This window comes from Lethenteron reissneri, chromosome 12 (assembly GCF_015708825.2).
Source record: "Lethenteron reissneri isolate LAM-NWPU_2019-01 chromosome 12, ASM1570882v1, whole genome shotgun sequence".
NCBI lineage: Eukaryota > Metazoa > Chordata > Hyperoartia > Petromyzontiformes > Petromyzontidae > Lethenteron > Lethenteron reissneri.
The window spans coordinates 8,843,355-8,915,443 of record NC_083790.1 but is presented as its reverse complement, the minus strand read 5'-3'; the positions used below and the strand labels follow the sequence as shown (position 1 = coordinate 8,915,443).

The following is a 72,089-nucleotide window of genomic DNA, read 5'->3' as shown; positions in this document are numbered from 1 at the left end:
CATATCGATGAGTCGGCACTTTAGTCAATATGTGGGAATGTTTTGTAATGCGATGAGTGAGCGCGTTCGCCAACCGATCACAATGCATTGCACGTCACAATGGGACGTCACGCGTCATATCCGTGTTCATTCCGCAAAAAAAATCGCACGTGGCGTGGAACTTTGATAAGCACGACGAACGCGTCAAACTGTGCGAATGTAAATAATCCTAAAATACGACGTCAATATTCTCTAGTGTCCTTAAATCCGACAATCATGGTTTATAGCCCAAACGTTTAAATACGATACAATCGAAACGTCGTGAGAATTGTGTTGTTTTATATATTTATATTTTTATTATTTTATTGTTTACCCTTCTACGTGACTTTACCGAAAGAACCAAGAATAATTAATTTTAAATCTCGATTTAAAGCTTTCGTGACTGCAGGGATTCATCTTCTTGGTTCTTTCGGTAAAGTCACGTAGAAGGGAAATAATAAAATAATAAAAATAAAACAATAAAATAATATAAGAATATAAGAACCAAGAAGATAATTTTAAATCGTGAAATTAATCGAATCGATAATCACGCCCACACGCTGCGGCATGGACGAATATGATTCCAAATGAATCGATTCCCGACGCGTACTCGATTTCACGCGTGCGTGCCCGCCAACGGTAACGTTCGACACGCGGATCGATTCCTCACCACGAATCGCCGAATCACTTAATCACGTGGGGGGGCCGTGCCCCGCAAAATAGTGCCGGCGCGCGCGCGCCACCGCCCCCGCCTGGGATTAGAGGGGGGGGAGGGGGGGAGATGGAGCCCCGCACTATTTTCCCCGCGCGGAGGGACGCACGCCACGTGCGCGCGCGCGCTCGCCCCCCCCCCCCCGCCCACTACGACACACTCCCCCCCCCCTCCGCCTTATAAAAGCGGTGGGTGGAGTCCTCCGCGGCGGTGAAGCGTCCGGGCCAAATTCAAGCTCAAGAGGTTTTTTTCTTCTTCTTCTTCTCTCGGTGACGCCGCGCGAACGCAGCGAGAATAATTTCCCTTCCGAACGCGACGGTGTTTAGCGAGGGGGAAACGTCGTCGTCTCGCGAGTTCTGTTGGCGTGAGCGAGAAAGAAGAACCGCGGGGGGTGGAGGCGAGAGAAAAAAATAATGGCTTTGAAGAGAATTCACAAGGTAATTTAAGAGCTTAATAAGAGGCGACTTGGGTGACACGGCCGCCTCGACTAGTGTAGGCCTCTACTGTGTGGTTGTTGGGGTGAGGGGAGATGAGTGAGTGGAGAGGGGAGGGGAATGAAGAGGAATGAGTGGAGGAGGAGAGGGGGGGAATGAAGAGGAGCGAAGAGAATGAATGAGGAAAGGAGGAGATTGTGGCGACGAATGGGGAGTGAGGGGGACGAGGTGAATGGTGACTTGGCACAAAGAGACGTGGGTATGAGGAACAAGCCGAAATGGGGTATGAATTAAGATAATGATGAGCTTGGAATGAAGAGCAGGAAGTTGTGTGTGTGTGTGTGGTAATGTTACTCGGGCGATTGCTGCGAGTCGTGTAAGAACGAAGTTTAATGATAAGGAACACGAGTACGGTAGTGAAAGAGGAACCGTGGGGGGTTAATTGAGGGAAGGAATTTGAGAGAACGACGATAAGATCCTAGAACGACGTGGTAGGTACGAGGAAGCATGTTGAAGGATTAATAAAAAACGCGGATTTGGGGGGGGGGGGGACAACAATAGGAACCGAGTGAGGCGAGGGGGATTGCTAAATAATGACGAGCGGAATGAAATACCGGGATCCATGTTGCGCTGGGGTAGTAGTAATCCTGTGACGTTCCTGAACGACGGCTTCTTCCACTGTGCCCCCAATTCGCTCCCTTCTTTGCTTCTCCTCGTCTCCATCCTCGTCTCTTCTTACCCTTTCATCTCCATCTCTCAACATCTTCTCCCTGTCACGAGAGATTTTACACCTCTGTACACGCACGGGTTCCGCATTGATGACGCCTCCATTATCGCGAGCGGGGATCGATTCTGCGTCTCCGTTCGTTCATGAGTCCTTCATCGATCTTCCTGATTCGTTCGCTAATTCGACGACGTCTTCGTTGTTCGGTCGTTCTCTGGGTCAAGTTATTGGCTTGTTCTCTTGACAACACCCCTCCTTACTCGTTCTCTCGCTTATCCCACGACTCATTCGTTTGTTGGATTCGTTCAATCCGCATTCGTTCGCTCGGGTCGTTGACCCCCAGTCGTGTGCTGACTCACACGTTGAGACTTTTTTTTAACTCTTTAGTGCGTGTAGCGAACTCGTTAATTCGCAGGTTACATTATATAATTACACCTGAGTGGTTATATCTCTTTAATTTAGAATTTCGTTCGTCCGTTCACCAATGGACGCATTCGCTCAGTCGCGTATACATTGTAAAGGTTTGCGTTCCCTTCGGTTATTAATTCACGTATCGTTTTTTTATATTATTTAAGAAATTATGAAGGCGTTGGCGTATTCTTCGACTCCTTGGTTAATTATCTCACTCGGTCAGCCAAACTCGGTACATTAACATTCAGCCGGCGTCAAGGCACGAACGGTGATTTAATTTGGCTCTCCGGCAAACCTAAAATAGTCCTGATAAGTCATCATCGATACGGCCTGGCCCTTATTTAGATGTGTTCGTGTCGAACGAGTTATACATGTGTGTGTGTGTGTGCGACTGTGTGTGTGTGCTGCACAGTGCATCATTGTGCACGATGGTGGTAGTAATAATGCCGGCTGTTGTCGTAAAGGAACGTGGTTACAATTGGAATGGTTCCCATATGGCTAATGCCGCATTACTACAGGGATGAATTAAGCCCTTGGTTGGTGGTGGTGATGATGGTGGTGATGTCACTGGTTATGCGAGTGCCGATTTTATGCTGATGGTGGTGAAGATGGTGGATGATGACGGTGGTGGAGATTGATGATGATGATGGTGGTAATGACAGTTTCGTGGTGATTGTCTTTATAGTGGTATTGGCCGTTGTGCTGATGGTATTTGCGATATTCATATTCTTAGGTTTTTTCCTAAGCTGATGGTATTTAGTAATGGTTACAGAAATAGTAATAACGTGATGGTTGTGGGTGTAATAATTATTTTGGTGATGGTGGTCGTTGTAGAAGTTATGGTGATTGTCCTAGGGATTGTTGTTGTGGTAACGATGGTAAAAGATTGAGGATATGGTGGCCTAATGGTGACATTGATTAAGTGGTAGTTGTACAGTGGTATTGGTAATTTGTAGTGTTGTTATGGTGGTGGAAACGATGGGTGTGGTGATGGGATCATTGTGACGGTGGTGGTTATGCTTATGCAGTTTATGTTGATTGTACTGTACTTGTAGTGATGGGTGGTGTTGATGGTTGTGAATATCATGGTTTTGATGGTGGTGATATTGGTTCACGTTATTGAAGTCATGGCGATGATGTTGATTATAGTAGTCGTGGTGAGGGGTGTTCGTGGCGATGGTTGACTCATGTTTTTCTCGTGACTCATGTAATTCCATCGTGAACTTGCCACATACTGAAAGCGCGTGCATTGGTTAATAGTACCATTTGGTGTCCTAAATACATTTCCAATCTATTTGTACCCTTTAGAATATCCATAAGTTGACCCTTTTGTATAAGTCAACATTCGGTATAAGGTAAACGTTTTGTTCGAGTCTCAAACGGTGCTGTCTGCACAGGCAAATTGTACATTGAACAGGCCTTCGTACACTCGATGCTGTGTAAAACCATGCACTCAACAATGCTGGGTTCTCATCCTTGACACGGTTACAGTGTTCCAGAACGGTGGAAAATCTTGCACGCACGCAGCGCGTTGTGCTATGTTGCAGTAGTCGTTGCGGATGGCCATCCTTGTGAGCGAAAATGGCCACGGCCCCTTTTGCGTGACCCCCCCCCCCCCCCCCCCAATGATAGTTTTGGTCGAAGTCGCCGTGGCCACCCGGGGGGGGGTTGGACCGTCGTCCGTGTCCTTAAAACGCCGCGGTACGGAATGACGTTGCAGTTTGGAAGGCCCGAAAAGGAAGTGACATCGCTTTGTGGCGTAAACAACAAAAAAAACGTTTCAGCCAGGGCCCTCCGACGCTTCCGTCTGGGCGGCTTGCCTCGAGTTTCATAACGAACTAAGTGTTTTGGTTGTGCCTTGCCCTTCGTGCCTCGGCCGTTCTTCCACAGGAAATGGCCGTGAGGCACACCACACATTACTCATGGTGGGGGGGGGGGGTGGAGGCTTCTATGGCTGGTTGAGTGTGTGACGCACAATTGTATGTGGCCTGGCAGTTGAAGGGTTATGCATCGTCAGGATGCGCATGACGCTTCTGAGAGGTGTGAATTTGGCACGTTATGCCGAGCAAGGGTGACACGTTGTAGCTATATAGAGGCTCACGTCAGTCTCGTTACATCGTGTGTTTTCATTTTTTATTCTATAATTGGAACATGAGTACCTGTTGGAAAAAAAACTGACTATCATGCGAAAACAATTGTGCTTTTATGCTGACTAAAGATGAAGGTTGTTGACGTCATTGTGCCTGCAAGATAAAAAAAAAACTCAATACCTTTTTATTGGATGCTGTGTCAGGTCTAGCTGCCATCTCTGCTTGTATCCAGCCAGCGAGTGAACGTACAATTTAAAAAATTTACGGCACTGCGGTACAGCTGGACAAAACTGCCATGGGGCAGCCTTGTGAATTTGACATTGAAGTGAACTGCATTACCATCTGTAACATGCGGTGTCGGTCAATGGCTTGAGTGTTCAGTTTACAAACAAAGATGCCTTAATTCAGTTTTGTGGAATTTATGCTGCGGACAATTGTTTCTGCTGAGCAGCTCCAAGCATGAAGTGTCAAACTGCCACAATAAGTATGGTGTGGCGTACACAATTCAAATGTGTTCAGGAAATAATGTAACTGTTGGTGATGAAATGATCCTTATTGCTGTACCCCGGGGTACCAAATAATACAAAATGGCCGAGGCAATTAAATATTTAATTTCTGGGACACTATTTTTTCCAGGGGTGTTACTGAACTCCGCGACTGGGGTACCAATCAATCCGAAATCGGTGGTGCCACTCCGCAATGTCGAAACGCAGCGAGGACGATTGTGCTGAAACCCTGAACGCTCGTACGCACCGTAGTGGTGCATCGTGTACAGCTCGAGTCGAGATGAGTCGATTGCCGCATCGCCGACCATCAACAGACAAAAAATAACCGGACATTATGTGAGAGCCGGGGTACTATGGTACCGCTATAAGGTTCCAATGTTCATTGGCTCTACTGAAATTCAACACATTTGAGCGAGCATGTGGCAGTGGGCATTTGCACCAACAATTACGACGGTTTTGCGCATTTGGGAGCTTTACCCAAGCTTCGCTGTGCATACCCAACGTATTTGTTGTGTGAAATTTACAGCGAGTCTCCACTTACAAGTGAAATTGTATTTGCCATTTTTAGAAAACATCTGTGTTAAGTATCTGAATGTCAGGCCACTGAATGTCCGTGCAAGCAGCGATCAAACATGCTCCATTCTTACACCAGCCCATCCACATTTTTAACCGAAGGCCTCCACACTGTACCTCCTTGCCGCAACAATGCGCGCAGAACTGCATTCCCGTTACACAGGTTTCGTTTTAAAGACTAACATTATTTTAAATCAATCGCTCCTGACGCACGCCGTCTTCTTTAAGGAAGAAATACTCCTTGTGACAACGTTGGCTCCTTCTTTTCTGTCCGCAGGAGTTGAACGACTTGGGGAGGGATCCTCCGGCACAGTGCTCTGCAGGACCCGTTGGCGACGACTGTGAGTCATTGAAACGTCTTTTATATGAGAAGCACAATCGAAATCTTTATTTATACTGGAGGAATCCGATGAGCTTTAAATCTCTTTTTGAACAGATGTCCAGTCGGGCCAGGTCAAAGTTACAACCACAAACAATACAAAATACGATAGGAGTGCAAAGTAGATGAAAGGTAAAAACAAATCGCTTTTAAAATCTATAAAAGTAAAACTAAACTCTTTTTTTGCATCTTACCAGGTGAAGCCCACTGAGCCACAAACTTATTGTTTTTCAAAACGACTTGGCCACATGATGGCCAAACGAGGGTGGCTTATGTGGAACTGCCACAGCAGCAAAATAATCTACGTAATTGCATATTTCTAAATAAAGATCTTGAACCTTACTCGACAGAAAAAAATCCATCAAACCCTGGACCACCAATGATCACTACCTTTATGATTGGTAACCAAAGTTGTATATCATGGCGTGTCCCTCCGCAAGCTGACGCGCACGAATCCTGATTGTGTGAATGCTTACCTGGGCTCTGCTGTGACACTCTGCCAAGGAATCCTCTAGGCCATTCTTCTGTAATGCATCTTTCATTCATTCATGAATGATGCCATCTTATTTATGTCAAGAGATTTGTGTACGTGAGACTTTAATTTCCATTTGTCTTGGTCTCGCAAGAAACTGATTACTTTTATGGCAGTGCTGTATTGGCTTTCTGTACTTGGTGCAAAGTACTTGACCAGGGCTAAAGCCTCGAGTGGTAGACATCAAGGCACATGCCCCACCCCCACTGCGCCACCTCGCCCACCCCCCCCTTCATCAATATAGCTGTAAAGCTATAGACGGAGCGTTATAATAAGCAAATGGGCCCAAACAAGTCGGCTACTCGGGCAAAGTGTTTTACTGCGTTTGGTAACACCAAGTACAGTGCTGTACACTCTCACCGTGAACGCTTGTGATATGTATATGCATCCTTGATCCTGTATCCTGCAAATCTTGGCTAGGCTTCTGAACTTGACACTGTAGGGCACACATGAAAGGGATGGAGAATTTATCCCACCGTTGAAGCAAAATTGCTTTGAAAATGCGTTTCTTAAAATGACGAATGCTGCATATTTGGTAATAATCGCGGACGCGCATGAAACGTGCTTTGTTGTTTGTACTGATTTACTTTTATACATTTTTCTAACGTTGCTGTTGACGTGCTTTAATGTGTTTTTAAACAAAGGTCGTTTTTTCCCCACACCGTGGCAAATGAGCTCTTTTTTTAAAGACACCTCATTTCATATATAAAAAGATATACAAGTAAAACTGTCAGTCTCATCCTGGGAAGTGCGTGTCTTATCTCTGGGGTAAAACGGCAATAAGAGTCGAACGTTGTGGTGGTTTTGTCCACGTTTGCAGAAAAACACAGGCAGTTGTTATACATAAAGTAGGCCCGCGTGGTGTGATGTGGCCATCGGCGTAACGTTGGCTTTGCCGAGTACGCCCTTGACGTGGCTGAGCTTGGGTAATCTGTCTCCACTTCTGGATACAACCACGTCGAGTGTTTTTTTTTTAAAGAAGACTGCGTTTGTGTTTTTCAATAGTTTTTTTTCTCTCGTGAGCAATGTTGGCAGCCGGGTACAGTTTTTACAAACTGCGCACTTGCGTGCATGATTATGGTATATAACTATATTTATTACTGACCTTTTAAGCATTGCTTTTTATAGTTTGAGGCGGATTTATGTTTGAGTAGACGGCCAAGATGGGAGTATTTTTGCACTTGAATGGTGTGCTTTATAAATACCTGTTGCCACACTGCATTAAAGTATTACATAACACTTTATAAGCATGATGTATATACACCTTCAACGATGGTGTTAAAAATGTTTTGTAAAGCCCATTTGGATACGTCCGATCCCTTTGTTAGGTTTCTATGTTTTCACGTATATTTTGTATTCTAGCTGTTATAATGTTATGACTCGTTTCTCTTTGCAGTGTTTCATTGGCAGGCCACCATTATGGGACCAGTAAGTCAATATTTAATGTAATGCACGACACTGTTAAAGGCTTAGCGTCACATGTTTGCAGATGGGCAATTCTGCCCGCGGAGTGTCCCGTGTTTGGTAGAGCTCGTGGAAGAAAATAATCGTAAAGAGAACACTCACTGTTGCACCTGCGGAGCCGACTGGTTTATTGGTGTGAATCGTGCCTTAAGTTTTAAATGGGAAGGAAAACACGTACACATCTTAAGTAGTACGTTCAAATGGTGCCAAAGGAAACACCCTAAAAAGGTAAAACATTGACTTGTGATATTTGATGTAAAACACGCGTAAATTTAACAAGTACCTAACCATCATTCTAATTTTCTTTACCGTTTCATAAAGTACACCAAATTGAGATAGCTGTCGGTGAGTTTGTGCTCCACGAAGCTGAACAGGCCTAAACATGAAGGAGTACAGTGCAATTTCACTAATGTAATCCTGTCACAGCGTCTGTAATACAGTATGGAAGGTGTTTCGGTCTGTGTGTGTGCAAATGTAATGACTCCGTTCATGTTTGTTTTCATGTAGAATGACAGCCCATACCAGGGGGGCGTGTTCTTCCTTACCATTCACTTCCCAACAGACTATCCTTTCAAGCCTCCAAAGGTCGGTGTTTGTTTCCTAGGCTGTGCACAGCATTTCTTTTGAATGACTGTGGAATCCCACGGGGAAACAGAGATTTTGTGAGAATGTAAGCACTTTATATTTTTAGGGAGCTTTTACATTAGGCTAGCAAGACTGAAGGGAACCTGCTTTTAAGGCACTTAAGAAGATGCCTGTTGAGCTCGATAGTATTTCCCGTGAAAATATTGGTGACTCCTCAAGGTTCTAGTAAGCTCGAGAAAGTATTTATAATCTCTGAAGTGGCGAGCCTCAACTGTAATGATTTTTTAGAGGCACCTTTTTAGGATGTGTTCCTGTCCAATATGGAAATTCATGACCGAGTGGTGTAAATTCTAATGGTATAAAAAGTGAAAGATGAGATTTGACACAAACATAGTAGAGTTTTCAGCTTAAGAACATCTGAAAACCAAGCCTCTTTTGGATTCCTGTATTGCAGAGTAAAAAATACTCTTTGTTTTTAATCTGCAGATAGGACAGTCTTTCAAAATTGTACTTTTGTTTTGGGTAAATAAAAAAAAGCCACAGGAAAGCCAATAGAAAGGTAGGCAAAGCCCCTCTGCTTGTTATTAGTCATTACTATTAATTATATAAAAGCTGTTTTCACATTTGTGTTGCATACCTTCCTTACAGGCATAGTAAATGTAGAGCACAAAATATTAGATTACATTCAGCAAAATATGGTTTTATTTACAGAGAATGTTTGGCTATGCTATGATGAAGAATGTTTATATATTCTTCATATATTTTTTTGGGATTTAATTACTGTACAGGTAAACTGAATTGTGACAATTCATTCCTCTCGTACTAGGTTTGCTTTATTTCCTATTTCCATGGAGTGCCTGAAAATTGAAAGTTCACTGATATGTCTGTTTAGCTATGGCATGCAAACAATGCAGTAATTCAAGTCTCTCTCTATTAAAAGTTGATACAAAATGCTATGTTTACACCAACCTGAGCCTTGTTTATTTCCAGACTCTTGACAATACAATATTTATGGCAAGTCTGCCCTCTGAGTTTCTCACGTCTCTTGTTCTTGACAGGCCAGGTTCCCACAATGGAAACGGTGACTATTGAGACCGAGCCAGGCAGAGTGGTCTCTTGAGGCCCTTTTCAGTCAGGTCTCTCCATGCGTTAACACTGCTGCACTGGAGTGCACTGTGCTAATGGCATCATTTTAGCAGGTAGACAAAAGCTTGGAAACACGGGCAGAATATTCTGCGTAAACACCGTAACAAGCTTTTCTCGAACCTCCATTGTGATGTTTGTTTTAGGAAACAAACGTGCTTTCAATAGCTGGTGTAAAATTGTTGAAGAAAGTTTATAGAGTGTGGTGACAAGGCCAAACGGGAGAGTGCATTCGCCACTTGTTCTAGAGGAATATTGTTCGAATCGGTGGTCGCCCTGATTATAACTGGGTTCTAACATGTGCCGATTGCTTAACAATAGACGTTAAAGAGTTGACGGTCATTTGCAACACTCAGCCATTGGGTGCCAGTGTCGAGGCCTGAATTTGCCGCGTTTGAAAGATGACCCGTAAATTCCGCAATTGGAATTATACGCAGAAATCATTTGACCCTACTGGCAGACTTTTGACCCAGGGGTCAGTCTTGCAAATAACAACTCGTCTCGACTTCTCGCCTACTTCAATGAACTTAACGTAACATTTTTAGTCCTAATAGGATTCCTATTTTTTTGTAATGTGTGAAGCGAAAATGTAAATGAATGAATAGACAAACTGAATATGATTCTCCAAATAGGTTTTGTTGTTTTGCAGCATTGTTTTCTAAATGGATATTTTGAGGGATGATTTAAAAGTGTTTTAGTTTCGGAATTTTTTTATGAAAACATGGGTTTCATAAATATAACCGCGCCTGTTTCCTTTTGTTGCTTAAAGTTCTTTATCTCGCGAAGCACATGGTCATACCAACCCCTCGCTAAACCGTTTTAACGTTTGCGCACAGTTTCCCATCATTGCAAGGACAATTTTAATCCAATATTTTTTTGGGAAATGAACCACTTTTGTGGGCAAACATTTTGTTAAAAGCTGCTTTTCACTATTCACATTGTGAACTGTAAAACTTTACTCGTAGGAATGGACAAAGTCCAAGATTATAGTGCTGGAAGACGACAGCAGGTGTGACTTGAGTAGTAGTCACCTAGGCACACGCTGTCAGACACATGGCTCCAGGAGAATGAGCAGAGTAAGTGTTCCCCTTGTTTTAAACCAATTTTTATTCTACGTGGCTTTACCGAAAGACCCGGTCACAATGATCGCTCAACAAAGTGGATTACCATGTGAAAATGTATAGGTACCAAATACTCTTAAACACATGATTCTAAATGTCGAGGGGAAAAACCGGAGAAAAATCCACGCGACCATACGCAAAATCCAAATATACAGGTGTTGGGGTTGGGCTCGAACCCACGACCTCCTATATTCCAGGCGAGGTAGTTAACATCTCGCCACCGTGGCACCCTCATGATGGCAGTGTTTATGGTGACCGTCGTATGTTGCAGGTCGCGTTCACAACGCGCATCTACCATCCGAACATCAACAGCAATGGTAGCATCTGCTTGGACATATTGCGCTCGCAGTGGTCTCCAGCCCTCACCATATCCAAAGGTAAGTAAGTGGTTTGTCGCGTCGTCATAACCACGTGGGCTATGCACAGGTCACTTCATCCCCACTGGTTTTAAATAACGTATTTCTTGCCAGTGCGGTCTCCTCTTGCCCCTTTTGTTGTGTGCTCCAAAGGCAATATGAACTGAGGGTTCAAGCTCAAACTGTTTGTTACAGATCTCACTATTCTGAAATGGTTGTGCAATGGGAGGTCTCATAGTGTAAATGCTTACCCCGAGCTCTCAATACTTTGATATTGCGCTGTTTTTGAGTTGTACACCTTTTGGCGTCATATGGTCCAACACCAATGGAGACTAGGCTCTAAGGAAAGCTGTCTCGGACAGTGCATATTATCAGAGTTTATTTTTGTTTGCATTTTGACTGCTTGTGTTGTGGTTATTGCAAACATGATGCCTTGTATAAAGGTGTCAGTTTTTGTACCAGTTGAAAAGGTAAAAACCTACTACTACAATGGGCAGTAGTAAAGTACGGTGTTTTGTAAGAAAGACAAATCATAGTATCAGCAGCAGTTCCGTGGACAGCTTACCCACACCCTTGCAGACCACAGTCTGGGAACCACTGGCATTTAAGGAAGTGTTTGCATTTTGCCAAGTTGAGTAATCGCGTCTTACATCCAACAATTTTATTTAGAATCCCTTTTTGGTTAACGGTAGAGCCAAGATAGTTGGTAGTGCAACTCCTGCTGTTCCACTAGACTACACACTAGCATTTCACAACCTTTCGAAGTTAGCAGCCGCTTGTCATAAGTAAAATATTTTCATAATCGCCCCAATATTAACACGTGCATGCACATAAAACTCTCATACAAGCGCACGGCCATATACACAGTTAAACATACGCAAGTTTCCCTTGCTAAAGGAGCATTGATGTACATGTTTGGCTGGGTTTTTTTCATCACAGCTAAAGGAATCTGCCTACTTAGATGTGAAAATATGCTCAGACATGGAAATGCCAATGTATGAACACTTGCATACGCACATCTCCATACGTTTGTGTATAAACAAAGATGCATACAAACATGCACATACACGAGCACACGTTCCTCCATAATTGCACTTGTATGTAAATATGCATGTGCAGTGCACACACAAAATAATACAAATACTTTACTTATCCGGGAAGCCACACTGAGTCATACGACTCTTTCAGAAAAGAGCTGCATTGCAATTTTTATTTTAAGGTGTTTTTGGCCAAACGTACATGTGCACTTGCATGGAAGAACAAGATGTGCAAAGGATGCAGTATGATAGGAGAGGATAGATGCAGCGGAGACGCACACAAGAGAAACATGAGGCATGCAGGCATGAAAGAAACACACGTAGACTGAAACACAAGGAAAGGAAACCCTCGCAACAACTTTGCCTTTGCTAGCCCCCTGGAGGTCATGACCCATTAATTTGTAAATGTGCCATTTATAAAAAAATGTTACTTGGCAAAACACGTTCCTTCGGAGTGGGCAGGTAGGAACTTGGTTGGCACAGCGCATTCGTGCGATCCGTGTCACGCGGCGCAAGCTGCTTGGGGCGGCGCATCACGTGGTGCTGAGCCCGCCCGAAGCGCTCTATGAAATACAAATCGAGGGCGTGGCTATGCACGACAGGCAAATAATCCCTGGTGGGCAGTGTGGAACTGTTCCTATCTGTATATATTTGTCATCTCGTATTGTATGTGGCATTGCTTTTCGAATCATTGTAATTTCAGCTGGCTAAGAAATGTAATACCTGAACGGTTAGTTCACCGTTAAGAAATATTGCTTTCATTAGATTCACTTATTTGTATGACTTGACGCCTGCTGTGAACTGGCAAGTCCTCAATTGGATGCCGAAGCATTTGCATGGCATACGTTAGGTTGATGCAGCCCACGCTTCTGTCTTAACATTGGCTCTGCTGCTCTTGTGGATTTCTGGTAGTTCTGGTGTCCAGGCAGCTGGGGATGCGTTTGACGCATAGTAGCGCCTGCTGTGCTTTGCATTCGGGTACCGGTTGGCATCGCAACTGCGTGCCGTTCACTCGCACGCATCCGCTGCCTCGCGTGTCACGTACACTATGCTGGAAGTTGAACATTTCTCTCGTGCGTTGTGTGCCCTGTGTAGTGCTGCTGTCCATCTGCTCGCTGCTGTGCGACCCCAACCCCGATGATCCTCTTGTGCCAGAGATAGCGCGCATCTACAAGACGGACCGAGAGAAGTGAGTGACCTGCTTTTAAGAGCTTCCTGCTGCTGCATGGTGGCCTCTTCCCTTGCCTCTTACCCTCAGATCTACAAAAAGCACAATAACCGCATGCTAAAAAGGAAGAAAATGTTCACCAAAAGGATTGTTTTGCAAAGCTTCTTTGTCTTGAGTATGCATGATCTTCTGTTTGCATAATGTACAAGTGAAAAAGTAAACTGGCTACGAACACCAAACCATGAACCATATAATTCTGTACTGCCCCAAATGTAAATTTGAAGGTGGTGTGTATATCTGCTATTCACCAACTTTGAGACCAATCAGTTGAATGGCTCAATTACTTAGAACTGAATCTGTAATGGTTCTTCATTGGCCATACGAAATCACATTCCTGTGAAGACTGTAGCATGGCAGTGCTGTAATGCGAGTCATCGCGGAACGAGTGCAGATTTTTTTTATCATGGGCTCGTGTTAAGATTAAGAATGTACATCTCCAAAGTTGCTCACGAGTCTGCACTGAGACACTGGGTGTCTATTTTTTTTATAGCCTCATTGCAGTGCTTTGATGCAAATACCGGGTTGTAACTGGTTATAGAAACAAATGTTTTACCAGATTTTATATGCGATTCTCGTGTACCCGTGACCTGTTCTCGTCTCGTTCACAGGTACAATAAACTTGCCAGGGAATGGACGCAGAAGTATGCTATGTGACACAGCGGAGGGGAAACCTGGTGCTCCGTTTTATACGTCTGTTCTGCTTTTTGCCGCTCGGTTTTATTTTGTTTTGGTTTGGTTTTTTTATTTTATTTTCTCCTTACCTGTGTGCACACCAATCCCTTCTGGCCCAGCACCTTCCCAGCCTCCATTTCATCACTTGGCACAAGTGCTTTATTTTAACTTTAATTTCTTCCTCCTTTTTTACCCCTCCTCCCTCCCCCCTCCCCTATGCAGTCCCCTCCACCTTGTCCCGTTGTGTGTATAAACTCCTGCCCCCTCCTGTACATTTCTGTAATAAAAGAACAAAATTGTGAGATGTTTCTGTTGTAATATACTTGAGGTCTTGCTGTAGAAAACATAATAAAGCTAATAAATGAACACACAAATATACCGTGGTGGCCTATTTGATTTTCGTGTTCATTTGCCTGTGAAGTGCCAGCTGCTGTGTGCACGTATGTACACTATATTTGCATGTTTGTATGTCTGGAGAAGGCTCGTGAAGGACCCTGCTGGGCAGTTGGAGGCCGTCGGCCCCAGCAACAATGGAGGGCAGAGGAGCGACACTCCCAACAACGAATGGAGTGCCGGGTGGCTAAAACACAGCAAGTTTGAATAGCAGGGGGGGCACAGGTGTTGCATTGGCTAGTCATCTCAGTCCACCCATGGTACCTGGGTCTGTCCCATGACCTGCCACGTGGGTGTTCGACACTTCACGTGGCCTTAATGTGCACAAGTACTGGGAAGACGTCACTGCCACTTCGTGTCGAATGGCGGTTGTTCAACTTCCACGCTGTTAAAGATTGTTTATATTAATGAAGTCACTTTTAAAATCCAGTCATGGTAAGCCTCTTACTCATTGGTAATTGGTGACCTAACATCGGTGACATTTCCTTTTAGTGTTGCTAACCAACGTCACCTTTTACCATGTAGTATTAAAGCCTTGGTTACTCATCTCCAGTCCTCATGGGGTGCAATCTTGCATGTTTTTAGACCTCTTAAAATCACCAACCCTTTTACAGCTAAAAGCAGCTTTTTTTTAAAGTTACTTATTACATTTAGGGTTTGAGCACGTTATTGAGAGAGCAAAAACTGGAAGACACCGACCCGTGAGTTACCGGAGTTTTTAATGATGGCTAAACTCGCTAATCAACTAACTGCACTGGTGTAAATACAGTGCATACAGTATTTGCAATATTGTGGTCGATATAAACCGCGTTGTGCGATAGTGCAATATTTACTCTGGAGATGAGAGCGTGACGTTTTATGGGTAGCAAGGGACCAGAGTGCAGAAATGTTTGTCTCGTGGAGTCGCTGGGATGTTGTGAACTGAAGGCGGTGTTTATCACTCATGTCTGCAACACGTTCGGTTTTCATAACTACACCAAATATTGATTTGAACAATGTCGATGTGTTGGTTAATTTTGTCAGCAAACCTGATGACCAAACATTTGTGCTGCTTCACTTTTTGTTTACATTTGATGTACAGCGCTTTGAGATGACTAATTTGAAAGGCACTTTATAACACGAGTTTATTCATTATTACTATATTCTTTGGAAGTGTGTTTCTAAAATATGTACAATCTGGTGGTTGTCTTGGAGACCTTCACAAGCCAATGTAAGCTCTATTAATAGATCACTGCATCTCGCCTTTTCTACGCGTCGATTTGTTTGGATAATATTTGTGCTGAAAATAACCGGACGAATTTGCTACCACTTCTCAGTGGCACTTATCTGTGGTGACCTTGCAGAGTGGTAGCGCATTTACGGCTTGTTGCAGAGCTTCACTCTTATAGCCCAGCAACCACCCTGGTAAATACTATTAATTTTTATTATAAATACGTGCCGTCTGCTTCGCTGTGAACATTCAAGATCTCGTGACGTTATTTGAACCATGCTGGTGTCGGGAATTAACGTCGCCACATTTTGATAACACTCAATAGGAAAAAGCACAAGGCTAAATCGCCCCCTACTAGCAGGCAAATGCCCATTTGTCGGCATATCGTATGCACACCTTTTCGCATAGGGGCAGATGCCACTAGGTGTCCCCTTGGCTAGACTGCAGCATGCCATTGGGTGATTGATGAGAGAATGTAAAGGTTTTGGGGGCTTTTAAGTGCGCTCTATATGCATATTTGAAAAAAAGGAAATAATTTGATTCAATGATAACTTTCGGGAGACTCGTGAAGAAAAATGCAGATAACAGAATTAACCCTTTTGTGAAATAAAAATACAAATACTGAATACTCAATTTAGTACTTGTGTAGTAGATTCAACTGAGTCGCAGACGTACTTCTTAGAGGCATCACATTTATTACGCCAACGTAATACACAAAGGGGTAGCTGCCCCTTTTACCAGATAACATCCTCGGGTGGTGGACCACCCGGCTAAACTCCACGAACACACTGGGAGTTGGCTACACTGGACCGGACCTCGGCTCTGGTCCGGGTCCACGTGTTTGGAGACTTCGACTTAGAACGTAGATCTTCAGATGACGGTAGCAACGCTGAACCCCGGTCCCTGTGGGGGACCCGGCTTGTATGCTCCCGGGTCTTGGCTGGCCCCGCCCTTGGCCACGCCCACCTTCGAGAGAGTCCTTCCTCTCGACCCTTCCCGTAGGATCTTCCCCCCCCCCTGCCCGTGACCACCCCCTAGCCCCCACCTAGGTCCCCATGTAGACTTTACCGGTCACGTGCTGTCGGGGTCAACCAGAGTGCCATGGCCCAGGGTCACCCTGCCCCTCGGCTGACGCTCTGCCACTCCCTGCGGTGAGAGTCCGCACTGCACGCCACGCGTGGTGCCACTGGGCGCTATCCCAGCGCTCGCCAAGCCCCCTCTAGGGCTGGTACTACACCCACCTACGGGGTGTTTGCGGTGACGGTGCATTGCACGCCGTGCCTTGCTGGAGTCGGCATTACAAAGTCACATTCACGATGTTGCTACATACGTGATGTGAGTACATCGCACGCCGTGCCCCTCTAGAGCCGGCACCATCCAGTGACATCTGTGATGTCACTACACTTATAAGCAGCCAATTCTGGTAGCTGTTTCATGGATTAATGTGTATTGTATAATCCACATGGTAACATGGGTTTTGCTAGTTGAGTACACGGATGAGTGCAGATAATACGTTTATGGATAAGGGGAGTTCCACTATTTAATAAGCAACTCGCCAAGATCAAATATTTGCTGAAGGACAATATTCAAGGAAAACATTCTTTAAGAAATTGGCCAAATATCCCAAGTAAGACCACTGGAACAGCGCCAGTGAGCCCAATGCACTTTTATTAGTTTCCTAGAGTGAATTCAAACGAATTTATTATGCCAACAGATGTAACACTATAACTGTAACAGATTTTAAGATCCTCAGGAGAGTAAGATGCACCCAAAATTTGTGCCCAGTGTCAATGAAAGGTATCCAAGCTGGTTACACACACATGCATTACCTACATTCCTACAAGATGATAAGACGCAACACCCAAATGTTTGCTCTATAATACAGTAAAATTGGCAAAGTTCATAATCTGAATACGGTAATAGTTTTTTTCGCATGGAATCCTCAATGAGTCAATATTATTCATATGGGTCCTGCATTTGATATGTTTGGCCAATTCCATTAATAAATATTGACGAGTGTCGAATAAATGATGGATGGGCAGACCCAGTAGGAACAAATACCCGACGAAAACACCAACATTTGCACACAAGGGGTTAACATCCGAAGCTGCTCACAGATAGATTCAATAATCCACTGCCGCACGACTGCCACGTTTAAGCTACCTTGCTTTCTGTTGTATGAATTTGCTATTTTTTTTGTTTAAAAAAAAATGGGGGGGTGCATGCTCAGTCGGCTTAGCACTCCCCTCCCACCGCTCTCACGTTACGACATCCACCCACGGACTCTGGTTCAGTTGTCGAGATGGAGGGGCACGGCTGAACGACTCCATAAAAGCAAGTGTGTTGTTGGTATTATTTATGTGCAAGCTGGCCGGTAGGGCAGTCAACGGTGTGGTTAAAGGAGGGCACTACCAGAACCGGCTCTAGACCTTTGGGGGCCCGAAGCAAAATTTGGTTGGAGGCCCCTTTGATGTATGATTTTTTTTCACCCACTAGCTAGCAGTGACTCTAGGGGGCCCTCTGCTGGCCACGGGGCCCTTTGCAATTGCAAGGGTCGCTTCGTGGCTGGGCCGGCTCTGGGCACTACCGTTCGTGAGCGAGAGAGACCAGCATCAGTGCCTCTAACGTTGTATGTGCGTGACTTTACGAACTCGGCAGTTTTAGTGAAACTAAACACAAAAAAGGTAAAGGTGCATCCCTGTAATTTATTTCTCACGCCGGTGCTGGCGGAAGGGCATCATCTACTGCAGGGGGCTCGAGATTGGAGCCGCTCTAGTGGACGCATCATCAGCCGCGATCCATCCGCTGCTGGATGAAGGCATCCAATAGCTGTTACCATCTCACACACCCCGGGATCGGTTCAAGATAATGGTGCTTCGCCGTGAGTGGCAATCGAACGTAGCGGTGCGCGCTAACCACTGCGCCACCGCTCCCCCCCCCCAACACACGCACTAAACTATACTAAACTATTTTTAAATCCTTTATATTAAGTTCGCTTGCTTGCTTAGGACCGTGCAAATCTTTCGGTCGTTTTTTAACCCACTTCCCGTAATCCAATCGAGCTGACATTTTCCACACAGACTCGTTGTGCGTGACAATTAATGTTCGTGAAATTTTTTTTCAAAAATTTTACACTTGTTAGGACAAAACTATTATATTTAATTACCAATTGCTTAATGGTGCAATGCAATCATCTGACCCATAGGTGGCAGCCATCTCAAGCCAGAGGACGAGAGGACTCTAGCCGCCACGCATATAAAGGATTTATAGTGAAAAACTTTGTTTTTACGGGTTATACTTGTTCTCATTTTAGACCAGGTAAGGGCCCCAACTTGAGCTGTATGGCTCTTTTTTTTCAGAAGCGACCCGGCTATTACAAATGATAAGCTCAACGAGGTGGACTTATCGTCGCGTCGAAGAAATTCGTAGCAGCCGAAATGATCTCAACGTGATGTTGATGCTCATGTGTGGAGGGGAAGACCCGGACAAAAGTCCACGCGAGCCACGGGGTGAGAGAGAAGAGAGAGAGAGAGCGAAGAACATCGCTCAGACTCCAAATATACAGCGGGTGTCACAGTGGTCGGGGTGGAACCCACGGCCCTCCTGTGTACCGGGCGAGGTAGTCAACATCTCGCAACCACGGACCTTTAGGACCCCACCGCTTCCAAGACAAACTGCGCTGGCAAACAGCAGGAAGCGACGTTTCCCAACGAGAGTGGAAACGGGGGTGGGTGGGTGGGTGGGGGGCGGATTTTTTGTGCTTTCCGTTTAAAGAGGAAGGGAGGGGAGGGATGAGGGATGGAGAGAGGGAGGGAGGGAGCAGGCGAGATTTGAGAGCATTGACGTGGGCACTAGCCCTGTTAAGGAAGGCGGAAGGCAGCTTTGCTTGCTTGCTACTCTGTCCACTTGGAGCGTGGCTAAAACTGAAACTGTGATCGGCACACACATAGAACGCACACACATACCGCAGTAAACCTAGGGCAACAGCAGCAGCAGCATCATCGTCTAATTGTCAAACGACGTCTTGACTCGGCACGTCACAAAGCAGGTAGGCGTGTTTATAATTGTGTTTGGTCACAACAACACTCGGGCGTGTGAACAAAAAGTGATTAACAATAACTTTCGATTTAAAGCTTTCGTGACTGCAGGGATTCATCTTCTTGGTTCTTTCGGTAAAGTCACGTCGAAGCTGTCTTCCCGACAGACCTGTTCTTCACCTGAGGACGGCTGCTTGCGTTGTGGCCGAAACGTCGTGAGAATAATTTTATTATGTTTAATTTCTATTATTTTATTATTTCCCTTCTACGTGACTTTACCGAAAGAACCAAGAAGATGATTAACAATAGTTACGTTCTGTAAGCATGCCTTGCCAATGCTGCGCTGTACGAATACGATGTATAAGTTGTGTACTGCACAGTGTACGGTTATGTAACGCATCAGCTGTGTAATGGGGTAATAAGCACGAGTTGGTGTGCTGTGCTGTGTGTGTGTGCTGTGTGTGTGTGCTATGTGTGTGTGCTGTGGAAGAGCTGGGTAGTTTGCTACGCTTGGCAAGTCGGAGTCGACTGGCAGTGTTCACTGGAGGGCAGCAGCTCTCTGGAATATTCTGTTGATCCCGCAGAGCAGTGCACTTGTTAACACTGAACACGTGGGCACGATTATTATACAGAGTCTAAATTACACACACACACATGCTGCACATACACAAACATACATTTATACACAGTGTGTTTTACGGGCACTACACACACAATTATAATACACAAAGTGTCTACACGCCTACACTGCACATGCAAAAACAACGTCTATGCAATGCTTGTACGTATACTGCACACAATTGTCATACAGTACACACGATATATACACAAAGTGTGTACGCACACTGCACAATTATTATACACAACACAAATCAGACATACACAATGTGTGTACATACACTACACATAGACTATATACACATACACAATATATACACATATATAAAATATTCATGAACAATACAGTTATACACAATGTGCATACATACACACTACACAGTATATATACACATACTGCACATAAAACACACAGACAATCCGCACATCCGATTAAGCACGGTTGGCCACGTACGGTATAAAAGAAGTTCAACATACATACGTGCTCAACATGTTTTTGTTTACCTTCAGAAGTGTAATGTGTAGTTCAAGTAACTTATAGGGGGAGTGGTGGTGCAGTGGTTAGCGCACTGTGAAACTCGGCACATTGATAAGTTCGATTCACCAGAGGCGAGTAATATCTGAACTAGTCCTGGCGGTCCCCCCCCGCCCCTTCATCCCGAACCATGACCAGCGTGGTGAAGTATGTACATTTCCAACATTATTACAGTATGTTGCATAGAAGGGATGATTATGGCCAGTGGTCGAGACTAACAACGGAGTTGCAGCCAACGTGCACGTGAGAACATCCACCGGGGAGATATAGCCGAGAAATCAACTCGTGTGATGGAAATCGACAGCTTTGGGTTTGCATTCATTCAGCAGTGGATTGATCATGGCTGATGATTATATATATGCCACCTATGTGCGCGCAATGTAACGTTAATACCTTGTTGGGTGTTGGGAAATGAACAACATTCTGCCAATTGAATGAGGGCATTGAGTCGGGGCTATTTGGGCATGTGTGTGTGTGTTTCTTTGGGATCTTGTGGAAGGGAATGCCCCAGGTACACAGCGAAAAGTCTTGTCTTCTCTGTTTATTGGTTATAGGGGCATTCGCATAATTTCCACAAGTCCTCTTTGAGTTCAGGGCAATGTGGATTTTTTGTGGTTGTGCAAAATATGAAGAGGAATTTAGCCCATTAGGACATTCAAAACAGCTGGGACCAGCCTGAAAAATAGTTTTTTTGGAAGGCTCAGCAAATATTTCATGAGCAATTTGTTAAATATCTCTCCCACTTCTGTTCAACCAAGAGTTATAATTGGGTGTACCAAAGTTAGTTCATTGGTAGATCCCATGTGGTGGGTTAAAGCGCGGGTGACTCTCACATCTTCCAAGACGTCTGCACAGCGTGGAAGAGTAGGTCAAAATGCCTTCTAGAGGGGCACATGGTCTATGAATGCCAAATGTGGCGCGTGTGTGATTGTGACAACATTTGGAGCTTTTTTTATCCAGCAGTGGAAACGTACACTTACAGTAACATCAGCAAATACTACACCTTTGCTGACATTTTTTTAAAAAACCGCCTAAGAAGTTGCACGTGTTCTCCAAGATCACCGTTTTTATCCGGCGGTGACGTTTTCAAGTTACAATTAGGTCTGGTACGCAGAGAACCTGGGCCATGTGCTTTGAAGTTTCAGTGGGCAAGTGTGGACGTGCAGGTCATCACATACACTCAGAAAGCCGAGCACCCCCTCAGCCCCAACGCCCGTCCCCACAACGGTCTGGCAGACAGAGTAGCAGACGCATTTTTTTGGCGATATTGGCCGCTGGCAGTGGCGCACAAGCCCACATAATAAAACCGAACACATTGGTCAATAACACTGCGGCCTTGAATGAAAAAAATACAATGGGTGACGTTTCAAGCAACGGTCCTTCTTCATAGCATATACAGCAATAGCAGATAATTATGTCAAAACTGCCAGTCAACCTCCACTTAGTGGGAGGTCGCTCCTTCTCCTTTGCTGCCCACGCAATCTTCTTGGTTCTTTCGGTAAAATCACGTAGAAGTGACTTTACCGAAAGAACCAAAAAGATGAATCCCTGCAGTCACGAAAGCTTTAAATCGAAATTTGCCCGCGCAATGTTATGATGATTTGCACTTAATAGGCACCTCTCGTGAAACTTTCTCTCCAGCAATCTGTGCTGTTGACTCCCTGCCCCTGTTCAAGTCCAGGATAAAGAACTTGTATCTTCTGCCTATGACTGTTTATTTGGTAGAATGTAGTAACCGTCCACATTAAATGCAAGCTGCACTGCTTTTGTAGAACATCTTGAGATGCAGTTGTATTTAGGCACTTATATGAATCCAAATTCTATTGTTTGTATCATCCCACTGGACAAATGAGCATTCCGTGGAGAGGCAGCTCCACCTATATTGGAAGGCAACGGTGGTTGCCCTGAAAGGACTGGCCCTGGCTATATAAAAGTGCAATTGACACAATTGGCCCAAGGCCTCCAATAGAGATGGGCTTGTGTTTACAGTGTCTACAGACACAGCTGAGGTGTAGAGTCTCACATAGCTGAAATGTAGATCTGTCCCTTTTCTACTTAGCACTATACAAATGTAGCACAGACCACGTTTTTACTTCTGTAATTTATGGGAACTTTTTTTGGTTGCATGTGGACAATTGCCTAGCGTGTGCAGACAAGATGTGGTATCGGTTTTGTGTTGGTGCTGCGGTGTGGTTGTGCCGGCACAGTTGTGTATGTCCCCACTCCATTGGTAGACGTATAGAAACTTCAAAGGCCATGTGGTCCCAACCACCATGTGCTCTACCGTCACGACACGGCCATAATTATTCTCATGAAAACACTTAACACCGTTGCCGTGTCCTGAAAGTGTAGTCTTATGTGTTTCCCTTGGCGTGGGTGGATAACAGTTAGGCAATGTTGGTGGCAGGTTTTGGTGTAAGACCCCCCCCCACCCCCACAGGCAATTGGTGGGACTCGGGGGCCAGGGAGTGTAGGGAGTAGACTCGACTGCTTTCATACAACTTAGTAATATCAAGATATCGTGCCCATATCCGTGGATGCCACCACACCGCACCAACACTTTCGACTGCCAGAAACCACAAACTGGTGCACAGTAGGCATGCAACCTCCAAGATCTGTTCCAACATTAGCCCACTATGTGGTTTGAGGTCTTCTGTTTCTAATGAATACCATTTTTTTAATACTTAACATTTTTTTCTTTCATTGCGTATGTCCAATAACAGTATATATACTTATGCAGATCTATATGGAAATGCCTTGAGCTCAGCATGCAGGTCATCTCTCAGAATAAGATTGTCCATGTCACCTCTGAAGAAGTAAACTTTGCCCTTAGCAGATGGTATAACTATGGACATCATCAAAGAGTTGTGAACAATTGTTGGCACGAAATTATGTGTATGGTAGCTTGGGACAGACAAAATATCTACTCAATAATAAATACCACAATCATATATTAATGCCTCAATTATTCTGGTATCAAAAATGGTTATAAAACTGTCTTTAAGAACTATAGACCCCATTATCTTCTTATACTCATATCATAGTTTTGTTTCATTGAGATCATTGGGAACAATTGCAGAAAGGCCCAGGCGGGGTTAGAAAATACAAATGTTAATCGTATTCTGGTAAGGCCTAATAATTGTTAATTACCAATGTGCCTAGACTTTCATAGATTTACAAAAGAGCACTTGACTCGGTAGAAAATGATGCAGTCATCCAAATGCTCATAAATATACAGGGTGCCTAAAAAAAATGTGAACACTTCTGAGAATTTGCAACAATACCACAAGAAATGTGCCTCCGGGCTCTGGAGACCACCTGGAGAAGATTCCAGGCACGTGTTGACAACGATGGTGAACAATTGGGAGACTCTTTGACTTTTTGAAGCTATTAACATCACATTTGTTATCATGTTACAGTGTGTATTAGCAGTTATTTTGCCATTAAAAACGAAAGTCCCATATAAGTGTTGGAACATTTTTGAAGCACCTTATATATATAAAAATTGCAGACAATAGCGGATAATAGGATGAATTTGCCGCGTGACTCAGAAAATGGAACAGCCACACGAAGATCGTTGGAAAAAATAGCAAAATATTTAAGGGGGAGTCAGACAGTGTGATACGTTTGCACTAAAGTTTATTCATAGCAAAATCAGAAAAATATTTCTTGAGCCTGTGCATACTGCTGGGTGGACAGAGGCTGTGGGGGGCATTTAAGAACCCTGCCCCATTGTTTAATCTGGACTTGCTCAAATTGCAAGTCCGGTGTGGTAACCGTTAACGACCCCTGCAGCATCTCCTTCCACAGAATGGCGTGCAAATAAACACTCCACAAAAGGCCATTCGTGCTCACAGTGCCTCTTTAAGGGCTCTAAATGTCACCGAGCGGCTACGTCTGGATTTTTCTCGAGAAATTGGAAGCGGTAGCCTGTACATTGGCTTTGGCTCACATATGGCAAAGTTTGCCGGCCCAAGGGAGGGATGGAGGGAGGGGGGGCTATGCGCTATGTGCACTATAGAGCAAGTGGCGTGGGCTTGCTTCTTTCAGTGGGGGGGGGGGGGCGTCGGAGGGCGATACGACGTGGCAACTTTTTTTCCGCTTCGCTGGCCGTTTTCTCACTTCGACGGTGAACTTCAATTTCCATCGTCCTTCTTCCAAGCCCGAACAAAAAAACCGTCCCATTGTTGCATCGGGTTGGTTGTTGGGATTCTCTTCATCCGCGTAATTCTCTTCCGTGCCCCTTTCTTGCGGCACATCGACCGTTCTCATATCCCGTTCATCCACATTCTTCAGTCTCACCCCCCTCCCTTACTTTGACATTAAACCTACATTTCCATATCTGGCACGTTCTCGTCTGTCAAGAGTTCCAAGGGAGAGGTTATACCATGTGACCAGATGTGCGTGCGTGTGTGTGTCTGATCGTACGGTGGTTAGCCCACTCATCTATGTGTAGTGTTGTTCACCAACACGGAGGCACACACTCTGCACTGGGAGGCAACACTTTTATTGAACAACTTCCCGAGCAGGTAACACTGAACGTAACTCGGGTTCTGTAGCAGGTGATGTGGCTAACTACGGAGACGACGAGACGCGGGACCAAGGCTTGATTCCACAGACGAGCCAAGCTCTAGTCTTAATTTGGAGCTTTCGTGACTGCAGGAATTATTATTTGGTTCTTTCGGTAAAGTCACGTATCAAGATAAAATAATAAATTAAATAAATACTAGCATACGACGTTTCGATTGCAACACAAGCAATCAGTCATCAGGTATAAATTAAATAGAAACACAAATCTAGTATACTTAGAAATGTAATGTAATACAACAGAGAGTCGGATAACATAACAGTCAACACCCTACCTGGTTGATTACGTTCTTCCTGAGAATGCTAAATTTGAGAGAGAGATAAAACACAGAACCAGAGACATATAGACAGACATATAAGTAGAGACAGATATCACAGAGATACATAGAGAGAGAGCAAACATAGAGAGAGGGGGGCGGGGGTGGAGAGAGAGGGAGGGGTTAGAGAAATTAGCATGTCCATGAGTGGTACGGTGAGTGGCAAGGTGTTGGCAAGGTTCTCCCGAGACAGAGCCAAGCTCCCCCCTTGATGCTCCTGGGCGTGGCCTCGCTCCGCCTTTGGCCACGCCCACTTCTAGACCTTTCGCGGAGGATCTCGGCCCAGCATCACGCGTCCTCCCGGGTTCACTCCGGCTACCACCAGGACCAAGCCACCTAGGGCTGGCTGACATGCCGTACCCACTATGGTGCTAGAGGGAGGCTCCAGACGCACAGCTGCACTCCTGTAACAGCAGCTGGCGCGAACACCCTAGTGAGATCGAAGTTTTTATTCCGGCCGCAGACTAAAAATTTGTTGCGCTTGGCCTTAAATCATTGCAATGTGCGATTGTCTGTTCTGGGGAGACAAATGTGGTCAGTTGTGAGTCTACGGCCACGTGCACCGTACCAGCCCCGATGCTCTCGTTAACTCGCTGCAGTTGATATATGGGAGGCTGGAAGCGAGGTTCAAATACCAATCTTGATTTGAAGCTTTCGTGACTTGCAGGAATCCATACTCTTTGCTTCTTGCGGTAAAGTCACGTAGTTGGAAATAAAATAAAACAAATCACGACGTTTCGATCGCAACACAAGCAATCGTCATCAGGTGTGACAACTACAGCAAGAAATTACTAGTTGCCACTGGTAATTGGCAACCTTGGTTCAAATCCAGGCCATGTGTATCGTGGCCTGGATTTGACATCACGCCAGAATATGCAGTGCATTGTACTTGTCAATAACCATGACATCATGGTCGGAAACTTTCACCGTCATGACACGTGCCATAATGTGTTTGGCATTTTCGCACTAAATCACGTCGCACTCTTGCCAATGTCGGCGTTTATCTAGTTTCTCCAGGTGATCGTGAATCACCGATGTACTTACTGTACGTGGAAATGCTTTCACACCGTACGTAGCCAACCGTGCTGATCGTTTGCCAACATATGTGCTCGTGGAATGCTGCTCAGCAGTGAATAAAAATGTATTCCTCAGTTTCAGTTTATTTTTAATTACCCTGTGAGCCAATAAGCTCTTAGATCGGGTTTCATAAACAACAAAAACAACACCACCGCTTCTCCGACATACACAGCGAGTATGAGACTGGTATCAAATTGCTAACTTTGCCAATAATATATTTATATTTATTTTGCAGCATCTGCGCATTAATGTCAGTGACGTGATCAATTCACGCGAATGTCGCGACCGACGTGATACAGGGAAGCGGGCAGTGTGATGGAGACAGCTATTCATTCATTGCATCCACTGCTTGTGGCAGTTCTACACAGTTACATTTGTGTAAGTCACCAACCGTTGGAATTTTTGCACACAGCGTTGGTGTACGGTGCTTTTTCTGGAAGATTTTGCTGTTTTTTCATGGATTTTTCTGTTTGCGCATAGTCACTTTAAGATCTTCTTGGTTCTTTCGGTAAAGTCACGTAGAATTGAAATGATAAAATAATAAAAATAAAACAATAAAATAATTCTCACGACGTTTCGGCCACGACGCAAGCAGCCGTCCTCAGGTGGAGAGCAGGTCTGTCTGTTTTATTTTTATTATTTTATTATTTCCCTTCTACGTGACTTTACCAAAAGAACCAAGAAGATGAATCCCTGCAGTCACGAAAGCTTTACATCGATATTCACTTTAAGATGTTTCTTGTTCTTGTTCATGTTTTAGTTTTTTGTTTGTTGCGGTTGCACCCGATTCAAGAGCCGAATGGCTCACAGGGCTATACCAAATAAATGAAACTGAAAACTGAAAACATTATTTGGCCTCACCGTAGAAATGTAGAATTCCATCGTGAGTGCAGCTCCAATTGGACATTGGTGCAAACAAATCTTCGCAGCTCATCGGCTTCCTCCAGTGTAAATAAATATTCTGATTCTTGGTTCTTTCGGTAAAGTCACGTAGAAGGGAAATAATAAATAATAAAAAGAAACCATAATAAAATACAATTCTCACAATAAAAATAAAACATAATAAAATCCAATTCTCTTGTGAGAATTGTATTTTAAAATCCAATTCTCTTGTGAGAATTGTATTTTAAAATCCAATTCTCTTGTGAGAATTGTATTTTGTTATGTTTCGGTAAAGTCACGTAGAAGGGAAATAATAAAATAATAAAAATAAAACATAATAAAATACAATTCTCACAATAAAAATAAAACATGATAAAATACAATTATCTTGTGAGAACGCAAGCAGCCGTCTTCAGGTGGAGAACAGGTCTGTCGAGAAGGCAGAGTCTTCAGACTCTATATATAGGGACGGCTGCTTGCGTTGTGGCCGAAACGTCGTGAGAATTATTTTATTGTTTTATTCTTATTATTTTATTATTTCCCTTCTACGTGACTTTACCGAAAGAACCAAGAAGATGAATCCCCTGCAGTCACGAAAGCTTTAAATCGAAATTTAAATATTCTGACTCTAAAATATTCGGAGGCATCTCTCGTGCGAGTTTCACGCAGCGAGAAACTCGACGCTTTGACTTGGCAGCACGTGGCAGCAGTTGGGAGGCACAGGAGTCGGTGGATGGTTTCGATTGTTGTCGAGATCTCCAAGTCTGCTGGGATTTGAGGCTCGGGGAGATGGCAGTACATTCAACCAGCGGGTTCACGGACCCACGTGTGCATTCCTCGAGTGTTAGTCACTGGTATAACCCTTGAGTTGTCTCCGTGCGCTCGTGTTTCCTCCCACGTACAACAACACGCGCTCGCACTCATTAAACATCCCAATGGAGGATCATCTTTAATCTTGAAACTTCGCGAGACTTTCTTAGGTTAACGATTATAATGCATTGAAACATTACATCGATGCACTGCGCATGTTTTTGGTGGGTGGAGCGGCAATGCAGTGGTTAATGCCAGAGGTGGGACAAAGTCATTGTTATGCAAGTCCAAGTCGAGTCTGAAGTCATCAAATTCATGACTCGAGTCTGACTCGAGTCCAAGTCACATGACTCGAGTCCACACCTCAGAGGTGGGACAAAGTCATTGTTATGCAAGTCCAAGTCGAGTCTGAAGTCATCAAATTCATGACTCGAGTCTGACTCGAGTCCAAGTCACATGACTCGAGTCCACACCTCAGAGGTGGGACAAAGTCATTGTTATGCAAGTCCAAGTCGAGTCTGAAGTCATCAAATTCATGACTCGAGTCTGACTCGAGTCCAAGTCACATGACTCGAGTCCACACCTCAGAGGTGGGACAAAGTCATTGTTATGCAAGTCCAAGTCGAGTCTGAAGTCATCAAATTCATGACTCGAGTCTGACTCGAGTCCAAGTCACATGACTCGAGTCCACACCTCAGGTTAATGCACTGCACTATGAAACCATCGACCTGAGTTCGATTCCAGCCACCAACCCACTCGTGATCAAGCAACTTCCATTGCTGGCACGGCGTGGGTTGCGGAGGCTTTCATCCAGCAGCGGATCGACAAAAGGTTGGCACAGTAGGGGAGCACAGGAGGTGCATCAGCCACTCGTCTCGGTCATCTCAGTCAGTCGACCCATGGCACTTGGGTTTGCCCCGTGACCTCCTGCCAGCGGGCGTTCGACACTTCACGTGGCCTCAACGTGCACATGGCCTGGCACAAGCGTCGTGGTGAGGTCACCGCCACTTAGTGGCGAATTGGGGCGGTTGTTGTTGGTGGTGGTGGTACGTCTCGATCAGTCCCGTGCCTCGACCTCTCAATGATCGCTCTGTGACCCTGCCCGCCATCTCACCTCTCTCCTGCGAGCTGCTCCCCTCAGCTCCCCCTCACCTGCCCGTTCACGTTCCGCAGTGGAGACAGAGAAATACGCCACGGAAGGAATGTGGCCTTGGGCTTGTGGAGAGGCGTGTGACACCGCTGCCGTCGTCGTCGTCGTGAATCGAGGAGGAGGCGGAGGGAGGCCCCGGGGGTTTCGTTTAGTTCTGGGTTCACAGAGCTGGAGGAATGTGGAAGGGGAGAAGTGAGAAGGTGGAGCGGGGGGAGGACATGGGTGGAAAAAACCCGATTTTTCCAGCGGCAGGCATCGTGTTTTTTCTTTAATACAATTAAACCCGATTTCAGGGAATTAAAACCTGGTTTAATGAATACGAAACTCTGATAGGCTTAGGCTGCTTCCTCGTCGGTGCTGCTATCGTACTCGGGGGGGCCGTCGGGCACGGGGTAGTCGTAGAATGCGGCGGGCAGGTTGGTCTTGATGAACACGAGGAGCTTCTCCTCCACAATCGTGGGTGCCAGTGAGTTCCTTCGCTTGGAATGGATGAAGCCCATCGTTGAGAAGTGCGGTTCTGCAATTAGAACCAATTAAACCGGATTTCTTCCAATCTCAGATGATCGGGTTTAATATAAAAATACAATTAAACCCGATTGTAAAAAACCCGACTGTGCCACCCTTGGGGAAGGGTGGTTGTCTGCTGCTCGTTTGAAAAGGCAGCTGTCTTGGCAAGGCCCGATTGGGTCGGGGGGGGGTGTAAATGGGACATGTGTGCAGGGTCGAAAAACTTTTTAGAGGGACCCATGAATAAAATACACGTGACTTTTTTTTATCAGGAAAAAGGTAACGTTTTATTTATGGTATTGTTTAAATATGATTGTATGTATTCATATTATTTTCACATCGAGGCATCTGCAAACCACAAGCAGGGAAGGCTGCCAGCACCGGTGCCAACAATTTACCAAACTCTGTGGTCGTGTATTGGGATATTTGGCCATCTCTATTAACCCTTTCCCATTCCGATGACGTACGTGTACGTCGTCGGTTCTTCCGATTCGATTCCGAACGGAATTGAACGGAATCGAATCGGAAATACAAGGCCACGCGGCAGGGCATGTGGCACAGTTTGGCGCCAGCGATTGTCGCGTGCGGTCGTGTCGCCTGGTTCGCTGCGATGAGCGCAGCACCACATCTTTGAAAAACATCGGCGCGACGCCCCTCTAAATAAAATCAACGCCGAACCGCTCGCGCGATCCGAGATTGGGCCGGTGAACGGGACACCATCCCTGCAACTTGCACACGTCTCTGAATGGGACAGGGTTAATTTAGTGTTGATATATTGCGGTGAGAAACTGGAGTGCCTGGAGAAAACCCACGCTTGCGAGGCGCAGAGGTGACACTCGATCACCGTACGAATGGATGTTAACCCGCTTGCTGTGTTGCCATCACACCCTGGCTGTGTGCCAGGAGACAGTGACCTCGACAGGCACGGGCAGCGAGGGAGTTTCCATATTTGTGTGATCCACTAACTCAGTAATGAAGATGACGAAGTCCGTCTCTTGCCGTTGAGACGTTAAAGTCAGCGTTGGGCGAACTGAAAAGGCGCTTTTGGTAGGGCATCATGACATCGCCTGCAGGAGGTGGTGGAACTTCACTGGCTTCTCTCGGTCAGTTTTACACGTAGTCGGTTTTAGTGACCAATATTGTCCATAATAGAGGTTTTTGTGTGAGATCGCGTAAATTTAAATGTGTCGTTAAACCTGCCACCACCCGACACAGCCAATAAAGTAAGGTTTGTCACGTAAACAAAACATGCCACTTCGTTACTAGCTCAGCACACTGGTGTGTTGGAGAGTAAACCCATCTAAAATTGTCGATGTTGTGGGTTTACTCTCCAACTCACTGGTATGCTGTGTCGGGTGGTGGTGGGTTTAGCGACACGTACGGTGCGAAAGAAGTTCAACATACGTACATAGACTCACACAGAGACCCATAGACTCACACAGAGAGCCCTAGTTTGTTGTCCTTCCCACCGCACCTCCGATCAGCACGGTTGGCTTCGTACGGTGCGAACGAAGTTCAACATACGTACATAGACTCACACAGAGACCCATAGACTCACACAGAGAGCCCTAGCTTGTTGTCCTTCCCCCCGCACCTCCGACCAGAACGGTCGGCTTCATACGGAGCGAAAGAAGTTCAACGCACATAGTGGAAATTGCCAAGCGGCAGCCATGAGCAGCACGTGATCGCAATGACAAACGCCTGCACGAGGATTCCGCTTTGAACGGGTGCCCGCCTCGCGTTTCTCAAGGGACTTGAGCACAAATCCCGGTCTGAGATTGGCTCGGCCCAATCATCATCCTTCTGGGGGGGGGCGATAAAATAAATACCGCTCTGCAGGAAGTCAACAGTGGTTGTCCTATGGGAGAGACTGGTCATCTTATGTTATGTAAAAATGATTTATATAGCGCCTTATTCGAGGCACTTTACACAGACTTAACAATGGTGGAGATGAGCTGAATGAAATAGATGAGAGGGAGCAATTGGGGCAAATCTGTGATGTGCGAATTCGGTGAAAGCGAAAATGATGGCAGTAAATGACGACGAATGGATTTAATTAATGGGGTTAATGATTGAAAGCCGTGTAATGAGAATATGAGGAGGGAAAACTAACGGTGGCGGTTATGAGAGAGAGATTAAGGGGTCGTGCAGTGCTCTGGGGAATAGAAGTGAGTTTTGAGTGCGGAGCGGAAACCTGTGAGCGAAGTTGACTGTTTATTGTGGAGGGGAAGTTTGTTCCGGCGAACGAGGGGCAAGAAGAGAAAAAGAGCGACAGCGTGGATTGAGCACAAGGAAGAGGAGGTACAGAGAGAGAGAGAGACGGCAAAGATTAAGAACGTAGAGGGCGAGAAGGCGACGCAGGAAGATACAAGCGTGGCAAGATACGGTGGGGAAAGACCATGAAGGGATTTGTCGACCAGGGTGGGGCAAATTGCATTTGGACGATCCTTGGAACTGTGTCATTCCTAATGAATTGCGTTCGCAACGTGAGAGTGTCAATGCAACTTCAGCCAACATTACCGCTGCGTTTCTATGTAGACGCCCGTCCCCCAGGGCTGTGGTCTCCACCAAAGTAAAGTCGAATTTCCACGAGGCCACCAATCAAGGTGAATGTCACCCCGAGCTGGTTTGGGCAGGTAGACCTCGTGACAACGCGGTGGGGCGGCCCAGCCTTTCATTTAAAAAACGGAGACATTCACAACCGCAGCAAGGAGACCGTAGTCGTGAAAATTCTGACATTTCCCACACTTTGACCTTTTGATGATTACAGCGATGATGATGATGGTGATGGTTAGCAGCACTGGGACTGTGAGGGATGGCATCAGCATGGCGACATAGTGGATAGAGAATTCAGCAGTGACTAGACAATATATGTATGTTGGACTTCTTTTGCTCCGTACGTAGCCACACGTGCTAATCGGAGGTGCAGATGGTGACTCCAATGACGGTGATAACGGCTGCGGTGGTGGCCCGCGACGATTTGAAAATGAGCTAATCGGAGTGTGTCACTCGCACTGTTTCCTGCGCGGGACAGGGGTTGGGCCCCATCATGACGGCCAGCGGCGCTCTCCTCAAATGGCTTCTGTTGGCCGCGTTGGTGATGCAGCACGGCACGGCCGAGGTGTTCACGTCCATCGGTGAGATCCGGCCTTGGTGTGCCCACTTCACATTCTCTCGCCACGCGTGTTCAGGCCACGCTTGCAGGATGTACCTCGGCCACAATTGCGAAAGGGTGACCGAGGTCCGTGACGTCCGAGGCTGTACACACACACACACACGTCTGTGACAGGATGTTTTTTTACGCTGTTTTCCATTTGTATTGTGTTCGCAGTACATTATGTAAATAATTTACGTTTTTTTACTCTTGTAATATCCTGCAACCGCCGCCTTTTTATTGCCAAACATGTATAAAACTTATTCCTTTTTTCTCGTACTTTGATATTGCCAAAAAGTCCCATGATATAGCTGGTCACCCCGAGCTATAAATGCTCTGATACGTGCATGGTCTTTGTACTGTTTGCCTTTTGGCTTTCTCTAGTCTGACACTGGTGAGACTAGGCCGTAAAGAAGGCTGTCTCTGGTGTAGGCCAATCAGTCGCAAAGACAATGCCCATCTATTATCAGACCATGTTTGTTTGCATGTCCACCACAAGTCCTGTGTGTGGTTAATGCAGACTTGATTCCTTGCAAAAAGGTTTTTATTTGGTGTTTGAACATCTTAACACCTCCTGTTTTATTGCCAGAAAGGGTCAAACCTTTTCTTATTTCAATCTTGATTTGAAGCTTTCGTGACTGCAGGAATCCATACTCTTTGGTTCTTTCGGTAAAGTCAAACACAGCAGAAGGACTGCTGATGTAGGAACTCCTACGTCGGAGCAGTCCTCCTGCTGTTTGTTTCACACCTGATGACGGTTGCTTGTTGTTACGATCGAAACGCCGTGATCTATTATATTTTCTCTACCTACGTGACTTCATCGAAAGAACCAAAGAATATGTATTCTTTTTTCATACTTTCATACTGCCAAAAAGGTCCCGTGATATAACTGCAATTCCGCGTGGCTTGTATTGTTGCTCTGTAGACCGAGAGATTGACGATTGATGATTCGGTCGCCGCGTTGATGGCATTCGTCGCGATTTCTCACTTGACAAAAGTGCGGCCTTATGAAGGCTGCCATCTTCCACTTCTGTGTGTGCAGTCATTAGTGACTACACTGAGGCCATCAACTCCCTACACGTGGCAACCCGGTTTATAATCGTGGGTGCCTGCCCAGATTCGGACCGAAAAATCTCTGCGGTTCTAGCCCCAGCACTCTGACCCCTGAACCCCGTGGCAACCATCAGCAGCTGTAGGCCGCCATGTTTAATGCAGCATGGGTGCTGCTGGGCCATCTCCAAACCCTGTTCTCCCAGGAGGCTGCGTGGGCCTGTTTGTTGTTGTAACTTTCTGACCCGTCCCTACTGGACAGCTGTGAAAAAGATCTTCATAGCTCATCCCATTTCCCCAGGATAAATAAAGCTTCTGATTCTGTTTGTTGTCCGTAAAACTTGAGACGGAGATAAACCGCTTGCCTGACCCCGCGTCCACGGCACGCCGCTGCTTCCTCTAGCGCCCACCCTTGCGTTGCCTTTCAGACATTAAAAGGTCGCACTCATTACACACAAAGTGCTCGCTGCAAATTAACCGCAATACCTCGCTGATCTCGTTTGTCAAGTAGCATAAACCATGACACAGGCTCTGGTCATCCTAGCAGCAGCGGCTTTTGCCTTACCATTGAACTCTGCATCGTGCATTTTCAGATACGCTTCTGCGGCTGTCTGGAACACTCTTCCTTCTGATATTAGAAAGCCATTGGGAGCGATGCACTTTTAAATCAGGATTGAAAACTCATCTCTTTCGAACTGCTTCTTGTGTTTAGTTTGTTGTCCTTCGCCCACACCTCCACTTAGCACGATTGGCTCTGTACGGTGCAAAACAAGTTCAACATACATACATACAAGCCGCTGTGACCTCCGACACGCATTCGATTTTAAAGATGGTGATTTCGATTGAGCAAGCGAGAGGGCCGGGGGGGGGGGGCCCTCTCACCGTTGTTCCGCGCCACCGAATTGGCCATCGTCGCCACACGTGCTTGGCGCAGAATGCACTTCATGCGAAAAATGCACGGCAGCATCCTTACATTTTGTATGTGGTGTATGTGTATTACTTAACTTATTCAGAATCATCAAAACGTCAAAACTCCCCGCGGCAAAGCGTTGTGTGCGTTGTGATCTGCCCGAGACCCCGCGGGGTCGGGGGGCGAATAAGCAGAGTGAGGAACAGCGCCCTAGCCCGCTGGCACTTACGTTGCGGAAACAAATGGTGCTCGTAAGCTCGAGCCTCGATACATTGTCCAGCTAAATATACAGGGTGTCCCAACGAGGCATAGTACGCCTTTTAGGATTTGCAATTAGGCAGCCGTTTTGTGTTGGCTCAGTAAAACTACACGCACGCACACGCTTACTGGACGGTGTCAACATGCCATCTTACACGCGTCTTTCCTCCAAACCTCCAAAGACAAAGATCCCCCCTATAGCCTGAACAGACTGTTGGGGCAAGTGCTGTTAGCGAGTAGCACCTATGAAGGCCGGCACGGCACATGGAGGGGGTGGGTGGCCAACACCACGCCGGGCCGTCTTTGTCTCCCCTGTGGCGATGTTTACACACCGCACCAGGTACTAATTTGAGGCTGAGTCGACCTAGGGGAGGCCCAGAAGCGATTGAGATAATCGTCACCGACTGTTGGCCGTGAGCGGGAATCGAACTCGGGTCAACCGGCTTGGTAGCGCAGCATAGCGCTAACCACGACACCACCGCTCCCCACAAAAACCTCCACATGCTAACACGCACGCACACACATACAGTACTGGGCAGTATCAACATGCCATCTTGCACGCTTCTTTCCTCGAAACCTCCACGTGTCCGCCAGTGCTTTGGCGACGCTCGTCGTTACAGGGATTCGGGAGTCCCAGGTGTTCGCCGGCATCTCGGTTGCGATTATTTCAAACACTTCTTCCATTACGTTTTAGCCCACGTCCCCTACGTGACCAATACCTGTTGCATGCAATGAGGGTACTTTCTCACCCAATTTGCGTGCACTGTGCTATGAGGATAACCCGATTCCAGTGAAGAAGGCCTTTGAGTCGATTTCCTGGGGACTGCTCATCATGACTGCTTTTCACACGTTCAACAGTTTCTCCACACGTGGTGTTTAGGGTTGGCACCTTTTTCACTGTAGAACAAAAGTAGACTTAAGAATAGGTTTTACCCTTTCTGGCAATAAAACAGGTGGTAAGATGCTCAAACACCAATTAGAAACCTCTTGAAAGTTATGTTTGCATAAACCACACATACTCGTGGCAAAATATGCAAACACGTTAAAACCTACTCTGATCTTTCATCATTTTGGATACTGGCAAAAAGGTCCCATAAACCTCGACTTATTTTTCAGTCCGCCTCGGTCAGTCATTTCCTGTCAAATCCTGCCACCTGAACACGTGCCAAATCGCGGACTTGTTTGGGTCAAATCCAGACAGGTGGCAACCTTTTTCACTGAGGGCCTTGCCAGCCATCATTCGATTCTTCATAAACACACCACGTGTTCTTAAAATTCCGATAGCGGCCCAAAATGCTCCACAATCCTGCGGATAATCCTCCAATGACGGTTCTTCAGGGTGATGAATAAAATAAGAATAGCCTTAACCCCTTTCTGGCACTAAAACAGGTGTCAAGATGTTCAAACCACCAAATAGACACTCCTATTGCAAGGCATCAATTCTGCATTAACCCCCACGTACTTGTGGCAAACATGCAAGCAAACATGCACTGACGATATATGCCAGCGGTCGGGAACCTATGGCTCGCGAGCCATATATGGCTCTTCCGGTGACGGCATATGGCTCCCAGACAATTTTGAGTTGAAAAAAAAAGCAGTTTGGAACTGATTTTAAAATACTTGTGATATTGCTTAATAATGCTGTGTCATTTTAAAGTAAACAGAAATTAGTTTTGAAGATACATTTCACGGGTCACGGGTCCCGTGACCAGAAGTCGCATTAAAAGTAAGACATATTTAATTTATTATACGTAAAAAATACTATATGGGTCTCAATGAAATATATTTAGAAATATTTGGCTTTTATGGCTCTCCCAGTCAAAAAGGTTCCCGACCCCTGATATATGCGCATTGGCCTTGAAATGGATTCGTCGAGACTTTGACCGCGAGCTCCGCCTCGCTGTGTACAGGGCACATGACCGACCTGCTGTACGTGGAGCAAGAGCTACTCAGTTCGCTCGAAAAGCACATCGCCGAGCAAGAACTGCGGCTGCAGAGAGTGAAGCGGTACGTGTTTGTGAAGGGTTCATTATCGTGTTTTACTCGCCCCCACCCACCCGCCCCTCCCGAGCAACGGAATAAGCAAACGTTCGCATGCATTCTAGATTTGAAGCTTTCGTGACTGCAAGGATTCATATTCTTAGGTTTTTTCGGTAAAGTCACGTAGGTAAAAAAATTAAAATTAATAAAAGTTAAATAAAAATAAAATCACGACGTTTCGGAAGCAACACAAGCTTCCGCGTGTTTCAGCCGCACCGAACCTCACAAAAATAATATTCAGGGCCTACCTTGGCTCCTCCCACCCTCAACCAGTATATATAAAAATACGGTTTTCCTATAATTTCTCTAACTTGATACAGCTATCGTGCTGCGACTGTTCCACCTGAAGACGGAAGCTTGTGTTGCTTCCGAAACGTCGTGATTTTTATTTTATTTAAATTTTACTTTTATTAATTGTAATGTTTTACCTACGTAACTTTACCGAAAAAACCTAAGAAGTTCGCATACATGTATTCTTCCCTCTGGACCCATGTTACCGACAGTATTCCAATGTGTCCCTTTCTCAGTTTTTTTTGCGGGTCAGTTTGTTGTCCATCCCTCCACACCGTACGTACGGTGCGAAAGAGGTTCAACATATGTACGCACAGCCGGGGGATAAAAGGGAAGGGAGGTGGCGGTGGAGAGGTGGTTTAAAAATTCTGCACTGAAGTTGACGACGCTGGCGGCAGCAAGGTGTTATTCCCTAACGGGGACAACATTTTTAGAAACTAGTCATTTCTCTTCTTGGTTCTTTCGGTAAGTCACGTAGAAGGGAAATAATAAAATAATAAAATAATAACAATAAAACATAATAAAATAATTCTCACGGCGTTTCGGCCACAACGCAAGCAGCCGTCCTCAGGTGACTTTACCGAAAGAACCAAGAAGATGAATCCCTGCAGTCACGAAAGCTTTAAATCGAAATTTAACTAGTCATTTGTTTCTTAACCCATAGCTAAAAGCTAAACTAAACTAGTTTTTAATTTACCAGGTAAGGCTCACTGAGCTATACAGCTCTTTTTCAGAAGCGACTTTGCCACAAAATGACAGCTCAACGAGAAATGACTGATCACGTGGACATTTATAGCAGCCAAATGCTCTGAACGCGTGGTGTTGATTATAAATGTGCAGGGACAAACCGGAGGACCTGGAGAAAAATCTACACGACCACTGGGAGAGCATATGAGATGCCCCAGCACTGTCAAAGAGAGGCAGTAGGAACAATGGTGCGAGTTAAATCCCCACCCCAGCCAGCCTCTATCCACCCAGCAGTTCAAACGTGTGCAGCACAGTCGATCGGCAGGTGGTGCGGTAAAACACGGCTACTGCCGCGTCTTCCAATGTGGGTACGTTTGTTGAACTTATTTCGCACCGTGCTAATCGAAGGTGGACAGGCGTGGAAGAGTAGGCCAAACTCCCTCTTGAGCGGCTATCTGGAGCTCGTTCTGTTGGAGACTTCTTCCGCGAGCGGTGGCACGAGCGGCCAAACCGCAGCGCGTTGGTCCCGCGTGCCTTGCAGGTGGAAGGAAATGAAAGATGCGGAATCATACGTCGCCACTTCGGACCCCGAGGGCTTCTTGGGCAATCCCATCAACGCCTACCACACCATGCGCATGGGGCAGCGCTGGGCGGCGCTCGAGAACTTCCTGCAGGAGTCAGCAGAAGGTACCGGAGGATGTCCCTGGGCAAGGAGACGGGGCTCTGCCTCGAGCTGGTTTGCGATAGCCGTTCGAGCGCCTGACTTGCCAACGTTGGGCCCGATCTCGTCAGATCTCGGAAGCTCGGCGAGTAGCAAACGAGGCTCAAGCGCAGGCATGAGCCTCGTTTGGTGCTTGAATGGGACGCTGTCTGGGAATGCCAGGTGTGTGTCGGCATGGCGTGCAAGGTGGACAGGAGAGGGCAGTACGGCAGTAGATTCTTGAATCTATCTTTGCAGAGTTTTGAGCGTCGCCCCTTGTAAGAGTGGGTTTTAGTTTTTTTTCTTCCCGTTTACTGCTCTATGCAGAATGCTTCTCAAAACGGACTTGCTTAGTCCTGCATCTCTACGCAGGACTTGGCAAGGATTTCCTGGAAATAAAAATTATTATTTATATTGTGAGGATTTTATATTATTACTATCACCAGTGATGTTCTAATTGTGATAGCGAGCTCGTGTGGAGACGGTGACACATCGTGGCAGCTTGGTAACGGTCAGTAGAGCGCTGCCAGAACTTGCTGTGGTGAGCTTCTACTGTGCGGTGTGTGGTTGACTGTGCGGTGTGGTCTGGATGACCGTGCAGTGTGGTTGACCGTGCAGTGTGGTTGACTGTGCTGTGTGGTTGACGTGCAGTGTGGTTGACGTGCAGTGTGGTTGACCGTGCTGTGTGGTGTGGTTGACCGAGCAGTGTGGTTGACTGTGTGGTCTGGATGACCGTGTGGTTGACCGTGATATGTGGTGTGATTGACGTGCCGTGTAGTTGACCCTGCTGTGTGCTTGACCGTGCTGTGCGGTGCAGTTGACCGTGCTGTGTGCCACCGTGCCTCATCGTGCAGGCTTCGTGTTGCGGCTGGCCGAGCGGAGGGCGCTCTTCCCGAGTGAGGAGGACCGTGTCGGGGCGGCGCGTGCGCTGCTGCGCCTGCAGGAGACCTACGCACTCGACGCCGTGCTGCTGGCCTCGGGGAAACTGCCCGGTGAGTCTGGTCGCTCCGACCGCAGCTGCGCCCGGCACCGGAATGTGTCCTGTTCAGAGAAGACGAAGACCCAGCACACAAAGAGCTCGTGCAGATGCCGAACTGTGTACGTTGTATGTTGAACTTCTTTCGCGCACAGTACATAGCCAACCGCGTTAATCGGAGGTGCAGGGGGGGGGGGGGAAGAAAACAAACTAAAAACTAAAATTTATTCTAAAGAAATTAGTTTTCAGTCTGGATTGGAAATTCCATAGCTCCAGTGGCTTCCTAATATCAGAAGGAAGAGCCTAGCTAGGCTGTGTGCGTTTTATAACGCTTTCTACCCACCTAAGCTTTAAAGTGTTCATGCGTGAGCTGTGATTGTCCGTCCATAACTTGGTGGGGGGGGGGGGCACTACAACTCTTGTAGTGATATAATCCGATAACAATGATACTTTAGTGGAAAGTTGCGTTATCCTTTTAAAAACTGATAAAAATTTTTATCAAAGTGTTGCCCAAAAATTTCGATTTAAAGCTTTCGTGACTGCAGGGATTCATCTTCTTGGTTCGTTCGGTAAAGTCACGTAGAAGGGAAGTAATACAATAATAAAAATAAAACATAATAAAATAATTCTCACGACGTTTCGGCCACAACGCAAGCAGCCGTCCTCAGGTGAAGACACTGTCTCCCTGACAGACCTGGTCTTCACCTGAGGACGGCTGCTTGCGTTGTGGCTGAAACGTCGTGAAAATAATTTTATTATGTTTTATTTTTATTATTTTATTATTTTGTAGACTGAATCCAGAGAAGGACTCTCTGAGAGTCTTTACCCATGGCACCCAAACCTGTCAACCCACACGGTTTACCCCGTATTCTTGTACAGGGAAATTGAGTTTTCAGGTCTAAACGGCGTACAGCCGTTTCAATACGGACACATTTTTTTGTCTATTTGTTTGTGTTTTTCCCTTGTGATGGGACTTTTTCGGATGAACGTTGAGATGTATAAGGGCACATGGTGACCAATAAAGTCTGAGTTGATCTGTAATGAGGTAGGGCACTGATAAGGGGTTGGCAGGTATGTGCAACCTGGCAGTTCACCAGCATTCATTGAGACGCTGCGTGTGTGCTTGTACTTGACGCTGCTGAAATGATGCACTCCTAGAAGGCTGTGGGCCGACGGAGGGTTGTGTAAGATTTACTCTTTTTGATAATAGGGTTTTCCCCTTTTTTCTGGCAACAAAACAGCTGTGTTAAGATGTTAAAACACCAAACTGAAACCTTTTACAAGGAATCATGTCTGCATTAACCACAATGCTTGTGGTCAGAATGCAAACAAAAAACATACTCTGAAAATGTATGCATTGCCCTTGAAACTGATTGGTCCACACCAGAGACATCTTTCTTTTGAGCCTCGTCTCAATCGGTGTTAGACCAGAGGACGCCAAAAGGCGTACAGCACAAAGACAAAGCACTATCAGAGTAATGAGAGCTTGGGTGAGCATCTACATCATGGGATCTCCTTTGCCAGTACCAAAATATGATAATAGAGTTTTCCCCTTTTTTCTGGCAACAGTTTGGTGTTTTAACATCTTAACACCTGTTTTGTTGCCAGAAAAAATGGGAAAAACCTATTATCATATTTTGGTACTGGCAAAGGAGGTCTCATGATTTAATCTTTTTGTTTAAAGCTCTGCTTTGTTGTAGGTATCCTCCACAGCGACGCTCGTGTTTATTTCTAGTTTTTAAATGTTGTTCTAAGGGGCGTGTAATTTTCCCTCACGACCAAACTTATCAGGTAAGCCAATGAGTTAACTCGGTTCACTCATTACACATATACATGTAAAAACCAATTCACTTTTTTGAAATTTGTCTGACTGCAGTCTCTGATAACGTTGCTTAGTAATCTATGACTGCTTAATTCTAAACTAAACAATTTTTTTTTCTATGAAACAATGTTTTTATTTTACCAGCTAAGGCCCACTGAGCTGTACAGTTCTTTTGCAAAACCAACTTGGCCACTAATGATAGCTCGACGAAGTGGCTTATCACGTGGACATGAATAGCAGCCAAATACTCGAAATGCATATTTCTATATGTGGAGAGAAAAACCGGAAGAACCCGAAGAAAAATCCAGGGTCGGGATAGAACACACGACCTCCTGCCTACCACGGCGAGAGAGTTAACATGCAGTCTCATTAATGTCGTCTCATCGTGCTATACGATATCCTATCGACATCGCCGCGCTGTGGTGGGTCATTGCAGTCATCGTCGGCCACCCATCCCGGTCTCTCCTGCCGCAGGCGTCCCGATTTTGTCGGCCTCCGCTCTCTCCGCCGACGACTGCTTCTCGCTGGGCCGCCTCGCCTACTCGGAGGGCCGCTACGCCCGCGCCGAGCCGTGGCTGAGCCACGCCCTGAGGCAGCTGGACGCCGGGGCCCGGGAGGGAGTGGGGGACGAGGGCACGGTGGTAGCTTCGGACGTCCTCGACTACCTGAGCTACTCCGTGTACCAGCTCGGCGACGTGCAGAGAGCGCTGAACCTCACGCGGAGGCTCGCCGCGCTCGGTACGCAAGCCCTGGCGTCCGTGGCGACGCAACCCCTTGCGCGGCGACTCCCGAGAGGCCCATATACTCGCACGGAGACACCCACAGCAGTTTCACACAGTTACCCACAGACTCACAAGGAGACTCGCAGGCTCACACAGAGATCCACAGATTCATGTTGAGACTCACAGCCTCACAGAGAAACCCATAGACTCACACAGACACCCATAGACCCACACAGTTACCCACAGACTCACAAGGAGACTCGCAGGCTCACATAGAGATCCACAGATTCACGTTGAGACTCACAGCCTCACACAGTTACCCACAGACTGACAAGGAGATCCACAGGCTCACACAGAGATCTACAGATTCATGTTGAGACTCACAGCCTCACACAGTTACCCACAGACTCACAAGGAGACTCGCAGGCCCACACAGTTACCCACAGACTCACAACGAGACCCACAGGCTCACACAGAGATCCACAGATTCATGTTGAGACTCACAGCCTCACAGAGAAACCCATAGACTCACACAGACACCCACAGGCCCACACAGTTACCCACAGACTCACAAGGAGACTCGCAGGCTCACACAGAGATCCACAGATTCATGTTGAGACTCACAGCCTCACAGAGAAACCCATAGACTCACACAGACACCCATAGGCCCACACAGTTACCCACAGACTCACAAGGAGACCCACAGGCTCACACAGAGATCCACAGATTCACGTTGAGACTCACAGTCTCACAGAGAAACCCATAGACTCACACAGACACCCATAGGCCCACACAGTTACCCACAGACTCACGAGGAGACTCACAGGCTCACACAGAGATCCACAAGTTCACTTTGAGACTCACAGACTCGCAGAGAAACCCATAGACTCACACAGACACCCATAGCCCCACACAGTACCCACAGACTCACAAGGAGACCCACAGGCTCACACAGAGATCCACAGATTCATGTTGAGACTCACAGCCTCACAGAGAGACCTATAGACTCACACAAACACCCATAGCCTCACACAGTTACCCACATACTCACAAGAAGACTCACAGGCTCCCATAGATTCACACAGCGACCAATAGACTTCTCCAAGTGACCCACAGACTCACCCAGAAACCCATAGGCTTACCTCCACATATTCAGCATGGAAAGTGCATCCTCCTGTACTGGATGGCACAGGGGAGTGCATCGCACCTGCATCTGTTAATCTGGCTGCACGGGCGCCGTGAGAGGTCACAGCCGGTAGTTTCTGGGGTCAAATGCAGCGACATTCCCATCGCCGCTTACCCGGAGGTTGCCCATGGGTGTAAAACCGAATTTTCAACTCGCGAACCGAATCCATCCAGGTCCCGTTACTGTGGACCTCGATGAGGAACGATTTCAGCGAATTACCTTCTCATGCCGGTACTGGGCGTAAAGGCCTCCTGCAGAGGGCAACGTTGGCCTACTCTTACACACTGGACAGACATCTTGGAGGAGGAGTGATTACTCACGCGCGTTGAGGAGAACGATCTCCCGACTGACCGTTTCACCGCACCCACGTCGCATCCACTCCGTGTCCAAACCACCACGCTGCCAGATCACAACGCTGCAACTATTTTTGCATCTGTCCGGGCACTGCTCCACTTTGCAATAATTCTCTCCCATCGCCATTATAAACGTCGCTCACCTCAACATACGTGATCACTTTTTACCCATTGCAACTTTTATGGCGCTGTACGTTCTCTCCGGATTTTGCGTGTCATTCCTCGCCGTTTTGCCATCGGTGGCCGTGACGTTTCTCCCAGACCCCGACCACCCAAGAGCGCAGTCCAACCTGCACTTCTTCGAGTACGAGATGGCGCAGGCCGCGGCCGCGGACGAGGTGACGGCAGATGACGAGACGGAAGGGGAAGTTGCCGACGACGACGACGACGAGGAGGAGAACGCGACGGTCCCTGACGGAGTGGAGGGCCACCCCAAGGGCGACGGCTACTTCTCGGAGAAGGAGGAGTACGAGCTGCTGTGCCGCAGCGCCAGCGGCCTCATGGTAGGGGTCGCGAGGCCTCGCGTGAAGGGCCCCCGCCGCCCCGCGCCGGAGGGTTGCGGCTGCGGCCTCTGTCATCGGTCCGCTTCTTGTCTTTAGGCCGGTGTCCTTCGCTAGTTTTTAGAGGTGGGCGGCGGGGGGGCACTTTCGCCGATAAGACATCGTCAGTGTGAGGGCCGCCACGCTGCCTGCAAGGGCTCTTTTCACATTTGTGTATTGTCAGGGGCCGCACGAAAGGCCAACACGGGCCGCAAGTGGCCCGCGGGCCTTGCAATGAAGAACACTGCTTATGGGTGCATGCGAGTAGTGAATTGGTTTGGGATTTTGTCGATTTAAATATTTGCTATTGGTGTCATGTCATGAGACCGAGAATCAATTATCCAAGATGAAGAAAGCATTCTTTGGTTTCATGGCCCGCAGACGTGGATATTATATCGAGGACTACATCTGAGATGCCTTCAAGTGACATCTGAGCCATCCAGTAGGGGGCAGCACGTTCCTAGCTGCCCTGCTCCAAAGCGTTGGTGGCATGATAGCTATCAAAGTAATTCTGACTCCTTCGGGCTCAAATTTATCCAGAATTAGCGCAGAACCAAATTTATTAGTGACGTTTTCTTGGTGCACTCTTCATGCAATGTTCACAGATCCTCAACTCGCTACACACGTGAGCTTGATTTAATCAAGGGCGGCTGTCTGGATTGCGAATCCATGATCTCAGAGGTGCCAGGTCATCGCTCTGACGTCTGAGCCACCCAGCCACCTCAGTTTTTGGGAATTTATCACTGTGTAGTGTCGCCCGCAGGGATTTGCGACGCGGATTGAGTTGTTTGACTGTTACTCCACGGGTCTTGATTCTACAACTTATGAACACCACACTGTCTGGGCTCATGTCTCGAGCTGTGTCAGGCTGTGGGGCGGTGGTGATGTTTGCCCAAAGGCGACGGGAGAAGTGGAAGCTGCCTTGCGGCTGAGTGCTTTGCACGCTGTCAATGCGCTCCTTCATTGCTCGGCAGAACGTGACACGAACGCTCACCAACGCCCCAGGTCCGTGTCGGCCCACGGTGTCGGGTCCACAGCAACACGGCTTGTAAAATCGGCAACAGAGCGGGCAAAGTCTCGTGAAGACACATCTGGAGTTATGAAAGTGCGACAACATTTGTTTACTCATATTAAAGGTTTTTGGGTTAGATTGTGTAAGTATAAATGTGTCGTAACCCTCCACCACCCGACACAGCCAGTAAGGTTTGTCACGTACGCCAACCGTGCCAGTTAGTTACTATTTCAGCCCACCGGTGAGTTGGAGAGTAAATCCACAAAACTCGCAAAACTCAGGCATTCACCCCAGAACTGCATTTCTGCCAACAAATGCCCGCCTCTGCTTCTGATGGAGCTCTCCACTGACCGTAGCTTCCAGGCCACACGGCGGTTCCTAAATGTACTCCAATTTCAGGTTAACTTGGCACACATTCAGTCGGCACCAGAGGTCGCAACCGGGTACCCCCCGATACCCGTACCCTACCCGGCTACCCGTACCCAGCCAGGTACGGGTACGGGTACCCGTTTGCGACCCTGGTGCGGCCGGGTATGGGTACGGGTAGTCCGTGAGTCACTGGTGAGTAACCGTTTGTCACTCATTTCGGGTAGGTTACGGGTACGAGTAGAGAACGGGTACGGGTAACCATTTGCGACCCTGGTGCGGCCGGGTACGGGTATGGGCAAGGAATCAAAACCCGTTTGCGACCTCTGGTCGGCACATAGATGTGACTTGTTTGTAATAATAATAATAACTTACAATCCTTTGCCAATCCACTGCTGGATGGAGCCCCCCCTCTCCCACACCGTGTTGGTCACGGGAGTTGTTTGACCGTACCTTCCCCCACCGCAGACCCCGCGCCGGCAGAGACGCCTCTCGTGCCGCTACTGGGACGGGCGGCGCCACCCGCTGCTCGTCCTCGCGCCGCTCATGGAGGAGGACGAGTGGGACCGACCCCGGATCGTCCGTTACCACGACATCGTCTCCGACGAGGAGATCCGGCACGTGAAGGAGCTCGCCAAGCCCCGGGTGAGCCATCTCTGCGGATTGCGGATGCAGGGGCATCTTCAAATGACATTTATCTCAATCAAAAGTATTTTTACCAGACTGATTTTAAATGATTTCATCTAAAATGTGTGTTCTGAACTGTGCTCATCTTCAGTGAAAACACTGAGCCAATAGAGTAAGATCCACATTCTTACGGCAGGGGACATGCTCCACTGAGGGCAACCACTGATTACTGCTCACACAGCAGTACTCACTTTGTTGACCCTTTAAGGATGATGGGCTGAGGTGGCACATGACCCTGATGCAAACCTGAAAGCGTATGGTTGTGAGCAAAGCACTCTAACCACAGCGCCATCTGGCCGGTTAAAGTCTAACGTCCCATTTGACATGACATACCGGCTTGATCGATATTAATTACTGGCTAAATCGATATTAAATAGTGGCTAAATGTATTCAAACATAACATCGATTTTTTTTCTCTCTCCAAATTATGATTGGTCACTGCTGACGCATGATGTAAAAATGTGGATTTTTTTAAAAGTGGAAACCCCCATTTTTTTTCGGAACTGACTTGTCATCCAGTGAAATATGAACAAATACCACAACACTACAACAACTTTCTTGGGGGAGTTTCCAATGCACTTAGTGCCAGCTCCCCCTATACAGATGTTGTTCATGCTGATGCTTTAATCATTTCGTGGCTGACAAGTTACCCATTCTGCATACTTTTCTGAGAACGAGCTCCATAAATCACGGGTTAAAATGGATTACGGAATCGGAGCTGGCAAAACACGATTGACCCTTTTTTTGCTGCGGAGAAATTGCATTGATTTTAAACTCAACGTATGTTTAAATGCCTCTGTTTTGCTTCACTCGCACCTCTGATTAGCACGGTTGGCTACGTACAGTGCTAAAGAAGTTTAGCACACATACACACACGTGCCTACAGTCGTGACAATCTGGCAATGGACAAAATGAAACTGTTGGGGTGAAGCTCGCACGGGAACACAACATCATGAACGTGAGGTCAGCAGCTCTCGATGGGCAAACCCACGGGGGGCTCGTCGTTGGTTAACCCATTCCATGCCGATTCGATTCAAGAATCGATGTCGTTTTTATCTCATTCGCGATGTGTGCCTCATATCTTCAGGCGATTGTTTATGTTTGTCACGCTATGCTAAGGTACATTACAGTTGAAATTCGCAAATCGTCATCATTATTAGTCATTACGCCGCTGGATGAAGGCCTCCCCACTCTGTTGGCATCCCCTTCACGGTCCCCGCGGTGCCAGTGAGCCATCTCGCTCCTACGCCAGAACTGATCTCACGATGCCGCCCTCTGCTTTTGGCTGCCATTCTGTCACCAGTCTCGTCCATCAGCCGTCATCAACGTTTGCTGTTATGTGTCCTGCCCAACCCCACTTATATTTAACTTGACAGTCAAAATGAACGCTCTCCGATTTGTCTTTTTGCCCAGACCCACGGTGGGCCCCTTTCTATCTTGGCATAATCCTACGAGCATGCCCCCTTCTCACGCTCCTTTGCAAACCTTTCCGCGATTGTTCCATTTTCTTTGTCACCATCGTCCACGTTTCTGATCCATTCAACGATAACAAGTTTGCACACTGTTTTCATACATTGTCAATAATTGATTGTAAGATGTTGGACTTGATGCATGTTTGACTTGATGATGATGATGACGATCGTGAACCTCACAAATCAATTTTAATTAATACATTGCTAAATGCCCGGGAGTCATATAATAAGCCGCAGAAAGTGCATCTGATTATTGCAATACATTGGCAGATCGGCATGGAAAATCGGTTTTCCAAACTGGGTGTAAAAGGGTTCATCATCGTCAGCAATCGTCGATACCAGGGCTCGGCAACCAAAAAAACATGAAGAGCCATTTTTTTTTCATTCTGCAAAAAAACACAACAGCCAATATTTGAAAAGCCGCAATGCACTGTGGCTGTGAATACGGGACGGTGGGTCCTCTATAAACAACGGTCACGTGGCAGTCCTTAAAGAGGTTGCCGAACCCTGGTCTATAGAGTGTTCTTCATCTGCAGACGACCGAGTGGTCTGGTACTAACTGTGTGTGCATGTCGACAATTCGTGTCACAATCCCTCCTTACCCCCCCCCCCACCACCACCACTTCGACATGGCCGCGCCTCTTTGATGCATCGCCTCTCCCCATCGCTTCCCCTCCTTGCCGCCACCGCTTGCTGCTCTTCTCTCCTCGGCCCTGTCCGTGACGGACAGCTGAAGAGGGCCACAGTGAGGAACCCACTGAGTGGGCAGCTAGAGACAGCCGGATACCGGGTGAGCAAGAGGTAAGCTGGAGGTCACGGTAAGCCCCCCCCCCCCATTCCCCCTTTTGCTACCTCAATCCCGGCCGCCACCCTCTCTTCCCGTCGAACCAAAATTTTCAGGGCCACCACCCTCCACAGCAATTCATCGCTGGCTTCGCCCGCCTCCCACAATCCCCTTGATGCTAATGACAGGTGATATGTAGTCGTTTCATACATCGTGACAAAATTAATCACGCTTTTCCTGCTTTGCTTTGAACGTAGCAAAGCAGGTTTAGTGGCGATGTCCTGTTAATAATGTCACTTGGTGTTGTGGTGCTTTCAATAGTTCTTGGTTTTTCAGTCAGTCTTTGCCACCACTTTCACAACGAGCTGTATTATTTTAAGAGTTATGGCTGATGTTTATGAGGAGGGTGAGAGCCCATTGAGATTATACGTCTCTCTTTCAAGGGAGACCTGGGATTAAACACAGGAAATGGGATCGTAATTACACAACAAGAAACCACGAGGAACAAAAACATTGCAAACAGTAATTCGAGGCTATTCAGGTAATAATAGGTCTGAGCAATTCCAAAAATAACAACAGATTAACGTAATGATCTTAATTCTTCAAGAAAACAAATGTATTGCGCGTCACTTAAAATATTTTAAACGGCACCAATGTGGCATTTTAGTCGTGTTGTTTTCGTTTCAAACGTCTAATTTATTTTTTCAAATTAAAATTTTTTTTTTCAAGTAACAAACTTGAAAAATCCCTCTTTTTCTTTCCGATGACCGCGTAATGCATCCCCGTTCCGCTGAGGCTCAACCCGTTTGATCTCGGTGGAGAGAAATAGAGAAGCAAATAACTTTACCGATCAGTATCTGAGAAATGAAGTGGTGGGCCTGGAATCAGGGGGCACTTGTGGGAGGTGGGCAGGGAGGCAAGGGAGTGACACGAGACAGGAGGGCAGCAGCTGAGGTTGCCGATTTGTGATTGGTGTCATCCTGGCGACAGGAACGAGGGAGGGGTGTCAGGTAGAGGTGGGTTGGGGGGGGGAGTTGCTGGGGACGGCTTCTGATTGGTTGCTGTTCCCGCAGCTCAGTCGAGCGACAGTCTTCCACCCAATCACGGGGGAGCTGAGAACAACGAACAATCGAATCAGCAAAAGGTGGGTGACGGAACACGTGGGAATTGATGGACTCGACATTTTGCGAGGATTTTGTTGCTCAACGCCCGCGGTAATGGCTCCCTGTTTGGGGAATATCCCAAAATTGGCTTTGAAGATCCTGCGACGTGATGGTTCGCACGTTTGGGGCGTTGTTGTGCCGTTGGTGTCGCGACCCGAATCCTGACCTGAAAATTAGCCGCATTTTCCGGCGAGTTGCTTGCATGAATCGCGAAAAAAAACCCTACTTTTTACACAAATGCTTGAACTCATAACGGTCTTCCCTTTCAAGGGATGTGGTGATTCTCAATGGGCTCTCACTTGAAACAAAACATGCACTTCAGGCGTTCCAAATTGCATTGCTTAATTGAAATAATGATCAAGGATTGCAAAATATATACACGTAGTCGTCGTGCATGATTAGCAATGCAGGAATCTGGTAATCTTTTTTGAGTGCTACCCAGCATTGTTTTTTCTTTAGTTTAGGCAAACGTCAGGTTGCTACATGCAATGTGTTAACCGGTAATAATAAAAAGTACTACCCTTTGTCGACCCACTGCTGGATGAATGCACTCCCCGACGCTATCGATCACGGCTGTTGGCCCACCGTGCTCTCACTCCGTGCTGGTCGGTGTGGACTGGCGGATGGGAAGCACCTGGACCAGGTTAGATGTTCATTGACAGCGACATTCGACGTAGCGAGGAATTAAACTCCCCTAGCCAGGCGCTTAGCGGGATGTGCTCACCGCTGTATCACTGCTTCCCCCCCAACCACCACCACCAGCCTCCATCGTGGCAAATAATAACAAACTTTTTATATTTACAAATTAAAAACAAAAACGACCTAATTAAAACAGAACCGGGCGACGTCATCTTTAAGGCAGGGGTAGGAATTGCTGTGGTTTCTGTAGAACGTCTTGATTACGTTTTGTTTGCGCGTGCCAAAACGGGGCCAGTGTTTTTAGACTAAATAAAATCAGCCCTTGTGAAAATACCACAATGCTGCTACAGTCTGCGGCTCAAAGTTGCGAGCGCCATGCGTGATGGCAATTCATGGGGGCAAACCCATGTTGCTCTCACCGTGACTAGGGCCACGACCGCCAACTCGTGGCAATACATCTCCTCAGTATAATAAACAACGAGATCGTTGTCGTTTGAAGTATGTGTTGCTTTTAAAACACAAAAATTGCTTCATACCAACAATCACTCCGAATTGAACTCGTGGGTTTTGACTTATAATTCACAAGCCGTAGTTATGGAACGATATTTATTTATTATATACAATGGGGGAGGTAGGGGGGGTGAGTTATGGGGTAAATGCTAGAGTTGTGATCTCAACCCAAACCTAATCCTTCATCCTAACGGGCGTTGCCGGACCTTAACCTTCACGTCAACTCTTTGCGGTAATCCCCTTGCCCGTGGAGATGGAGCTATCGGCAATAAAATTAAGTTTTTGGTGATAATGTGCTGGCAGTGGTACACAAGCACAAATAACAAAAAAAACTCAACACGCCGGTCAATAGCAACGTCGACTTAAAAGCGAAAAGTATATATATCTTCTTGGTTCTTTCGGTAAAGTCATGTAGAAGGGAAATAATAAAATAGTAAAAATAAAACATCGTAAAATAATTCTCACGACGTTTCGGCCACAACGCAAGCAGCCGTCCTCAGGTGAAGACCAGGTCTGTCTCCTCTACGTGACTTTACCGAAAGAACCAAGAAGATGAATCCCTGCAGTCACAAAAGCTTTAAATCTAAAAGTATATATATGACAGGCGACACTTCAGGCAATGGCCTCTGCATGGCGTGTAAAGTTAAATGTTTGCTCTAAACTGTTGCCTAGCATTTACTTTTACTTTCGAGGCAGTGTTTCTGAAAAAAATGGGTTGGGTTTTTTTGTTATTGCCAATAAAGTCTGCTTGTTGAAACTCAATTTGTCCATTCACGCATGACCTCTTTACCTTAACTTATGGATTCAACAACTGACCATTCATTTGGCACGTACAATAAAGTAGTTTACCCAGGAACGCCTTACGGAGTCTCCAGATACTTGAACGAGGATCTTACGTAGGATTCTTTAACCAATGCAGTTACTTGTAAGTATTTTAGCGTACGAATAAGTTGCGTGTGTGTCCGGATAAAGCCCACGCATACGAGAAAAGAACGCTCAAGCTCAACACTAATAGATCAGCAACCTCCCTGCTGCACTGCCTGCCACGGGCACCACCTTGCCACCCTGTGTAGCCGGGGGCATCTCGCACGCATGATCAGAGGGTGGCTAGACTGACCCCGTCTCCTGAGTTGGCTGATTACACTGGTCAACAAAAAATAAAAATTCTGGCCTGGACTTTTGCAGCTGTTTTAGACTAATTCCAAATCTGATCTCAGATTTGCTCTATCATATCTCATTTTTATGCTATCGGCATACCCCCTTTTCATTGATTTTACCCGAAATTAGCTCTGTCACTTATGATTGCAAGTTGTTGCGAGTCAGTGACTGCTTTAGTGTTAAAATATGGTGCTGTATTTTTAGGATAGTGTGTTTACAATATCATTTTATGTAGATATCCACATCTATTTAAAATTTTCTTCTGCAGTTTTTATTGAAAATGCAATATTTGATATCTCAAAAACCTGATGTGATAGACAAAAACTGATGCCAGATTTGGAATCAGCACCTCAAAATTACCTTAAAACCGTTGAATGCCAAAAAAAGTGTGTTGACCAGTGTTATTACAAACACACCTCGGCCACTTTATCCAGCCTCCAAACACCGATCCGGTTCTGTCGAAGCGTAGTTATTGTTTGTTTGTTGTAACGTGAAAAAGATTGATTTATGGCCCATCGAATTCCTCCAGTACGAATCAATGTTCTGATTCTGGAGGAGGTTAAGCGAGCGTGCGGGTTTTCTTGTCCCGCAGCGCTTGGTTGTCGGAAGACGAGAATGAAACGATTGCTCGGATAAACCGGAGGATAGGGGCGGCCACGGGGCTGAGCATGGAAACTGCGGAGGAGCTGCAGGTAACTAACTGCCTCTTCCACCACCTCCATGCCCCCCCTCACCCCACACTTATACTCCCTGCCCAGAAAGGTTTACACACCTTATAAGTGACTTCAGATAACAAATAATATTGTGCAGGGTTAATTTTGTCCTTTGATCTCGATTTATACCTACGTGACTTTACCGAAAAAACCAAAGAGTTAAATTTCGATTTAAAGCTTTCGTGACTGCAGGGATTCACATTCTTGGTTCTTTCGGTAAAGTCACGTAGAAGGGAAATAATAAAAATAAAACGATGTGTAGACGTAAACTCACTTTGTTTGGCCTTCAGACCTCGCAGCCCTTGCTGCGCTGGTGGTATTAGTCCACGTTTAAGTCCCCTTCGTTCTTTGCTGCGTCGATGAGTCCTCTTCTTCCCCGGGATCTCTCGATCCCTTGCCGCGTTGCTCTTTATATTCCCCGTGCAGCCTCCGTGACCTCTGCGGTCATTACTGAGCTGACCTTTCTAACCCTCGTTCTGTTGTTTTCGTTTGAGACATTTCCTCTTGATCTGTTGCTGCCTCGGTGCGTTTGTGTCGGTGACTAAGCTGCCCCGATGGCTCGCTGTGTTGTCAGGTGGCCAATTATGGAATGGGAGGGCAGTACGAGCCGCACTACGACTTTGCACGGGTGAGTTTTTACATTGTTGCCTCAGTTAATGCCAACTCAGCACTGTGAGCACGTGGATTATTGTCTGGAATTGAGACCGGTTCTCAAATCCAGTCTTGACTAGAGACTGGATTTCGGGACCATAATTTTAATGTTTTTACCTACGTGACTTTACCGAAAAAAACCTAAGAATATGAATCCTTGCAGTCACGAAAGCTTCAAATCTAGAATTTTCGGGACCAGAGTCGAGAGTTACGTGTGTACGGGCAGCATTGGTGCAGTGCGCTGGGATACAAACCCGATGCCTCGAGTTCGATTCCTGGCCCTGGCTAATGTCATTGGCGAGCGATGTCTGAACCGGTTTTGAGTAATCCCTAAGTCGATTCAGCCCTTAAATAATTAACCAGTGCACTGTGTAGATATTAGTACTGGGGAGACAAAGGTGGTCAGGGATGCTGCTGGCCATATCACCCGCTCGCGTGCCATACAGGCCTTCGTGGGTACTCGCTAACAACACTTGCCCCAACTGTCTATGTAGGCTACACGGGGGATCTTTGTGGTTGTGTCCATGAATGCGATGGCAATGATTAAAAAGCAAATCTGATTGTGCGTTTAAATTCAATTATCATTACTGTACAAACTAACTTGGTAATGCTTGCCTTTAATCAGCCGATACGTTTTCCATTTGGAATCCAAAAAGAACCATGTTCATTGTTTTGTTTTTACTAAGAGACTCTATAGACCATGGTCTGCAAGCACACGTAAAAAAAATCACTAAATTTGTCCTTAACACTGCCTCATTAATATATAAATAAATAAAACGGAGGAATTGTTTGTGTCTGTTCCACTGGGAAAGGCGGGGCTAGAGGGACCGAGGGGAGGGGCTGTGGGGGATAGATCAGGGGGGAGCAGAGTGGCAAATGTTTTACTGGCAAATGAGGTTCCAATGGTGTAAATGCTTCACCCCGAGCTCTCATACTCTGATGGTGCATTGTCTTTGAGTTGTGCGCCTTTTGGCGTCATCTGGTCCAACACCATGTGAGACTAGGCTCTAAGGAAAGCTGTCTCGGGTGTGGACCAATCAACTTCAAGGACAGTGCATATATTATCAGAGTTATGTTTTTTGTTTGCATTATGGCTGCAGGTATTCTGGTCTATGCAAACATGACTCCTTGTAAAAAAGGTGTCAGTTTTGTTGCCAGATAGAAGGGTAAAAAACCAATTATCAAATGTTGAAAAGGTTAAGGGATGGTAGTTGGGGGCAGATGTGAATTAATAATAATCTACATTTGTAAGGCACATTCCATCCTTATATCCCAATGCGCCACTGGCTGCCCCTCGTAACGTACACATAACCATATTATGCTGGCGTTTCAGGCAATGAGTATAGAGAGAGATAGAGAGGGGGGGCAGAAAGGTTGATTATATATTTGAATGAATTCACTTGTTTTTTTATTTCGTGCCCTACCACGTAACCAAATGCCTCTGCGCACGTATCCTTTAGGGTGCCTCAGCACCTAGCCTGGCTGGCTTTGGGCGTTAGTCTGCCAGTAGCGGGAAATATTGCTTTGTGAGTCATTTGTGGTTTTTAAATCTTTTATATTAAGTTCGCTTGCTTGCTTACGACCGTGCAAATCTTTCGGTCGTTTTTTAACCCACTTCCCGTGATCCAATCGAGCTGACATTTTCCACACAGACTCGTTGTGCGTGACAATTAATGTTCGTGAAAATTTGTTTCCAAAATTTTACACTTTTTAGGCAAAAAAAAATGTATTTTACATTTATTCAAATAGAACTCATTCATGGCTTTGGCTGAACGTAGGAGTCCAGAGCGTGACACCTCCACAGGCCATGGTGGAGTAGCGCAGTTGGTAGCGCCCTCGCTTCCCATGCCAAAGGTCGGGGGATCGATCCCCGCGTCCTCCACAGGCGAATATATTTTTAAATCCTTTATATTAAGTTCGCTTGCTTGCTTACGACCGTGCAAATCTTTCGGTCGTTTTTTAACCCACTTCCCGTGATCCAATCGAGCTGACATTTTCCACACAGACGCGTTGTGCGTGACAATTAATGTTCGTGAAAATTTTTTTCCAAAATGTTACACTTTTTAGGACAAAAATATTATATTTAATTACCAATTGCTTAATGGTGCAATGCAATCATCTGACCCATAGGTGGCAGCCATCTCAAGCCAGAGGACGAGAGGACTCTTGCCGCCACGCATATAAAGGATTTATAGTGAAAAACTTTTTTTTACGGGTTATACTTGTTTATTTTTATAGCAAATTAGAGAGATCATACTTTACAATGTCGTGCCCAGAGAAAGGTTTTACGAATGCTGACAGTTTTGAATTCACGTATGAACAGTTTTCCATGAGCAGACGTTAAGGAGCAAGTCAAAGATGTAGTGCGCGTACGTGAATTAAAATAGTGACACCGCAAAATTGTGGCATCACAAAAGCTGGCCAAATGTCACTGAAAATATGTCCATTCCACAGTGATTTTTATTAAATGGCAAAAATTCTGTCAATTCCAAAACAAATTACCAACACGATATGAGCTCAGCAATGTTTAGCACGCAACTCCATGACTGGGCACATAACACATTGTGTGCAACACATTAGCTCATCACATGACCTCCTTTGCCAGTAGCAAAATATGATAATTGGTTGTTTACTCTTTTATCTGGCAACACAACTGACACCTTTTTTTACAAGGAGTCATGTTTGCATTGACCACAATACCTGCAGTCAGAATGCAAACAAAAAACACAACTCTGATAATGTATGCACTGTCCTTGAAATTGATTGGTCCACACCCGAGACAGCTTTTATTAGAGCCTAGTCTCACATGGTGTTGGACCAGATGACGCCAAAAGGCGCACAACTCAAGGACAATGCATATCACAGTATTACACAGTAATCGAGTTGACATTCAAGTGATGTTTTTTGCTGTTCTGCAATCTGGCCAATTAATATGATTCATACTCTTAGGTTTTTTCGGTAAAGTCACGTAGGTAAAAATAAATAATAAAAATAATAGAAATAATAATGGAAATAAAATTATAAATCACGACGTTTCGGAGGCAACACAAGTCTCCGTCATCAGGTGGGACCGTCACAGCTACATTTACTGTGACTTTACCGAAAAAACCTAAGAGTATGAATCCTTGCAGTCACTAAAGCTTCAAATCTAGAATTAATATCATTACATAATATCCGTTGTGTGCGTGCAGTGTGCAAAAATATCATCACATTGTAAAAGCTGTACGTAGGTTCGGGTAAAGCGCTGAGATTTTAAGCACTTATTGACCGATAACACCTTAATATAGAGAGGAATGCAGAGCTTGGGCAATTGTTGACGTCGACTTGTCGTGTGGCTGCCTTCCCGCTTGTCTGTGGAACATCCTCGGTGCCTCCGGGTCGATCTCTCTGTCTCTCTACGAGAGTGAGCCAATGCTGTGCGCTGCGTTACAAGTTGAAATTATTCTAAATTATTGTGACGTGTGCTCTTGATTTTACAGAGAATCCAGGACGCTAGCTATGATGGGAAAGGAAACAGGGTGGCTACGTTCCTGATCTATGTGAGTATACAATCGTATTTTTGTTTACCCAGGAAAGTCTCACTGAGCCTCAAGATACATTTTCGCAAGGGCCCTGAATTAGGGTGTTTGCCGATTTCTTTTAGATGTGTTTTTGCCTGTAGAATCAGATGCCTACTTGCTGTACTGCCTCCAACAGGCCTTGCAACTAGGTATCTCACAACCATAGTCAGTCTCCGCCTGACTATGGTTGTCAACACATTTTTGATTTATTTTTTGGAATCGATTATTGATTGCTGAAGTTTTTAAATCGATAATCAAATCTAGTTCAAGAATTCGTTCGGATTGAAGCAAGTGGCAATCACGACGTTCAAATCGCATGGCTTGTTTGAATGTGATTGGTCAGCGGCATTCATCAACGAGCACATCAGTCACCGTGCGGTACGGTTATAACATCATCATCGTCGTCGCGATCCGCGGGCAGAGAGCCCATAGGTGTCTCCTGCACATGTCGTCATTTTTAATTTTGGAGCTTTCGTGACTGCAGGAATTATTCTTTGGTTTTTTCGGTAAAGTCACGTATAAAAATAAAATAATTTATTATTTTATTTTTATACGTGACTTTACCGAAAAAACCAAAGAATGTCGTCATTTGTTGTTTTCACTTTCCTCTGTCTTGTGCCAGTATGCTCAGGTAGTGGCCCAAGTCTTTCTGGCACCAATCTCTTGTGATGTCGTCCTCAAGCCATTCTCTGTTAGGTCTTCAACTCTTTCCGGCTCCGTCCATTTTTCCAAACCACACACTTTTAATTTTCCTGAAGTTGTGTCCATCCTACATACCGTATGTGTCCATACGGTATAGCAAAGACAAAATACAGATCCCTGGCACACGAGGGTGGGTGGCCAACACCGTGCCCGGCCGCCTTTGTCTCCCCGGTGCTGATGTTTATGCAATGCACCAGGTACTCATTTGAGGCTGAGGGTAGGCCCAGGACCGGTTTAAATATTCTCCGCTGTTATTGGTCGTGAGCGGTAATCCAACTCTGGTCTCCAGGTCCGTAGTGCAGTGCGCTCACCGCTACACTACCGCTCCTCATACCAGAGAGAGACACACACACAGGCATGAGGCTACACCTTTATATTGTTTGATGCCTTCCCACAAAACCGATAATAATTTGTATTGTTTATTAATGCGATTATTGACAACACTAAAACCCTTGAATTAACAGACCTAGGCGTGCAGTCATTACTATTATTATTACTGCTCCTGTGACATTTCATTTGATGTCTTCCCAAACGAATCCCCTTGTCCTCAGCTTGCACACAAGCAATCAAAGACAAAGATCCCCCGTACACACAAGCACACTCCCGCATGCATACTCCCATTGCGTATACCGCATAGACTGTTGGGGCAAGTGCTGTAACCAAGCACCTGTGCATTTTTATCCCACCCATTATTAATATTTATGCACCGCAACATGTATTTTTTATTTTAAGAACACTGTCAGATCATCTTCTTGGTTCTTTCGGTAAAGTCACGTAGAAGGGAAGTAATAAAATAATAAAAATAAAACATAATAAAATAATTCTCACGACGTTTCTGCCACAACGCAAGCAGCTGCTTTATTTTATTATGTTTTATTTTTATTCTTCACCTGAGGACGGCTGCTTGCGTTCTGGCCGAAACGTCGTGAGAATAATTTTATTATGTTTTATTTTTATTATTTTATTATTTTCCTTCTACGTGACTTTACCGAAAGAACCAAGAAGATGAATCCCTGTAGTCACGAAAGCTTTAAATCGAAAAAACTGTCAGATCATGTAGATTGTGACCAAGACTCAAACTCAGATTGCCAGGATCGTAGGGCGGTGTGTAAACCAAAATGCCACTGTTTTCCGCACACAAAGGCAAAGATCCCCAGGTAGCCTTGAACACTCTGTAGGGGCAAGTGCTATAAGCGAGCAACTATGAAGGCCGGCGTAGCGCACAGTGGAGTGTGGTGTGCCCAGTACCACGCCCGGCCACCTTTGTCTCCCCAGTGCTGAAGTTTGCACATCATGTTTACCAGTCCCTCCAGAAAAACGCGATTATGCGATCGCAAGATTCCACGCAAAATCAGCCAAAGTCCGCATATTTATGCGGGGGGCGCGTTTTTTCAAATACGCCGCACTTTCGCCGCATAAATTGCAGATTTCCGCGCGCAAAATATGCGGGCTTGCATGATTTCATAATCCCCGCATTTTCGTTGCAAAAAGTCACATATATCTTAGCAGAAAGTTGAAAAATGTTGCGTTTACTTCACACAAGCGCAGCCATTTCCCCTGTTGCCATGGGAACGTTATGAAGTGTTAGAGGCTACGTAGTTAGTTTTATTCAGGAGTTTATGCAACTTTACAGTTGAAAGATTGCACTTTTTTGTTAGTAGTATGTAAATTTACATTACTGTAAGACTGTACTGTTACTGTATTGCTTACGTTACTGTGCACTGAAAACACTTATTTTAACAGAAGTTGTCTGTTTTGTATAGCTTCCTCTGTAAAACAGGAAGCACACATTTTATTTTTTAATATTTTATTTATTAATTTTTACAGAAGTTGTAGCATATTCATTTTGTAAAGCTATAGAACTTGTTCGACTCAATGTTTTGTAAGTTTGAGCCATCTGTTTGTTAAGGTCTGAAATAAAACAAGATGAGAACTTAAATATTCCCAGCACTTTCTGTGATGTAGTATGCTTGCTTATCATAGGAAGTAATAAGAAATTACTCTTTACATTAAAGTAGTAGTCTAGTGAATAGGGTGTTGGGGGAATCACTTTTTTTTCTCTTTTTCATCAAACCGCAATTTTTGCAAGCTCCCGCAATTTAATCGCATAAAATTGCATAAATATCCCGCATATTCCATCGCATTTTTTAAGAAAACGTGCCGCATAATCAACGATTTTTGCCCGCAACAATTACCAAAAAACTCCGCGTTTTTCTGGAGGGACTGAAAGTTTACACATCAGCACTGGATAGTGCTCGGATGGGCGCCCCCACTCATCAACCTGGTGATGTGTAGCCTGCTGCGGGGCTGTGCTGTCAGCAGAGGGCAGTGCCTCCAACATCTATTGCACGACTCTTTGGCTATTTCGGTAAAGTCACCGAGAAAAAAAATACATTAAATAATAGAGTACGACGTTTCAATTGCAACACAAGCAACCGTCATCAGGTAGAACTAAATTTGAGAGAGAGACAAAACACAGACAGAGACACAGACACACAAGCATAGAGAGACAACACAGAGACACACACAGAGAGACAAAACACAGACACGGAGACACACAGACAGACACACAAGCAGAGAGAGACAACATTGACACACAGACAGACACACATTGACATGCTAATTTCTCTGCTCCAGTAGCTGCCCCAGCAGACCCACCTCTCTCTCTCTGTCCACCCCACCCCCTCTCTCTATTTAAGGCCTCGACACAGAGGCGTTGGGTCTCTGTGTGTCTATGTTGTGTGTGTTTCTCTCTGTGTGTCTCTGTGTTTCGTCTCTCTCTCTCAAATTTAGTTCTACCTGATGACATTTGCTTGTGTTGCAATCGAAACGTCGTTCTCATTATTTAATTTATTTTCTTTCTACGTGACTTTACCGAAAGAACCAAAGAGTAATTCCTGCAGTCACGAAAGCTTCAAATCACCTATTGTACTATACCATGCTCCCAGCGTCTTGCGCTCCACCGTATATGTATGTTGAACTTCTTTCGTACCGTACGTAGCCAAACGCGCCAATCGGAGGTGCGGGGGAAGGACAACAAACTTAACACAAAAAAGCAGTTTTTTTTTTACAGAAATGAGTTTTCAGTCGAGATTTTAAAGTGCACAGATCCGGCGACTTCCTAATAAACCGACCCGAGCGGCGTACTAAAGTAAAGTTATATTATTATATTATTTTATTATGTTTTATTTTTATTATTTTATTACTTCCCTTCTACGTGACTTTACCGAAATAACCAAGAAGATAAAGTAAAGTTGTCAACCCCCATGACCTACATGACGTCAGAGGGGGGCCTTATCCACCAACAGTGGGTTGACGAAAGGGGCTGCACGGTGGTTGAAGTTTATGACCATCGCCAAAGGGTCCGTCCATAAATGACGTCACGCACCTGGGGGGAGGTCATACATTTGTGACGATGTGTGACGAGGGGGGGGAGGGTTGAGAAATGTGACTTCACATCAAAATGCGCAACTTTAAATAAATATAGACAACACGTTCTACTTAAATTTTGATGTAAAGCTTTCGTGACTGCAGGGATTCATATTCTTGGTTCTTTCGGTAAAGTCACGTAGAAGGGAAGTAATAAAATAATAAAAATAAAACATAATTAAAATAATTCTCATGACGTTTCGGCCACAACGCAAGCAGCCGTCCTCATACAAAAAAAATTGTTTTATATTTAATTATTTCCCTTCTACGTGACTTTACCGAAAGAACCAAGAATACGTTCTACTTAATTAACTATACTTTTTAATAAAAATGCGTTCTACTTAATTAAATAGACTTTTTAACAAATGTTTTCTCCTACAACATCAGAGTGCAGCGCCACATTAAATACGCACTACAATGACAATAGTTTAAAGCGATTCGAAGCATGTTTTATTTTCAAAATGTAACTATGGTTTTGGGGGGAGGGGGGGCAGAGCTTTGTGACGTCATATTTGAGGGGGGGGGGGTCTGACTTTTTGTGACGCCGTGTGACAAGGGGGGGAGAGGGGGGGGGGTCAAAAATCGTAAAAAATCGCGTGATGTCATTTATGACCATCGCCAAATGTCCAGAATGCACCGCCTGAATGTTTGCCCCGTGGTGTCTGTCATGGGGCAAATTGGATGGGAGACTCCGTCGGCTTGCACGAGACGGGTTGGGGGGGTCTCACCTTGCAGCCACATTCCTCTTCAGGGTTCCCGGCCTCGCTCTAATTGATGGGGGGGGGGGGGGGCGGTGTTTGCTTAGACCCATGGGGACGCTTCCCGTGGACTTCCCACAGGGCTGGCATTACCCGGCCGGCTCTTGTTTAAATCGACTGGAATGTTGATTTAATCCGCGGTGTTTGTCACGGGGTCGCTTTCACCGCTTTCCACATTCTCATTGTTTTTGTTTGTATGTTAGACCGCCTTAGAGCGTTACTCTTGGGTGCCTTCGTTGAGCAAATTTCGTCAATTTCTCATTCCGCTGACCACAGGAAATCGCCGTCTACATAGTCTGCCCATTGTACCCAGAGCCAGGACTGTCCTTGGCTGAGCGAAATTTCTCCGTCGATACACGAGCTGCCTGGAACACTCTACCCCACTGCACACACACGCAGCAGCAGCAGCATCCAATCACCATCGTCAGCTCACGGCTACCACCTGTGCAATGCTCTCACCTGTTCAGCCGCTCAGCTGTTCAGACTCTCACCTGTTCAGGCAATAAGCAGTTCTGGCTCTCACCAGTTCAGGCTGTGACCCATTCTGGCTCTCACCAGTTCAGGCTCTGACCCATTCTGGCTTAGGTATGGGGGACTTTAAGTTTTGGTTCAGCGCCTCCGAGATCTTGATTGAATAACATGTTTGATTTATGAAGTATGCATGATATTCTTGGTTCTTTCGGTAAAGTCACGTAGAAGGGAAATAACTTTACCGAAAGAACCAAGAATATGAATCCCTGCAGTCACGAAAGCTTTCAATCAAAATGTGCATGAGTTAGAAATAATTTACTATCGTTATAAAAGTCGTCTGATTAAAACTACGAAAGTCAATTTCGTGTGTCTTGAGCTGTAGTTAATAAAAAAAAGCCCAAAGAGAAGACTACTTTTAAAACGTGTATCAGTGATCAAGGTGCTTACGGTGGAAGTTAGCCCCTTTCGAACCAGTAGGTGGAGTAACACCGGCACTGCCACAGACTCTCATCCCTTAGCTTCCCTCTTGCAATCAAAATGAAATAGCCTCTTCTTTCCACACGACCTCATTTTAACGCGCGACATTATTTTACTGTTTCTTGAGATGTTGTTGCATCTAGGCGCTGTATACACGCACTCTTTATTGTGAAGAACCATCAGGCAAACTCCTCGCAACGGCTTTTACCAAGCAATCGAACAAAGACGGTCACTGCATCGCGCGCTTTCAGTTAGGCTTCTGCGGTCGTCTGGAACGCTCTTCTGATATTCAGAAGCCGCTGGGAGCTATGCACTTTTTAAAATCTAGGTTGAAAACTCATTTCTTTAGAACTGATTTTTGTGTTTAGTTTGTTGTCCTTCCCCCGCACCTCCGACCAGCACGGTTGGCTCCGTGCGGTGCGAAAGAAGTTCAACATACATACGAACAATTCGTACAAGAGGGTCAAACACCGCTTGTGTTTATTGCCGCAACGTGCGATTCAGCAGATGGCAAATGGCAGCAGTGAACTTAGTTGTTGTATGAAACGCAAGTCGGGGCTGTGTTCGACTCTCCGCGCTCGTCGATGCTGGCGCCTGATGAGGTCCCATTTCCCTGTCGCCTGCACAGATGAGCGAAGTGGCAGCTGGCGGAGCGACCGTCTTTCCAGGAGTTGGGGCGACGGTTTTGCCCAAAAAGGTGGGGAGTCGTTTAAATTTTACGCCCTACGTTTTCATGGCCGCTTGCAATCCGAAGTATGCGTTTTTGTTGTTGTTGTTGTTTATGGTTTGGGGTTGTGCGTGGAGCATTTACTGGATGTCTGGGAAAAATAGCTTCATAGCTCATCGGATTCCTGCAGTCTAAATAAACATTTGTATTCTGATGAATTCATTCTCTCAAGCTGTTACCCAGTGCTACCTACCTTGTGCGGGCATCTTCAGGGGTTGAATGACACTTGGATTATTTACAATTGTGTTTTGTACGAGTAAGTTGGGGTTGCGACTACTTCAACTACTTCATGCCAGAGGTCGCAACCGGGTACCCGATACCCGTACCCTACCCGATACCCGGCTACCCGTACCCGGCCGGGTACGGGTAGCCGTTTGCGACCCTGGTGCGGCCGGGTATAGGTAGCCGGGTAGGCCGTGAGTCACTGGTGAGTCACCGTTTGTCACTCATTTCGGGTAGGGTATGGGTACCCATTTGCGACCCTGGTGCAGTTGGGTACGGGTACGGGTAAGGAATCAAAACCCGTTTGCAACCTCTGCTTCATGCGTCACCGTCGCGCAAGCAGCAGCAGCTACCTTGTCAGTTCGCGCAGGGATTATGTAACCTGCCCCTGTCCTCGCTGGCTCGTGCATCTATTTCCATCTTCCGCTCCCAGCTGTGCGCGCTTCCTCCCCCTGGCTCCCCGCGCAGGCTCGATCGCCCGCAAGCGTTGGTGACACTATTGTAAAGCCTGACCGAGCGTGGTTTTTTTGTTGTTGTTGCAACGAGCTTGTACTTTGTGGACTGTACCAGGCACGCTTGTTGGGAGCACACGGGAATAGGAACGCGTCCATAGATTTAGTCACAGATCTCGTGTAGCTCTTCGTGTTGTCGTCTTGGTTATTAACACTGTGCTTGTTTGTGTGTTTTTTGTTGTTGTTGTTGTTCACACGTTGATGGTGGTTGTGGTGCCGATGGTGGATTTCATTGTGCTGGTGATGGTTGTGGTTGATGGGTACTACGGTGGCTTTGGTGCTGGTGCTGGTGATGCTGTTGGCGATGATGCAGCTGGAAATGGTGCTTTAATGATGATGGTGATGGTGGTGATTGTTCTGGTTGTGGTGGTGCTGACTGTGGTTGTGGTGTTATCTGTGGCTGCGGTGCTGGATGTTGTTGTGGTGGGCTGTGGTGCTCGTTGTGGCTGTGCTGCCTTCGGTTGTGCTTGCTGTGGTTGTGGTGCTGACTGGTTCTGGTGGCTGTGGTTGTGGTGGTGCCTGTGGTTATGGTGTTGGTTCTGGTGGCTGTGGTTGTGGTGCTGTGTCTGGTTCTGGTGGCTGTGGTTGTGGTGGTTGCTGTGGTTATGGTGTTTGGTTCTGGTGGCTGTGGTTGTGGTGCCGGCTGTGACTGTGGCTGCTTGTTGGGCTCCCTCCCTGGGCTCGCACAGGGCTCGGCCGTGTTCTGGCACAACATGCTCGCGAGCGGCGAGGGCGACTACGACACGCGGCACGCCGCCTGTCCTGTGCTCGTGGGCAGCAAGTGGGGTGAGTCTCCCGCACCGCCTGCACGCGCCACGCCGCGACACTGCCGCGCCATCACGTCGCAGCCATACGTTGGTTTTCGCGTGATTCCTGTAGAGCCTCGCCTTTTGTGACGTCTCCTCCTCTCTCCCCGCGACAGTCGCCAACAAGTGGCTGCACGAGAGGGGACAAGAATTCCGGCGGCCGTGTGGATTGACGGAGCTCGACTGAAAGCCGGCCGCTTGCGCGTCGCGCGCGCACTCACGTGGTGGATTACATCCTCGACACCGGACAACTCGGGACGGGAAGGGAACGAAACCGACCGAAACCAAAGAGCAAAGTTTCTCCTTGCACTTGCCACTTTTTTGATTTCCACCCTCCCCCTCCGTCTCTCCTCCTTCCGTTTCTTGTTGTTTTCTGTCGCCGATGTGCTACGGATGCCCGTTGCGCTGTGGAGCTTCGCGGGGTTTTACGGAAACCCCTCCCCTGCCGACGGAGAAGCCACGAGACGCGTCGTGGGACCGGACTGCCGTGGAACTTTGTGCTCAGCCCTCAGGGTCTCGTTCTGTGAAACTCGTCTCTACCCGCCCGCGGAGATGAGGGCCTCATGTCACTTTGCCCTCCCGATGCCACTTGTGTGTTTGCGATCAAATTGGAGCGCATGCGTTGCCGCTAAATGAATGGTTGCGTTTCGTCTTTTGACACGTCTCGCGCGCCACACACATCGCCAGAAGCTGTTCTCCGTCGCGTGGGCTGTGTTTGTGCCTGTTTTGAGAGTTTAAAAACAATGTGTAACCGCTTTTGAATGTGAATATTTACCGTTAATATATTGCACCGCAATTCCCGGCCCATGTACAAGTTATGGCTGTATCTAAATGTTAATGCAGCTCAGAAGGGAAGGACAATCCCTTTGGGGTTTAACCATCGTGAGTTAATGGGTATTTTTTGTTAATGGCAGGGTAAATGCCTGTAGCGTTCTCATTAATAATTAATATTTTAACGGTCATTTGTAGCTCTTGCTTCTGCCGTCCATTTTACATGCTTCCTTTTGTTGAAAAAGGGGCTTTGATGATTCGGGCGCGCAATCTTTAGCGACCGCATTCAGTGTACCTACGGTATTCGGCAGGAGCGTGTCTTTAAAGGGCACTGCTTTTGGCTTTTAAAGTTTAGAATTGACATGCAGGGAAGACTGCTAAATTACGATATCATGTCAGAACTGCATGCCTGATGGGCTGACTGCCAAATGACATTAAACCCCTGCATTGTTACACGATGGCGTGGTGTGGTACGTTAATGTCTTTCACCTTGAATACATGGATGGGAACAGTATTGGCTGGGTATGTGCTTATACAATGTTAAAACCTAACATCGGTGAAAGTTATGCCATTTGCAGAGAAGTTCAACTGCCTCATTGCGAACGCGATGGCATTTCTCAATTTATTTTTTAAATAACATTTTTAAGAATATTATTTCTGCATGCAGTTACGATTAATCAATCGGAGTAATTGTTTTTTTTTTAATTCTGTTTCTGGATCCTCTTCCAGGTAATTGTGAAACCACTGATGATACCATTAAACGATGACTGGTGCCTTTGATAATGATGTGTTTTCTACAGGAAAATGCCAGCAAGAAGGTTTTATTACACGGAATTTCTCATCTGGTTCTGTATTGAAAACAACCGACACAGTCTTTTTTGTGCAACATCGCAACATCACAACAACGAGTTCAGGGACTTATCTGAAGTCAAAACAGACGGTTGCGCTATGTTCGATGCATCCTAGAACATGCACAGCACGTTCCACTTGAGAATGAACTGAGTGTCTGAACGTGAGTGAACTTGCACACAGTTATGCATAGTTTACGTGAAGTTATTTTGTCAATAAACCCAAAACTGCAGAACAAAAACTACAACTTACATTTGTATTTTACTCCCAATGTAATGCGCTGCTATTCAGCGCTACCACAAGCTCCAATTGAAATAGGCGTGGTCGTACGATTGATTGGTGGCGAGGTTGAGAAGGAAACATTAATCGTGCAGTAAAATCTTGACACTTTTTGAATCCTTTATTAAATCCTTTATATTAAGTTCACGTGCTTGCTTGCGTGCTTGCTTACGACCGTGCAAATCTTTCGGTCGTTTTTTAACCCACTTCCCGTGATCCAATCGAGCTGACATTTTCCACACAGACTCGTTGTGCCAGACAATTAATGTTCGTGAAAAAAAATTCCCAAAATTTTACACTTTTTAGGCAAATTTTTTGTATTTTACATATATTCAAATATAACTCATTCTTGGCTTTGGCTGAACGTCACAGTATAAGAGCCCAGAGCGTAACCCCTCCACAGGCCGTGGCGGAGTAGCGCAGTTGGTAGCGCCCTCGCTTCCCATGCCAAAGGTCGCGGGATCGATCCCCGCGTCCTCCACAGGCGAATATATTTTTAAATCCTTTATATTAAGTTCGCTGCCACGCATGTAAAGGATTTATAGTGAAAAACTTTGTTTTTACGGGTTATACTTATATTAAGTTTGCTTGCTTGCTTGCTTACGACCGTGCAAATCTTTCGGTCGTTTTTTAACCCACTTCCCGTGATCCAATCGAGCTGACATTTTGCACACAGACTCGTTGTGCGTGACAATTTCTTTTCGTGAAAAAAACTTTTCCAAAATTTTACACTTTTTAGGACAAAAATATATTTAATTACCAATTGCTTAATGGTGCAATGCAATCATCTGACCCATAGGTGGCAGCCATCTCAAGCCAGAGGACGAGAGGACTCTAGCCGCCACGCATATAAAGGATTTATAGTGAAAAACTTTGTTTTTACGGGTTATACTTGTTCACTTATTAAGTATAGCCATCGATGTCGCAAACATGCAATGGCACAAAGTTTAACACGTACGCTTTTGCGATCAATATTATCCATGATAGAGTTTTTTTTTGGGTTAGATCGTGTAAATAGAAATCGGGTAGCAGACAGATTTCTGGCTGTCGTCTGATGAGGCTGGTTGCGATTACCGGCTAAACGTCACGGTTACGCGAATTGTAAATGTTGTGGGTTTACTCTCCAACACACCGGTGTACTGTACTTGTAATGAATTAGCACGTTTTTCGATTTAAAGCTTTCGTGACTGCAGGGATTCATCTTCTTAGTTCTTTCGGTAAAGTCACGTAGAAGGGAAGTAATAAAATAATACAAATAAAACGTAATAAAATAATTCTCACGACGTTTCAGCCACAACGTAAGCAGCCGTCCTCAGGTGAAGAATAAAAAGAAACGTCGTGAGAATTATTTTATTATGTTTTATTTGTATTATTTTATTACTTCCCTTCTACATGACTTTACCGAAAGAACCAAGAAGATTAGCACGTTTTGTTAACGTGACAAACCTCACTTCTAGGCTGTGTCAGGTTGTGGCGGGTTTACCGGCACACTTATATTTACGCGATCGAACACGAAAAAACCTCCTGGATGATACTGTCGGATTTAAAAATGGGCATTAGGTTGGTGCAACTGTTTTAATTCAGACCTTGGATCCATTAGACCACCTGCCATACCTGTGCGCAATAGAGCCATGGTGACGGGTGGAAAAAAACACACAATTACAATGATTTAAATCTAACCTTGCTGCATCATTTCATGTTGAAGTAATTATTTTAATTTCTAAATTGCAACCAACTTATCCACGACGCGGTCGTGCGTGAATGCACCGCATTCATCGTTTGTCATCGTTTGGGTGGGTTTTGGACAAACGCGACTGTTGTTGTTGTTGTTGTTGCCTTTTTTGTTGTTTTTGCCTGTTAATGGGGGCCTCTGTCGGCTTGCATACCCACGAGCTGGAGTTTGAAGAAATTACGGTCCGATTGGTGTCAATAACACGACGCTGTTTGGGGTCATCGCGTAAAGACACTTTTATTCTGAACTCTCCCAACACCTAGCAGCGTACACCAGAAATACGGAGACATCACAGCGATACACTCCGCTGCTCCTGATGCGATTTGTCTGGGATTGACCACCTGCATGTGAAGTTGTTGTTGTTACTCAGCATCTACATCAGCAGCCATACGAAAGTCATGAAGCACACAGCAGCCCAGAATTTGACGTTACGTCGCTATACGGAGGGGAATATGTTAGCTATCCATGGCGGGGGGAGGGGGGTCGCGAACTTTCAGTTGGAGTCTGATTGCAATGCACTGAACGTGTAAGATTGTCATCGGAAAATCTATGAAAGTAAAATACACTAACACAGCACGACAGCTCTCGTGCTGTGACGGTCCCACCTAAAGACGGAAGCTTGTGTTGCCTCCGAAAAGTCGTGATTTTTATTTTATTTTACTTTTATTAATTTTTATTTTTTACCTACGTGACTTTACCGAAAAAACCTAAGAATATGAATCCTTGCAGTCACGAAAGCTTCAAATCTAGAATTAATACACTAATATTGTTAATCGAAGTTGCAGGTAAGAAACCATTACACGCATTCATAATTTACAGCCGATTGCTAATCCACTGCTGGATGAATAAACTCCCCCACCCCCCCGTGCTGTTCATGGGGATTTGACCATACTTCACCTCACGGGTCACTGGGTTGTTGAAAGGGGTCATCGCGGTTCAAATATCACTTGCTACTGACGTGATGCTAACCACAGCGCCACCTCTTGGGCGCTGCGGTGGCTAGGAGATGTTAACTACTTCGCCAGGTATACAGGAGGTCGTGGGTTCGACCCCGCATGCTCTCCCCGTGGTCACGTGGATTTTTCTCCGGGTCCTCCGGTTTTTGCTTCCACATGTAGAAACACGCGTTTAGGTTCTTTGGCTAATATCAATTTCCACACGATCATAGGCCACTTTGTTGAGCTATCATTTGTGGCGAAATCACTTCTGAAAAAGAGCCATATAGCCCGGTGGGCCTTACCTGGTAAAAATTAACCCGTAAAAACAAAGTTTTTCACTATAAATCCTTTATATGCGTGGCGGCTAGAGTCCTCTCGTCCTCTGGCTTGAGATGGCTGCCACATATGGGTCAGATGATTGTCTGCCAGCATTAAGCAATTGGTAATTAAATATTTTAAAAATTTTCCCTAAACAGTGTAACATTTGGAAAAAAATTTGCACGAAAATGTATTGTCACGCACAACGAGTCTGTGTGGAAAATATCAGCTCGATTGGATCACGGGAAGTGTGTTAAAAAACGACCGAAAGATTTGCACGGTCGTAAGCAAGCAAGCAAGCACGCAAGCACGCACGCAAGCACGCAAGCAAGCAAGCAAGCGAACTTAATATAAAGGATTTAAAAAAATAAAAATAGTCTTACCGTGCTAAATCGATTACAGCGCTATACATTTAAATGAACAAACACACTGACAACGCCAGTACTCATATAATAAAAAATGAACCGCCGAATATGATGGAATGCATAAATGTCAGCGTCATACGTTGAGTAAGTTGCATTTTTGGCATCGCTGGAGGTGGGTCAGTGGTCGTGCTGCCCGCACGCCACTGCAGGTCCCTGATCCAAGTTGGAGAGAAACGCGGAGCATGCAAACTGCTGTTGTGGTACGTCTCGGCCAGGGATCGGCAACCAAAAACAAGAAGAAGCGAATTTTTTTTCGAATTCGGTAAAAAACAACAACCTCGACTCCTGAATATTTAAAGAGCCACAAAGCACTGTGTGGTGAATACGAGACGGCGGTGGTCCTGAATTGATTAGCGTCATCAAACAGTCCTCTAGAGCCGCAGGTTGCCAAGCCCTGCCCATGGTAAACTGGACTTCCATGGTAAACTGGACTTCCATGGTAAACTAGACTCCCATGGCAAACTGGACTCCCATGGTAAACTGGACTTTAATGGTGAACTGGACTTCCATGGTGAACTGGACTTCCATGGTAAGCTAGACTTCCATGGTGAACTGGACTTCCATGGTAAACTGGACTTCCATAGTGAACTGGACTCCCATGGTAAACTGGACTTCCATGGTGAACTGGACTTCCATGGTAAACTGGACTCCAATGGTGAACTGGACTTCCATGATGAACTGGACTTCCATGGTGAACTGAACTCCCATGGTAAACTGGACTTCCATGGTGAACTGAACTCCCATGGTAAACTGGACTTCCATGGTGAACTGGACTTCCATGGTGAACTGGACTTCCATGGTGAACTGGACTCCCATGGTAAACTGGACTCCCATGGTGAACTGGACTCTCATGGTAAACTGGACTCCCATGATAAACTGGACTTTTATGGTAAACTGGACGCCCATGGTAAACTGGACTCCCATGGTAAACTGGACTCACTTGGTGAACTGGATTGCCATGGTAAACTGGACTTCCATGGTGAACTGGACTTCCATGGTAAACTAGACTTCTATGGTCAACTGCACTCCCATGGTAAACTGGACTTCCATGGTAAACTGAACTTCCATTGTCTTCCAAAATAACAAGAAGAGACATTTTTTTTCGAATTTCAAGAGCCGCCACTGCAGTCCTTAAAAAGGTCATCGCATGCGGCCACGGAGC

At 46.0% G+C, this 72,089-nt stretch overlaps 2 protein-coding genes across 3 annotated transcripts; both read left to right on the top strand.

Moving 5' to 3' along the window:
• Positions 1-934: 934 nt before the first annotated feature.
• On the top strand, positions 935-14,361 carry LOC133341867 (ubiquitin-conjugating enzyme E2 D2). The gene is made up of 7 exons (XM_061550663.1): positions 935-1,167; positions 5,746-5,809; positions 7,776-7,807; positions 8,351-8,428; positions 10,964-11,069; positions 13,181-13,274; positions 13,922-14,361. The coding sequence occupies exons 1-7, from the start codon at positions 1,144-1,146 to the stop codon at positions 13,965-13,967; spliced, it is 444 nt and encodes a 147-aa protein (XP_061406647.1). The 5' UTR covers positions 935-1,143; the 3' UTR covers positions 13,968-14,361.
• Positions 14,362-19,419: 5,058 nt separating this feature from the next.
• Positions 19,420-67,159, top strand: LOC133341866 (prolyl 4-hydroxylase subunit alpha-1-like). 2 transcript variants are annotated; one of them, XM_061550662.1, is made up of 15 exons: positions 19,420-19,636; positions 33,143-33,245; positions 37,391-37,487; positions 39,040-39,185; positions 40,053-40,190; positions 42,471-42,734; positions 44,519-44,760; positions 46,643-46,819; positions 50,191-50,261; positions 53,180-53,279; positions 53,875-53,928; positions 57,431-57,490; positions 63,977-64,045; positions 65,499-65,595; positions 65,732-67,159. In XM_061550662.1, exons 2-15 carry the CDS (start codon positions 33,158-33,160, stop codon positions 65,800-65,802), a joined length of 1,674 nt encoding a protein of 557 aa, XP_061406646.1. In that variant the 5' UTR covers positions 19,420-19,636; positions 33,143-33,157; the 3' UTR covers positions 65,803-67,159. The 2 variants fall into 2 exon arrangements, with proteins under 2 accessions (XP_061406646.1, XP_061406644.1); XM_061550660.1 differs by lacking the exon at positions 50,191-50,261 and adding an exon at positions 49,064-49,134.
• The last annotated feature ends 4,930 nt before the right edge of the window (positions 67,160-72,089 follow it).

Excerpts from the sequence above, each read along its gene's own strand:
- LOC133341867 (XM_061550663.1), top strand. The coding sequence starts at position 1,144 with ATGGCTTTGAAGAGAATTCACAAG. Across the intron at positions 7,808-8,350 it reads AGGCCACCATTATGGGACCA|AATGACAGCCCATACCAGGG; the intron begins GTAAGTCAATAT and ends GTTTTCATGTAG. Across the intron at positions 11,070-13,180 it reads AGCCCTCACCATATCCAAAG|TGCTGCTGTCCATCTGCTCG; the intron begins GTAAGTAAGTGG and ends TGCCCTGTGTAG.
- LOC133341866 (XM_061550662.1), top strand. The coding sequence starts at position 33,158 with ATGACGGCCAGCGGCGCTCTCCTCAAATGGCTTCTGTTGGCCGCGTTG. Across the intron at positions 50,262-53,179 it reads AACAATCGAATCAGCAAAAG|CGCTTGGTTGTCGGAAGACG; the intron begins GTGGGTGACGGA and ends CTTGTCCCGCAG. Across the intron at positions 53,929-57,430 it reads CGCACTACGACTTTGCACGG|AGAATCCAGGACGCTAGCTA; the intron begins GTGAGTTTTTAC and ends TTGATTTTACAG.